The following is a 71,394-nucleotide window of genomic DNA, read 5'->3' as shown; positions in this document are numbered from 1 at the left end:
GGATCTATTTGGGTTTCCAAGAGAGTAAAGTTCTTGAGTTTGGAAGTCTCCTGGGTCCATAGCCCCTTTATACCCTCCTGAAGGCCCGTTGCCACCACGTCATTATTTCCTTGTTATTATTTACCTACTGAAAAAATTAATCATGTAATTACATCATTGTGTGTTTCTAGTTAAATACTCCAAAACAGAGAAAATAACTCATTTCCTTTTCCTGCTGTGCTCCTGTGTTTCCATTGGAAATGCTTGTCATATTTCTTCCTTGGTGGGGGTCACCTTTGTCCCTGGTCTCTGCAGTGTCTTTTACAAAGCACTGGTCACAGGACTCTTTGACATTTTGTTTTTAAATGTGACTCTCCCTCCTACCTGTAGATTGCTGTCTGCAAATCATGGGGGACGATTTTTATAATGTGAATGTATCTTTTGTTGTCAAAGAATGTCCTGGTCAGATGAAATGTTGGGAAGGAATTAGAAGGAAGGATCCATTTGGGGAAGGATGTCCCATCTGTAGTGAGGATGACTCTGATCCCGTGTGTGCATCTCGGGTGGTCGGGCAGATGAGCAAATCCCAACAAGTTCTAAACTCTTTGTCAGATCTTATTCCACAGCCTCCAGCAAAAGTACTTACCCATGACTCACTGCCTTTAAAGGGTAAAAACACATTTTGCTGTATGTCTTACAGTATAGGCATTAAGAGTAGGAAGTTTTGATTTATCTTTTTTTTTTTTTTTTTTTCTGACCGAGTCTCCCTCTGTCACCAGGCTGGAGTACAGTGGAATGATTCCGGCTCACTGCAACTTCCACCTCCTGGGTTCAAGCAGTTCCTCTTCCTCAGCCTTCCGAGTAGCTGGGACTACAGGTGTGCACCACCACACCCAGCTTACTTTTGTATTTTTAGTAGAGACAGGGTTTCACCATGTTGGCCAAGATGGTCTCGATCTCTTGACCTCATGATCCACCCGCCTTTGCTTCCCAAAGTGTTGGGATTGCAGGCGTGAGCCACCGACACCCAGCCTGATTAATCTTTGATCATCAAAATTGCGTGATGCAGTTTTCATTTACAAAAGCATTTGTTATATACGAAGAATATTTAGAATTATTAAGCCTTCAATAACAGGCATCCAAGATGTTCTATTGGGTACTCTGGGTGTAGAACAGACAAACCCGCATCTTTTTCTTGCAGGTACTTGCATAAGACACATGGATAGCAAACAGTTTGGCAGAAATGAAAAGAATTACAATTATTTTCATTAAACAACTAAAATAAAAAATGTATAGTATGTGGATAAGTTCCATACACCCTCAGGGTATGTATATTACTTGTGAAGTATTGACTATGTAGCAGGCATTGTACCAAATATCTTACATTTGTTTCACGCTTTAATACAACCTTAGGAACTAGTTTATATTCTTATTAGTCTTTTAGGGGAATACTCAAAAGAAGTGTTAAAAAGTTAAAACAAACAAACAACCTGTCCAAGGTTAAAGAGAAAGTAAGCCTAATATGTCTTAGTGTAGCCAAGAAAGCCATAAAGAATACAATTTGCTAAGCTTGCTGAAACTGCTTCATCTTCTTGGAATGTTTCATCTTTTTTTGTGCACTCTGCAAACCCCTACTCATGTGTCAAGACCCAGTTAAAATATTTCCTCCTCAATAATATCTTTCCTGATAAGCTACCCCATTCATGTATCATGATTTCCTGCCTTGTGCTCCTAATTTGTTACATTCTCCTGTATCATAGTCATTTACTTCTCTCATTCCACCATGTGCAATGCTAATACCCTGAGGGCATGGGCTATGGCATTTATTCTTGTTACCATGATACTCAGCACAGAGAACACTGGTGGTAAATGTTTGTTGAGTGAAGGAAGGCTTTTTGATGACATACAGGCATGTAAGGTCCTTTAAAAATGTATATATCTTTTGACTTCTGGATAAAAGAGAGGAAAACGTTCCAAACAAAGAGATCATAATTTCATTTCAGGAAGACTAAACTAATTTACGTGGTAGGTAACATGTCATCTGATAAATAACATATGTGGAAAGTTGTGGAAGTTAAGGTTCAATTTATAGAATGAGACTTGTTTATAGATAACCAGGAATACAGTGTTGAACATGCATGCCTATATTCACACAGTAAAAAGACAGGAAGGAAGTAAACGCCAAATGGTAGCACTGGTTCTCCTTCACCTCTTGACTTCCTCATTTTACTCTTGTCGATTGAAATAACTATTATTTCCAGTTTGATATCAGTCAGCCAAAAATGTTTGTTGATCATCTGTTGTCTTAACTTAAATTCTACCCAATGCAAACCTTGAGAAAAAGACCTGGGTGCACATAATTTATTTGGGGGATGATCCCAGGAAGCACAAGTGAGGAAATGGCGAAAGTAAGACAGGAAAGGTAGAAAATCCCAAGAGTGTTTGTGTTAATGGTAGGACCTCCACTGTGGGCATCTGGGGATGAACCCCGGGGACAGGCCTGAGGTTGGAGACACTTGGCCACCATGATTGCACACCTACAAAATCCTGGAGTGTCGGCTGGGTATTAGTATGAATCATGAGATCAGATAAAATATGAACTTATACTAATCTATAGACTTTTTATAAACTAGCAATAATTCTCTCTAATATTTAAGGGAGAAAAATCACACTGGGGCCTGTCGTGGGGTGGGGGGAGGAGGGAGGGATAGCATTAGGAGAAATACCTAATGTAAATGACGAGTTAATGGGTGCAGCACACCAACATGGCACATGTATACATATGTAACAAACCTGCACGTTGTGCACATGTACCCTAGGACTTTAAGAATAATTTAAAAAAAGAACAATGTGCTCACAATTCTCAACAGTAAATAGAAAAATATGTAAATAAATCTGCCAAGCCTATGTGAAGGAAAGTGTTAATATTTCCTGAAGGACATAAAATAACGTTTGAATAAATGTCAGAACAAGAGATGTGCAACCAAAGCCAAGTTTTCAGATAAATACATACATGTGTTATGTATCCATTTAATAAGGATGTATCTCAATTCGTAACATTAGGTATTGAATGGGATTGGCAAAGACCGTGATGGGAAACTTACTTTTGGTTGCATTCTTTTGTATTGTCTAAATGTTTAAAGAGCACATATTTGTGTATAAATGATCTAAACATCCTTAGAAAATAATAAATGTGATTTATATAAAATTCATAATCTTTTCTACAGATTCTGTTAAATATGTTTTCTGCTATTATGTTTACATTCTTATTTCTTTCAGGAACTAAAATATTAAAAGTACATTTCAGTCAGTCATTTGAGCTCTCAAATTAGCTATCATGAATTTCAAATTGTTTTGGGGGCAGGCTGGGTTCCCCAGGAAGCAGACACTGAGATGGAGAGCAATATGCAGGAGGTTTATTGAAGCATGCTCTTGGGATTAACACTGGGGAAATGAGGGGAGGGGAGGGGAGGGGAGGGGAAGGGGAAGGGAGAGAAGGGGAAGGGGAAGGGGAGGGGATTAATACTGGGGAGAGGAGGGGAGGGGAAGGGCAGGGAGGGGAGGGGAGGGCAAGGGAAAGGAAGAAAGGGAGGGGAAGGGGTGGGGAAGGGAAGGGAAGGGAAGGGGAGGGGAAGGGGAGGGGAGGGGAGGCACAGCACAAGGGGCGGGGGCAAGTGGAGATGACGCAGGTTGGGTGATAGCAAGTGATGTGGCAGGAGACTCGACCACAGACTGGACGCAGGCAGCAGCAGGGGCAGCAGCAGCTCGATTCACAGCAAGAGGGGCAGCAGCTGCTGGAGATGCAGCAGCTGGGGCGGCAGCAGGTGGGCTGGCAGCACACGGAATGGCAGCACTGGGGTCTGCAGCAGCTGGACACACAGAAGCTGGGGCGGCAGCAGGTCATCCTGCAGCAGGTGGTCTGACAGCAGCTGGGGTGACAGCAGGTGGGCTGGCAGCACACAGATTGGCAGCACTGGGGTCTGCAGCAGCTGGACACAGAGCAGCTGTGGGGGCAGGAGGTGGTTCTGCAGCAGGTGGTCTGACAACAGCTGGGGTGACAGCAGTTGGGTGGGCTGGCAGCACACAGACTGGAAGCACTGGGGCTGCATGGCATCTTTGAACTGCACATAGTAAAATGCAAGAGGAAAGAAATGACTTAAAGGTGGAATTCATAATTAAAAGGGAAACAGAACATAAAGATGTGGAAAATGTGGAGACTGACCATATAAAGAATGAAAAAGCATGCAAGATTGTGGCCAAGTAATGCTTTGTTACAAGGATTGATATGAATAGAAGGAAGCTAGGTGCTGTTCATCAAATTAATGGGAGAATGGCTCTGAAGGCATTTCAAAGATCTTTGAAGCTGTCCCTCCCATCACAGGCTCCAAATAAGAGAATCTTGAGGTCAGAAAGGGCTTGGTACTCTCCACATTCTAGCACAGTGCCCCTTTGCTGCTCCAGTTGTGGCTCAAGTGGGCTTAGATGAGACTTGTGCTGCTGCTGCAGAGGCCACAAACTGTGAGCCTTGGTGGTGTTCATGTAGTACTGACTGTAGATACACAGACTGCAGGAGTTGTGGGGCCATGGTGGTCCACCTAGGTTTGAAAGGATGTTTCTGACAGCCTGCCATAAGGGTGTAGCCACAGCAGAGAGGTCCTCTTAGAGCCGTGCTTAGGAAAACGGCGGGTCAGAGCAGCCACTGAGACCCCAGAACTATAGAACTATCAGCCTGCAATACTAGCCTGAGAGAGCTGCAGCAGAGACTCCAATCAGATAGCTGCTGTATGGGCTGAGCCCAGCAAAGCCATGGGGCAGGGCTATCTGAGGGCATTTGGGGCCTAACACCAAGGCCCCAGGCAGCCCTGCCCCGTGTCGGGCACATCCAGGAGACAGCACATGGAGTCGAAGTTTATTCTCCAGTCTTAAGATTTAATGCTGTCTTCCCTGTTGGACTCACCTGGGGCCAGTTACCCTTTTTTCTTTCCTGTTGCTCCCTTTTGGAATGGGCCTGTCTATCCTATGCCTCTCCCACCACTGGATTTTGGAACTAGATAACTTCTTTAATAGGTTCACATATGGGGAGAATTTGCCTCAGGATAAGTCCTGTGTTGAGTCTTATTCATATCAGAGTCACATGACACTCTTAGATTTACATTTTGACTTTTAAGTTGGTGCTGGAACAAGTTAATACTTTGGGACTATTGGAATAAAATGAATATATTTTGTGTATGAGAAGGACATGGATTTGGGGGCCAAGGGTGGAATGCAATGGTTTGAATGTGTCCCTCAAAGTTCATGTGTTGGAAACTTGATCCTCAATGCAGCAGTGTTGGGAGGTGGGGCCTAACAGGAGATGTTTGGGTCATGGTGACACCACCCTCATGAGTGGATTAATATTGTTATCACAAGAGAGGGTTCCTTATAAAAGGATGAGTTTGACTCCCTCTTTCTCTGTCTCACCCTCTCTTTTTCCTTCCACAGTGGGAAGACACGGTATTCCTGGTTATCTGTAAACAAGTCTCATTCTATAAACAGAATCCTAACTTCCACAACTTTCCACATATGTTATTTATCAGGGGACATGTTACTTACCATAGAAATAAGTGTAGTTTTCCTGAAATGAAACTCTGATCCCCTTGTTTGGAGTGTTTTCCTCTCTTTTATCCAGAAGTCAAAAGATATATACATTTTTGAAGGACCTTACATGCTTCTATGTCATCAAAAAGCCTTCATTCACTCAAGAAACATTTATCACCGGTGTTCTCTGTGCTGAGTATCATGGTAACAAAAAGAAACGTCATAGCCCATGCGTTCAGGGTATTTGCATTGTATATGGAGGAATGAAAGAAGTAAATGTCTATGATACAGTAGAATGTATCAAATTATGAGCACAAGACAGGAAATAATAATAAATGAATGGGGTAGCTTATTAGGAAAGATATTATTGAAAAGGAAATATTTTAACTGGGTTTTGACACATGAGTAGGAGTTTGCAGAGTGGACAAAAAAAGATGAAACATTCCAAGAAGATGAAGCAGTTTCAGCAAGCTTAGTAAATTGTATTCTTTATGGCTTTCTTGGCTACACTAAGACATATTAGGCTTACTTTCTCTTTAATCTTGGACAAGTATTTTGTTTGTTTGTTTTAGCTTTTTAATGCTTCTTTTGAGTATTCTGCTAAAAGAGTAATAAGAATGTACACTACTTTATAAGGTTGTAATAAAGAGTGAAAATGAAAAAGATATTTAGCACAATGTCTGGTACATAGTCAATACTTCACAAGTAATATACATACCCTGAGGATGTATGGAACTTATCCACATACTATACATTTTTATTTTAGTTGTTTAATGAACATAATTGTAATTCTTTTCATTTTTGCCAAATTCTGTTTCTTATGCATGTGTCTTATACAAGTACCTGAAGGAAAAAGAGGAGGGTTTATCTGTTCTATACCCAGAGTACCCAGTAGAATTTCTTGGGTGCATATTATTGAAGGCTTAATAATTCTAAATATTGTTTACATATAACAAATGCTTTTGTCAATGAAAATCCATCATGCAGTTTTGATGATCAAAAGTAAATCAAAACTTCCTACTCCAAATGCCTATACTGTAAGACATACAGAAAAATGTGTTTTTACTCCTTAAAGGCAATGAGTCATGGCTAAGTACTTTCACTTGGAGTGGTGGAATGAGATCTGACACAGAGTTTATAACTTCCTTGAGATCTGACCATCTCCCCAACCACTCAAGAAGCACACATAGAATCAGAGTCGCCTTCATTATAGATGGGACATCGTTCTCCCGAATGAGTCCTTCCTTCTAATTTCTTTCCAACATTTCATCTGACCAGGACATTATTTGACAACAAAAGACACATTCACATTATAAAAATTGTCCCCCATGATTTGCAGAGAGCAATCTACAGGTAGGAGGGAGAATCACATTTAGAAATAAAGTGTCAGAGTCATGTGACCAGTGCTTTGTAAAAGACACTGCAGAGACCAGGGACAAAGGTGACCCCCACTAAGGAAGAAATATGACAAGTGTTTCCAATAGAAACACAGGAGCACAGCAGGAAAAGGAAATGGGTTATTTTCTCTCTTTTGGAGTATTTAAGTAGAAACACACAATTATGTAATTACATGATTAAGTTTTCCACGAGGTAAATAATAAGGAAATAATGACGTGGTGGCAATGGGCCTTCAGCAGGGTATAAAGGAGGCTATGGACCCAGAAGACTTCCAAACCCAAGAACTTCACTCTCTTGGAAGCCCACCCAGATCCTCCCCGTCTGACACCATGGTCAGCTCCTGTTGTGGCTCCGTGTGCTCTGACCAGGGCTGCGGCCAAGACCTCTGTCAGGAGACCTGCTGCCGCCCCAGCTGCTGTGAGACCACCTGCTGCAGGACTACCTGCTGCCGCCCCAGCTGCTGTGTGTCCAGCTGCTGCAGGCCCCAGTGCTGCCAGTCTGTGTGCTGCCAACCCACTTGCTCCCGCCCCAGCTGCTGTCAGACCACCTGTTGCAGGACCACCTGCTACCGCCCCAGCTGTTGTGTGTCCAGCTGCTGCAGGCCCCAGTGCTGCCAGTCTGTGTGCTGCCAACCCACCTGCTGTCGCCCCAGCTGCTGTGAGACGACCTGCTGCCACCCTAGGTGCTGCATCTCTAGCTGCTGCCGCCCCAGCTGCTGTGTGTCCAGCTGCTGCAAGCCCCAGTGCTGCCAGTCTGTGTGCTGCCAGCCCACCTGCTGCCGCCCCAGCTGCTGCCGCCCCTGCTGCTGCCTGCGTCCAGTCTGTGGCCGAGTCTCCTGCCACACCACTTGCTATCGCCCAACCTGTGTCATCTCCACCTGTCCCCGCCCCTTATGCTGTGCCTCCTCTTGCTGCTGAGCCCACTGCCCTGGCTCACGTCCCCCTTCACCACTGGCCCACAGATGTAGACCCTTCTACTGTGCTGACCATTAGGATACATGAAGTGGGGTTGATGTCATTCAACAGGATGGACCTTATGCTTCCAAAGAGCCCACCACCATTTCACTGACTCTGTGAGAACATTCTGGTTCATTTTAAACTCCCTCCCTTGCTTTCTTTTTCCTCCGGTGGTGGCACCAAATGTGAATTAATTTGTAATCCACTAGCTAAGAAATTATTCCAATTTTCTGATTTCCTTATTTTGTTTATCACTTTAAGGTACAGATTCTCCTTCTCAGTGAGGTAGATATTATCTGCAGGACCAGTTTTGTCACTGAGGTTGCACCCTCAGATCCAGCCACCCAATTATATTCTGTGTTTCTCCTAGCGTGAATTTCTTATGCTTTGTTGCATCTCTGCTTTCTAATAAACATTTCTGCACTTAAGAATTCATTGGTATCATTCTCTATTGCTTTCATAATTATTTTACTGATTCCCTGGCAATTATATTTTACACAAAGACACAGGAGGAGCAACCCGTGTTGAAATCATTTTGAAGATACATTCTATATCAAATATAGATAATTGAAGGTATTGGAATAAAAGTGCTGTGTGTATATGTGTGTGTATGTGCACATGTGTCTTAATATCCTAAATTAAGACAGATTTAATTCATGCCTTAGCTCTTGAAATACATTTTATCATGAACACATTATATCTCACAATACTATTGTCCCTATTTTGACAAAAAACATAAAACCAAATTTCAGAAAAGTAGACACCAATGAAATAAGGGAAATCTTCTATAAAGAATTTAATGTACTCGAGTCATTTCACTCAATAAACAACATTTTGGAATTTATAACCAAAAAGTGGGCTTTATTTCCCAGTGAGTTCTGCTGAGAAAAAAAAGCATGTTGAGCTGTATTTTATCCGGATAGCATAGTATATTTCTGACAGTGGTCTCTATGGGTTTACGTTATAATTTAAACATCTCCACACTTAACATTTTAATATATATAAACCCAGGAAGGCTGAAAATTTCGAGGCTCACTTTTCTTTTTAAGAATTATTTTCTTGTAGATTTGTTTGAGTTCATTGTAGATTCTGGATATTAGCCCTTTGCCAGATGAGTAGATTGCAAAAATTTTCTCCCATTCTGTAGGTTGCCTGTTCACCCTGATGGTAGTTTCTTTTGCTGTGCAGAAGCTCTTTAGTTTAATTAGATCCCATTTGTCAATTTTGGCTTTTGTTGCCATTGCTTTTGGTGTTTTAGACATGAAGTCCATGCCCACACCTATGTCCTGAATGGTATTGCCTAGGTTTTCTTCTAGTGTTTTTATGGTTTTAGGTCTAATATGTAAGTCTTTAATCCATCTTGAATTAATTTTTGTATAAAGTGTAAGGAAGGGATCCAGTTTCAGCTTTCTACATATGACTAGCCAGTTTTCACAGCACCATTTATTAAACAGGGGATCCTTTCCCCATTTCTTGTTTTTGTCAGGTTTGTCAAAGACCAAAAAACAAACAGCCCCATCAAAAAGTGGGCAAAGGATATGAACAGACACTTCTCAAAAGAAGACATTTATGCAGCCAAAAGACACATGAAAAAATGCTCATCATCACTGGCCATCAGAGAAATGCAAATCAAAACCACAGTGAGATACCATCTCACACCAGTTAGAATGGCGATCATTAAAAAGTCAGGAAACAACACGTGCTGGAGAGGATGTGGAGAAATAGGAACACTTTTACACTGTTGGTGGGACTGTAAACTAGTTCAACCATTGTGGAAGACAGTGTGGCGATTCTTCAGGGATCTTGAACTAGAAATACCATTTGACCCAACAATCCATTACTGGGTATATACCCAAAGGATTATAAACCATGCTGCTGTAAAGACACATGAACATGTATGTTTATCGTGGCACTATTCACAATAGCAAAGACTTGGAACCAACCCAAATGTACAACAATCATAGACTGGATTAAGAAAATGTGGCACATATACACCATGGAATACTATGCAGCCATATAAAATGATGAGTTCATGTCCTTTGTAGGGACATGGATGAAGCTGGCAACCATCATTCTCAGCAAACTATCGCAAGGACAAAAAACAAAACACCGCATGTTCTCACTCATAGGTGGGAATTGAACAATGAGAACACATAGACACAGGAAGGGAAACATCACACACCGGGGCCTGTTGTGGGAGTGGGGGGAGGGGGGAAGGATAGCATTAGGAGATATACCTAATGTTAAATGACAAGTTGATGGGTGCAGCACACCAACATGGCACATGTATATATGTAACTAACCTGCTTGTTGTGCACATGTACCCCAAAACTTAAAGTATAATAAAAATAAATAAATAAATAAATAAATTGAGAAAAAAAAGAATTTTTTTTTGAAATTAGTTCATAGCCTTGAGTAGGTCGCAGCTGGGGTGCATATCCTAATTAGAATCTCCAAGAGTAGTGCCTTCATTTGAATCTGAAATAATATGGTAAGTGATTATAACTTGGCATTCTAGTAGGAGCACCTGCTCTTGATGTTTTTACTTTTACTTGACAATTATCAGCTCTGAAGTGCCCTAAGCTATTGAGCCAATCAAGTTTAAGATGATTTGTTCAGATATCATTGATAAGCTTCACATTTCTTCAGATGCCTTAAGAAAATTGTTGCCCAGATCTTAATCATAGAGTTATGATGCCTTCTTAAACATGAGGCAGGATAAATAAGGTTAGAAGGCTATGAAAGTAAAATAAACATTGGGGCCCCCAAATCACTAAGCTAAAGGGGAAAGGCAAACTCAGAACTGCTTAGGGAAAATCTGCCTCTCATTCTATTCAAAGTCACCCCTCTGCTCACTGAGATAAATGCATATCTGATTGCCTCCTTGGGAAAGACTAATCAGAAACTCAAAAGAATGCAACCATTTGTCTCTTATATACCTATGATCTGGAAGCCCCCTCCCAGCTTTGACTTGTCCCGCCTTTGCTTCGACTTGTCCTGCCTTTTCTGAACCAAATCTGTGTTTATCTTACATATGTTGATTGATGTCTCATATCTCCCTAAAATGTATAAAACAAAAGTGTTATCTGACCACCTTACACACATGTTGTCAGGACTTCCTGAAGCTGTGTCACTGGAGCAGCCTGAAGCTGTGTCACTGAAGCACCCTCAACCTTGGCAAAACAAACTTTCTAAATTAACTAAAGCCTGTCTCAGATATTCAGGGTTCACATTTTGGTAATTCTGAAGGGATTCTGAGTGGAGATGCACCTGACCTTTGACAAATATCCAGTTGGTACCTGGTAATAGCATGAGCTAACCTTATGGCTCAAACCAAGAGGACAATTTACTGAGTTGTGGAAGCACCCTCCCCAAAGAATCCATGATCTCCCAAAATTTGGTGAAGATCTAAAGTGTATTTTGCTGTACAACTGCCCCATCTATTTTTTTTTTTTTTTTGGAGTTTTACTGGCTTACTTGCCTTCCTTTACAAGGAAGGCAAGATTTATTTTACTTCCTTTACAAGGAAGGCAAGATTTCCTGCTTCCATGGTGATGAAAGGCATGTAGAGTTTGAGCTCACTCCCAGCAGGGAAGACCAGTTTGAGTTTTTTTCCTGCTTCTAGGATGGTAGAAAGCAGCCTTCAGCCTGAGACCCATCCGTAGGTAAGTAGCTGAACTGGGGCTTTGTCTTGGCTAAAGTTTAACAACCAGCTGGTCTTAATTTCTCCTTATCATTAGAATGCTTGGTAATCATATTGTTGGACACTTTGTTGTTTGTTTTGGTCTTTCTCCCATCAGACTTGACCAACTCTACCTGACTTGGTCAAATCCAAGTGAGAATTCAAAATTATGGGTAACAAAGCCTCTTTAATTTGGCTAAAATTCCTTGCAGCTGCAAAAGAAGAAAACAAACAAAAAGAACCAAAAACCCATGCACTTGGTTTCTATGTTTCCTTCCTGCCTTAGAAAACAAATTTTCTTTCATTTACTTTTCTTCCACCATATACCTCTTTCCCCCTTTGCCGTCTGCAGTACCAAAAAATCTAGAGAAGGCTTCTAATGACTTGAACCACCTTAAAGAATCAGAACAAAGGTTGCCACTCACCCCTTTTGGGGTGTTTTGTTTTCTTTGTGGAGTTTCAAGAGTCATGGGTAGATTCTTCTTAACTCTAAACCTCTATTTTCCTGTATTGCAAGACCTGACCTCTTTGGCTTTGACCTTGCTGGGTATAATGGTAGATGACAGCTACAGAGTTAAGGGGTGTCTGAGCACAGTTTACAAAAAGTGGTCTTGGCTGTTGTTTTGTTTTCCTTCTAGGAAGTTGTTGTTTAAAGATCCTAATTCTAGTTCAGAGATGCATTCTAAAGGGTCCTCTCTGTTGCTTTTTCTCCACAAATGAAGCTCGATTCGGCTTGTCTGTGTGCATTTGCATGAGGAACTGAACTGTTGTTTTCAGTGGTGACCCACTGTGGAGTCCTGCCCACAAGTGGCACATATTGATCCACCACAGAAAACCTCTAGGCCTCAGCTCAGTTCCTCTTTTTAAGAAGCAAACTGGGAAACAAATAATCTAAGAATGAGGAGAAAGCAAAGAGAATGATTCCCTTTCGAGCACTCCATAGGTTTTATGGCACCTGTACTTGCCAGAGTTTAAGTAAAATGGAAGTAATATGGTCTTTGTGCATATTTACATTAAGAAAGAAAGGGCCCATGTATATTAGTTCAACCATTGTGGAAGACAGTATGGTGATTCCTCAAGGATCTAGAATCAGAAATACCATTTGATCCAGCAATCCCATTACTTGTTATATACCCAAAGGAATACAAATCATTCTACTATAAAGACACAGGCACATGTATGTTTATTGCAGCATTATTTACAAGAGCAAAGACATGGAACTAACCCAAACGCCCATCAATTATAGACTTGATAAAGAAAATGTGGTACATATACACCATGGAATACGATGCAGCCATAAAACGGAGTGAGATCATGTCCTTTGTAGGGACATGGATGAAGCTGGAAACCATCATCCTCAGCAAACTAACACAGAAACAGAATACCAAATACAACATGTTCTCACTCACATGTGGGAGTTGAACTTTGAGAACACATGGACACAGAGAGGAGAGCAACACATATCAGGGGCTGTTAGGGGGTGGGGAATGAGAGGAGGGAACTTAGAGGTTGGGTCAATAGGTGCAGCAAACCACCAAGGCACACATACACCTATGTAACAAACCTGCACGTTCTCCTGCATATGTATTTCATTTTTTTTTAGAAGAGAAAGAAAAGAAGGAAAGCAAGCAAGCAAGAAAGAAAGAAAGAAAGAAAGAAAGAAAGAAAGAAAGAAAGAAAGAAAGAAAAGAAAGAAAGAAAGGAAAGAAAGAAGGAAAGAAAAGAAGAGCCTTAAGGTCCACCTACAAGCTACAGAGTTCCTAAGTTCTCTTTTTTCTCTATTTTCTTTTCTGCCTGCTTTAAATCTGCTGTTATTTTTCTATTAAGATCAAAACCACTGTTTGGATACAACAGTTTTTTTGCTTGCAAGCTGGTGAATTTGTATTTATCTCATGGCTAAAGTTCTGAAGTAAAAGCTATAGGATGTGTGTGTGTGTGTGTGTGTGTGTGTGTGTATTTAAAAGGTCTTTAAAATTTTTATAATTTTATGTTTATTTGGCAATGAAATCCATTTTAATTTCCCTCTAGCACCACCAGACTTTTTCTCTCCGTACCTTAAGATATAAATTTTGCTCTTTGATTTTTGCCTGAGTTGTTTCCTTTAATATGCAAACTTAAAGCCATTTAGCTGACAACTTCCTAGGGGATTAAAAGAGGTTATTGAGAATTTGAAAGTCTAAGATAGTGGAAAAATCTTCTTATGAATCTATAAGATGTACCTCTATCTACATGCCTACTAGGTCTATGTATTTATGTGTTGTGTACACACTGTCTCACTACTGAAAATATATGAAAGAGCTCTAATTAATTGGCTTAAGAAAAAAAGCACTTAAATCAAATACTTATTAGGAAAAAAGAAAAGACTAGTTGAATGCTTTCTCAAGTTTATGTAACTTAAGTAAAATCTTTAATAAATAAGCTACTTTTAAAATGGTTGGTAAAGTAATATTAGACATGTCTTAAGAATTGCCAGCATGCATTTTGTTTGCATTTATTAATCAAGCAATTTCATGTTTATCCCTGTCAAATACTATAAGGTGTCAAAATTTGGCATGGGGTTACAAAACTGTGATAGAATGATCTTTGCTTGTGTAATCTTTAATAAATAAGACATTGATACTGGTTTAATAAAAATAGCCACATCTTGAATTTAGTCAGATTACCGTAACTTCTAATCTTGTGGCTTTTAGTGGTCTAGTCCACAGGCAGTAATATTTCCTTTGGGAATGAAATATTATAATCTTTGTTTCAAAGGTAAACTATAAACTATTTTCCTCTCAAAGTCTGTTCAGCCTGTGCTGGTAAGAAAGCTTAAAGAGAAATAATTTCATATGAGAAAGAATCTTGTATGGTAAATTTAGACCTAAAATAAAATGACTGATTGTTTAAGAAAGATGGATGTTCAAAACAAACTAGATAGTCCAAGCATATCATGAACAGTCTCTATAAGTCATAATAAGAGGATTTATTTTAAAAAAATACCAAAATCTTTTATATGATTGAGTTGTCTATAATTAAAGGGAAATTATAATGGTCTTCCTGAAGATTGGGCTTCATGCTAAAAAAAACACTTACAGACTAAATAATTAGTTAGAGCGATGAAATTTTCTTAAGGGATTGATTTACTCTTAATAAATTATAAGAGATTTTAATTTTTTAACCCAAAGTTCAACTATTTACTTGCTGTTTTCTCTCCCCTTCAACTTGTTTTCAGCTCATATAAGTTATTTTCCTTAAGTTCTGTTTGTTGTGGCCTGATGCTAACAATGTTTTCTAAAAGTCTAAAGGAAATGTTTTCTTTCAAAGTAATACTCTGTGCAGTGTAGAAGGTCTTTTCTTTTGCCTTTTGGTAATTGACCTAACAGATTTTATGGCTTATTGAAACAATTCCTATGCCATTATTATTAATTTTTGGTTTGCTTAGGAAAAAGAAACTGAGATAATTTTTTAAAAAAATTAACGTTATTACATCCATGTATATTTCTGTGTGCACTTTGAAAGTACCTGTGACATTGAGTTACAGGCCTTTAACTCCTGGATCTAAAAAGGAGACCAAGATCTGCTAAATCTTAAACACTGACAGCAATTAAAACCTCATCTTCAGGCCTGGTAGAAGATGCCAATCAAAATAAGCTGCATTTCTGAGACATAAGGCCATAAATCAAAGCTATTCAACTCTTCAAGTCTCAGGAACTACCACAGAAGAGGTAGGCATGTGAGATTATAAGGGCTGATTTTGAGAGATAAAATAAGTTCAGTTTCTCTACAAGTTAATAATTGATGTCAAAGGCACACTGATGCAATACCAGCATATGGGCCCCTGTGTCAGATTAACAAGGTTTTCTTGAAGTGTTAACTGACCCTTAATAAAGGTTATAAAGGTTATAAAAGGCTTATGGAAGTTGTATCTTATGGTCAAGATTAAAATGTTATAGATAGTTTAAAAAATTTTGAAAAACAAATTTAATTGGCTTTATGCTGTTTTATTTCGGCTTATTGTTTGAAAAATTGACTTATTTTATGATGACCTGTCATATCAAGTGTTTTAAAGCTTTGATATTTGACAAACTTTCCAAAATCAAATTACAAGTTGTGTATTTTTCTGACCTAATTAATCCTTTAAGATATTAGTTTCCCTCAAGTCCAAAAATGAAATAATTTGACTTATTTGGTATAAAAATTATACAGGAAGCATTGTCAAATATAAAATGGTGTTTGGTTTTCTTTGGGCTGTATTTGTATAAAAATGTTATTGGTATGTGCACCAAAATTATGGGAAACTCCTATAATTCTGACATGACCTGGTGTACATTATCAGTAATAATTATGATTGTTATATTAAATTATTGTGTGCCATGGTGGTAACAAATTTTCTTGTCAATTGTGTCTTCGACTATGGCTGACCGAAAACTTTTTGTCACCCATGGACAATTTTTGTCTTGTTTTAGTCCTCTTTAGAAGATGGTTTTATAATCAGCTATAAAACTCTAACAGGTATTCTTAAATGCAGGTTTCTAATAACTCTGGAGTTTGTGACATCACAATGAAGGAAAAGCTTTCAGGACTCATGGAGACCTGAAATGTTCATGAATATCAAGCAGAACAGGAATTAACTGCATGAACTGAACTAACAGAAGACTGAAGTAATCTTTTTGACTTTTTGCTTAAAACATTGCTGACCCTTTGTTTTGTTATTTCAGTCAAGGAAACTTTTCTTTTGAGCTATTGTCAGCTTTTAACAAGTTAGTACACTCCTGTGAAAAATATTTGGAGCATATTTGTTTCTCTCTACCTGATTTTCCCCAGAATTGGAAACTATCTGTGAGTATTCTTAACTTATGGCAACACAGTTATTTGTGTAAGTGCAATAAGAATCTGTTTTCATGTGTAACAGGACACAATAAATTGGTCATTTTACCAAGGCTTTTACTCAAATGGTGTGCTCTTCTTAGAGGAATCAAACTTGACTTACGGAGCCAATAAAAGCCCCTTGGGAGAACTGGCCTCACACCTTGTCTACACAGTCCCCGTACGGGGTTCCTGACCTGTGGTAAGTAAAGCATGTCACTTTCTAACAGTTCCAGGAGCCCCAAGTTTATCTTGGAACCTCAAGAGGAGAGGAATTCACCCAACTCATAGGTATTTGATGGTACAAATCCATGGCTAGGCTAAGCTTTCCAAAAGTCTTATCCAAAATTCCTTCTATGGAACAAAGTTCTGACAGGGACAGGGGACAGGGAAATTCTAGGCAGAAAAGGATAGGTCTCTGACAAAACCCCACCTTCAAGCTGAAAAGCCTTAAACCACGGCCGAAAGTGACAACTTATATCCCTGTTTTCCTACTTGAAAGTTGCCTTTTTCTAAACCACTCATGGCCCCATCCTGTCCCATCCTGTGCCTGTGAAGATCTCAGACTGAGCTGGCAGAGGCAAGAAGCAGCTGGATGTTGGGGGCTACAGCTGGACATCAGAGAGAAGCAGCTTGACTGCAGAGGGAGAGCTTGATGGTGTAACCTTGGAGAAGAATCTGGCTGGATACAGCCTAACTTTGAGGAAGATTACCTACCCACCCCATCCTTTTTCAGCTCCCCTTCCTGCTAAGAGCCGCTTTCATCAGCAACAAAATCCCCCACATTTACCATCGTTTGATTGGTTCATGTGACCTCACTTTTCCTGGACACAAGACAAGAGCTTGGGAGCCAGGAGAGCAGATACAAAAGGCTGTCACACTGGCCCTCTGCTCTTGCTGGTGGAGGGCAGCTGCCTCATGCAAAAAGGCAGAGGGCTCACTGAGCTGTTGACACTTAAGCCATCCATGGAAGGCAGAGTTAAAAGAGCACTGTAACGTGACTTCTGGGGCTATGGGAGTCGCAGGCACCTCCACCTAGATGCTGCTGTGGGGCCCACACAGAGTTTGCTCCTGCCAGCACCCAAAAGCACTCACTCTGGCTCCTGCACCCATTCACCTGCAAACTTTCTCCCATGAGCAGGGGACTGCAGCAGGTCCGAGTGAGTGAAGTTTGATCCTGCAGCACTGAAGTGCTGATTCCAGCACTCATGCACTCCAGTTCCTGCCTCATTTGCTTGCATGCTCCCTCCTGCAAGGAGTTGAGAGTGGCAGGCTGAATAAATGAGGCCCTGTCACAAGTCCCACAGAGGGATCAGGGAAACATCCTGCTTCACTTCCATCAGAGCGAATTTAAAAGCTTATGCAAAAAAATTATTACTGTTACTATGACTGTGCTGTATACAATAATCAGGTCAAGTATAATAAATGTACCCTAAAACTTAAAGTATAATAAAAAAAAAAAAGAAAAAAAAGAAAATCAGCTCTGCCATGATTTGTCTTTAGTAAAAATGGGAAATGGGAGAGAGAAGAATTGTTTCAAAAAATGATAGTACACCTGTTGTTAGATTCTAGTCTTGCCTAATGTTTTTCCATTTTTATTAATTTTTACAGTTTGGACTGAATTCTAATTTTTCTTGGCTACAGGTCTTCAAAAGATTGTCTTCAGTTTTTTTCTTCTTCTTCTTTCCCCCATTTTTCCTAATTTGGAGTCACCAAAAACTCATCTGTGCTTTTGTAAATTGCTGTGAACTGAAGCTATAAGATTTAAACTTCAGAAGAAAATATTAGCAACCTATTCACATACATGAGCCTCTTTCATACCTGCCTACTGATATATGGACTTCCGAGTAATGTGGCCCATAATGATTTTCCAGGATTGTTCTTTTGTTTATTTTTGTTTTTCTCCCTTCCTCTCCCTATTTTCTCTTCATAGGACATGAAACTTCACAACCTGCTAAAAATGAACTTTCCTAATAACTCAGGAATTATCTATCTAGGAATAAACAATCCTATCCATGAGATATCAGATGAAACTTGAGACCAAAGACTGACTTTCTTCTAAAATGCTTTCTCAAAAAGATTTTTAAGAAGAAATGGGCGGAAATGTGAAAGGAAAATAAACCTTGGGGCCCTGAAATCACTAAGGTAAAGGGGAAAGTCAAGCTGGGAACTGCTTAGGGCAAACCTGCCTCCCATTCTATTCAGTCACCCCTCTGCTCACAGAGATAAATGCATATCTGATTGCCTCCTTTGGAAAGGCTAATCAGAAACTCTGAAGAAAACAACCATTTGTCTCTTATCTACCTATGACCTGGAAGCCCCTCCCCGCTTAGAGTTGTCCCGCCTTTTCCGGACGGAACCACTGTTCATCTTACATATGTTGATTGATGTCTCATGTCTCCCTAAAATGTATAAAACCAAGCTGTGCTCTGACCACTTTGGGCACATGTCTTCAGAACCTCCTGAGGCTGTGTCACAGGTGTACATCCCCAACCTTGGCAAAATAAACTTTCTAAATTAACTGAGAACTGTCTCTGATTTTGGGGATTCAGAAGGCTATACTGAATTGTCCCCTGTGTGAAGCCCAGCAGGAGCATTTCACAGCAGGTTCTTTCACTTGAACCTTTGTGCATCAGCACCTAACTCTTTCGCAAGATAAGGGGTCCTACGGAATACCAGCAGACCCACCAGAGGGTTACAAGTTCCTGATACCTCGTACAACCTGGGAAAGAGAGCAAAAACCCTTTATTCCTGATGTAGCTTTCCCAATCTCTAGCCAATTTACACCAGAAGCCCAAGAAACTCTTAACTACAAATTCCTTCCTGGGGTGGGGTGTGTGGGAGGGTGGGCAGGGACTTCTCTGGGGTCCTGCATGCACAGCCAGGCTCAAGGATCAGCTTATAGTAACCTTTTCCTCATTTTAATAGTAAAAACAGCCACACAAGAAAAACACTCCTAGGCGGAGATTTCATATGCTAATGATACATGCAATGGGTGTTACACCATGTGGATCCTGAGCACATGTGCCAACCGCATGTCTGCGTTTGCATACTTGACCTCACCGGTACTTTTTGATTATGTACATATAGCTCTCATGAGAGGAATTCCTCTTAACAGCACTAGCTGCTGTCTCTCCCATTGAGCAGCCCACTCTGCCTCTCAAAGGGTACTTTTGCTTTGCAACAAACTTCTTCGCTTACTCTTACTTTGGATTTGCTCTCAAATTCTTTCGCGCAGCAAATTCAAGAACCTGAACTGGTCCACCAACAATAAAATAACAAAATTCCCTTATATAACATTTGGAGTCTGCCTTAACCGATTATAATCAAGATGGAATGCAGTAGGATGAGATGTACTTTTTAAATTTCACACAGAAGAGTGAGGAGTATTACCATGATATCATAAGTTCTAAAATCATGGATGAACTTACAAACAACAATACTGGGGGCTTTACCTATCCCAAAGCATTCTGTATATCAAATTGAAACAATGAAAAGCTTCTATTTTATTTCAGTTTATCTGTAACATTACTAGGGGCTTTACATATCCCAAACCATTCCATATATCAAATTGAAACAATCAAAAGCTTCTATTTTATTTTAGTTTTTGCGTGACATTGGAGCAGTTTGGCACTATGAGTTCATCCCTGAAGTCTTACTTTGGAATCATGCTTTGAGAATCCCCTTCTACTGCATTCCCACCTCACCCCCATGAATCAGTAAACTCAGTGAAAATTATCACAAAAAATGCAAAAAACAATAAAAGATTTCTAAATGAAAAGTTTAATGCAATACATTTTGTGAACACAATAAAGATAAAGAACTAATAAAATAGAAAAATTCTGGCAAACTTGAACAGAGAGAGAAAGAGAGAGCAGGGAGAAAGCGGGAGAGCACGGGAGGGGCAGCCTCCTACCTTTCCAAGAGAAAAGAATGACTGAAAGGCTGACAGACAAATAGTATGTTTGAAAGGGAGATAATGTGTACCTCACTGGGAAGGATATTCTGTAGGCTCAAAATGATTTAAAAAATGAGGAATTTAGAGGATTGGAATAATTTCTTAGCTAGTGGATTACAAATTAATTCGTATTTGGTGCCATGACTGGAAGAAAAAGAAAGCAAGGGAGGGAGTTTAAAATGAACCAGAATGTTCTCACAGAGTCAGCGGGATGGTGATGGGCTCATTGGAAACATGAGGTCCACCCTGCTGAATGACATCAATCCCACTCCATATGTCCTAATATTCAGCACAGAAGAATGGTCTACATTTGTGGACCAGCGGTGAAGGGAGAGATGAGCCAGGGCAGTGGGCTCAGCAGCAAGGGGAGGCGCAGCACATGGGGCGGGGGCAGGTGGAGATGATACAGGTTGGGCGATAGCAAGTGGTGTGGCAGGAGACTCGGCCACAGACTGGACGCAGGCAGCAGCAGGGGCGGCAGCAGCTGGATTCACAGCAAGAGGGGCGGCAGCAGCTGGAGATGCTGCAGCTGGGGCGGCAGCAGGTGGGCTGGCAGCAAACAGACTGGCAGCACTGAGGCCTGCAGCAGCTGGACACACAGCAGCTGGGGCGACAGCAGCTGGAGATGCAGCAGCTAGGGCAGCAGCAGGTGGGCTGGCAGCACACAGACTGGCAGCACTGGGGTCTGCAGCAGCTGGACACACAGCAGCTGGGGCGACAGCAGCTGGAGATGCAGCATCTGGGGCGGCAGCAGGTGGGCTGGCAGCACACAGACTGGCAGCACTGGGGTCTGCAGCAGCTGGATACACAGCAGCTGGGGCGGCAGCAGGTGGTCCTGCAGCAGGTGGTCTGACAGCAGCTGGGGCAGCAGCAGGTCTCCTGGCAGAGGTCTTGGCCACAGCCTTGGTCAGAGCACACAGAGCCACAACAGGAGTTTACCATGGTGTCAGAGGGTGAAGGATCTATTTGGGTTTCCAAGAGAGTAAAGTTCTTGAGTTTGGAAGTCTCCTGGGTCCATAGCCCCTTTATACCCTCCTGAAGGCCCGTTGCCACCATGTCATTATTTCCTTGTTATTATTTACCTACTGAAAAAATTAATCATGTAATTACATCATTGTGTGTTTCTAGTTAAATACTCCAAAACAGAGAAAATAACTCATTTCCTTTTCCTGCTGTGCTCCTGTGTTTCCATTGGAAATGCTTGTCATATTTCTTCCTTGGTGGGGGTCACCTTTGTCCCTGGCCTATGCAGTGTCTTTTACAAAGCACTGGTCACAGGACTCTTTGACATTTTGTTTTTAAATGTGACTCTCCCTCCTACCTGTAGATTGCTGTCTGCAAATCATGGGGGACGATTTTTATAATGTGAATGTATCTTTTGTTGTCAAAGAATGTCCTGGTCAGATGAAATGTTGGGAAGGAATTAGAAGGAAGGACCCATTTGGGGAAGGATGTCCCATCTGTAATGAGGATGACTCTGATCCAGTGTGTGCATCTCAGGTGGTCGGGCAGATGATCAAATCCCAACAAGTTCTAAACTCTTTGTCAGATCTTATTCCACAGCCTCCAGCAAAAGTACTTACCCATGACTCACTGCCTTTAAAGGGTAAAAACACATTTTGCTGTATGTCTTACAGTATAGGCATTAAGAGTAGGAAGTTTTGATTTATCTTTTTTTTTTTTTTTTTTTTTTCTGACAGAGTCTCCCTCTGTCACCAGGCTGGAGTACAGTGGAATGATCTCGGCTCACTGCAACTTCCACCTCCTGGGTTCAAGCAGTTCCTCTTCCTCAGCCTTCCGAGTAGCTGGGACTACAGGTGTGCACCACCACACCCAGCTTACTTTTGTATTTTTAGTAGAGACAGGGTTTCACCATGTTGGCCAAGATGGTCTCGATCTCTTGACCTCATGATCCACCCGCCTTTGCTTCCCAAAGTGTTGGGATTGCAGGCGTGAGCCACCGACACCCAGCCTGATTAATCTTTGATCATCAAAATTGCATGATGCAGTTTTCATTTACAAAAGCATTTGTTATATATGAGGAATATTTAGAATTACTAAGCCTTCAATAACAGGCATCCAAGATGTTCTATTGGGTACTCTGGGTGTAGAACAGACAAACCCTCATCTTTTTCTTGCAGGTACTGGCATAAGACATACGGATAGCAAACAGTTTGGCAGAAATGAAAAGAATTACAATTATTTTCATTAAACAACTAAAATAAAAAATGTATAGTATGTGGATAAGTTCCATACACCCTCAGGGTATGTATATTACTTGTGAAGTATTGACTATGTAGCAGGCATTGTACCAAATATCTTACATTTGTTTCACGCTTTAATACAACCTTAGGAACTAGTTTATATTCTTATTAGTCTTTTAGGGGAACACTCAAAAGAAGCGTTAAAAAGTTAAAACAAACAAACAACCTGTCCAAGGTTAAAGAGAAAGTAAGCCTAATATGTCTTAGTGTAGCCAAGAAAGCCATAAAGAATACAATTTGCTAAGCTTGCTGAAACTGCTTCATCTTCTTGGAATGTTTCATCTTTTTTTGTGCACTCTGCAAACCCCTACTCATGTGTCAAGACCCAGTTAAAATATTTCCTCCTCAATAATATCTTTCCTGATAAGCTACCCCATTCATGTATCATGATTTCCTGCCTTGTGCTCCTAATTTGTTACATTCTCCTGTATCATAGTCATTTACTTCTGTCATTCCACCACGTGCAATGCAAATACCCTGAGGGCATGGGCTATGGCATTTATTCTTGTTACCATGATACTCAGCACAGAGAACACTGGTGGTAAATGTTTGTTGAGTGAAGGAAGGCTTTTTGATGACATAGAGGCATGTAAGGTCCTTTAAAAATGTATATATCTTTTGACTTCTGGATAAAAGAGAGGAAAACGTTCCAAACAAAGAGATCATAATTTCATTTCAGGAAGACTAAACTAATTTACGTGGTAGGTAACATGTCATCTGATAAATAACATATGTGGAAAGTTGTGGAAGTTAAGGTTCAATTTATAGAATGAGACTTGTTTATAGATAACCAGGAATACAGTGTTGAACATGCATGCCTATATTCACACAGTAAAAAGACAGGAAGGAAGTAAACGCCAAATGGTAGCACTGGTTCTCCTTCACCTCCTGACTTCCTCGTTTTACTCTTGTCGATTGAAATAACTATTATTTCCAGTTTGATATCAGTCACCCAAAAATGTTTGTTGATCATCTGTTGTCTTAACTTAAATTCTACCCAATGCAAACCTTGAGAAAAAGACCTGGGTGCACATAATTTATTTGGGGGATGATCCCAGGAAGCACAAGTGAGGAAATGGCGAAAGTAAGACAGGAAAGGTAGAAAATCCCAAGAGTGTTTGTGTTAATGGTAGGACCTCCACTGTGGGCATCTGGGGATGAACCCCGGGGACAGGCCTGAGGTTGGAGACACTTGGCCACCATGATTGCACACCTACAAAATCCTGGAGTGTCGGCTGGGTATTAGTATGAATCATGAGATCAGATAAAATATGAACTTATACTAATCTATAGACTTTTTATACACTAGCAATAATTCTCTCTAAAATTTAAGGGAGAAAAATCACACTGGGGCCTGTCGTGGGGTGGGGGGAGGAGGGAGGGATAGCATTAGGAGAAACACCTAATGTAAATGACGAGTTAATGGGTGCAGCACACCAACATGGCACATGTATACATATGTAACAAACCTGCACGTTGTGCACATGTACCCTAGGACTTTAAGAATAATTTAAAAAAAGAACAATGTGCTCACAATTCTCAACAGTAAATAGAAAAATATGTAAATAAATCTGCCAAGCCTATGTGAAGGAAAGTGTTAATATTTCCTGAAGGACATAAAATAACGTTTGAATAAATGTCAGAACAAGAGATGTGCAACCAAAGCCAAGTTTTCAGATAAATACATACATGTGTTATGCATGCATTTAATGAGGATGTATCTCAATTTGTAACATTAGGTATTGAATGGGATTGGCAAAGACCGTGATGGGAAACTTACTTTTGGTTGCATTCTTTTGTATTGTCTAAATGTTTAAAGAGCATATATTTGTGTATAAATGATCTAAACATCCTTAGAAAATAATAAATGTGATTTATATAAAATTCATAATCTTTTCTACAGATTCTGTTAAATATGTTTTCTGCTATTATGTTTACATTCTTATTTCTTTCAGGAACTAAAATATTAAAAGTACATTTCAGTCAGTCATTTGAGCTCTCAAATTAGCTATCATGAATTTCAAATTGTTTTGGGGGACAGGCTGGGTTCCCCAGGAAGCAGACACTGAGATGGAGAGCAATATGCAGGAGGTTTATTGAAGCATGCTCTTGGGATTAACACTGGGGAAATGAGGGGAGGGGAGGGGAGGGGAGGGGAAGGGAAAGGAAGAAAGGGAGGGGAAGGGGTGGGGAAGGGAAGGGAAGGGAAGGGAAGAGGAGGGGAAGGGGAGGGGAGGCACAGCACAAGGGGCGGGGGCAAGTGGAGATGACACAGGTTGGGTGATAGCAAGTGATGTGGCAGGAGACTCGACCACAGACTGGACGCAGGCAGCAGCAGGGGCAGCAGCAGCTCGATTCACAGCAAGAGGGGCAGCAGCTGCTGGAGATGCAGCAGCTGGGGCGGCAGCAGGTGGGCTGGCAGCACACGGAATGGCAGCACCGGGGTCTGCAGCAGCTGGACACACAGCAGCTGGGGCGGCAGCAGGTCGTCCTGCAGCAGGTGGTCTGACAGCAGCTGGGGTGACAGCAGGTGGGCTGGCAGCACACAGACTGGCAGCACGGGGGTCTGCAGCAGCTGGACACAGAGCAGCTGTGGGGGCAGGAGGTGGTTCTGCAGCAGGTGGTCTGACAACAGCTGGGGTGACAGCAGTTGGGTGGGCTGGCAGCACACAGACTGGAAGCACTGGGGCTGCATGGCATCTTTGAACTGCACATAGTAAAATGCAAGAGGAAAGAAATGATTTAAAGGTGTAATTCATAATTAAAAGGGAAACAGAACATAAAGATGTGGAAAATGTGGAGACTGACCATATAAAGAATGAAAAAGCATGCAAGATTGTGACCAAGTAATGCTTTGTTACAAGGATTAATATGAATAGAAGGAAGCTAGGTGCTGTTCATCAAATTAATGGGAGAATGGCTCTGAAGGCATTTCAAAGATCTTTGAAGCTGTCCCTCCCATCACAGGCTCCAAATAAGAGAATCTTGAGGTCAGAAAGGGCTTGGTACTCTCCACATTCTAGCACAGTGCCCCTTTGCTGCTCCAGTTGTGGCTCAAGTGGGCTTAGATGAGACTTGTGCTGCTGCTGCAGAGGCCACAAACTGTGAGCCTTGGTGGTGTTCATGTAGTACTGACTGTAGATACACAGACTGCAGGAGTTGTGGGGCCATGGTGGTCCACCTAGGTTTGAAAGGATGTTTCTGACAGCCTGCCATAGGGGTGTAGCCACAGCAGAGAGGTCCTCCTAGGGCCATGCTCAGGAAAACGGGAGGTCAGAGCAGCCACTGAGACCCTAGAACTATAGAACTATCAGCCTGCAATACTAGCCTGAGAGAGCTGCAGCACAGACTCCAATCAGATAGCTGCTGTATGGGCTGAGCCCAGCAAAGCCATGGGGCAGGGCTATCTGAGGGCATTTGGGGCCTAACACCAAGGCCCCCAGGCAGCCCTGCCCCGTGTCGGGCACATCCAGGAGACAGCACATGGAGTCGAAGTTTATTCTCCAGTCTTAAGATTTAATGCTGTCTTCCCTGTTGGACTCACCTGGGGCCAGTTACCCTTTTTTCTTTCCTGTTGCTCCCTTTTGGAATGGGCCTGTCTATCCTATGCCTCTCCCACCATTGGATTTTGGAACTAGATAACTTCTTTAATAGGTTCACATATGGAGGAGAATTTGCCTCAGGATAAGTCCTGTGTTGAGTCTTATTCATATCAGAGTCACATGACACTCTTAGATTTACATTTTGACTTTTAAGTTGGTGCTGGAACAAGTTAATACTTTGGGACTATTGGAATAAAATGAATATAATTTGTGTACGAGAAGGACATGGATTTGGGGACCAAGGGTGGAATGCAATGGTTTGAATGTGTCCCTCAAAGTTCATGTGTTGGAAACTTGATCCTCAATGCAGCCGTGTTGGGAGGTGGGGCCTAACAGGAGATGTTTGGGTCATGGTGACACCACCCTCATGAGTGGATTAATATTGTTATCACAAGAGAGGGTTCCTTATAAAAGGATGAGTTTGACTCCCTCTTTCTCTGTCTCACCCTCTCTTTTTCTTTCCACAGTGGGAAGACACGGTATTCCTGGTTATCTGTAAACAAGTCTCATTCTATAAACAGAATCCTAACTTCCACAACTTTCCACATATGTTATTTATCAGGGGACATGTTACTTACCATAGAAATAAGTGTAGTTTTCCTGAAATGAAACTCTGATCCCCTTGTTTGGAGTGTTTTCCTCTCTTTTATCCAGAAGTCAAAAGATATATACATTTTTGAAGGACCTTACATGCTTCTATGTCATCAAAAAGCCTTCATTCACTCAAGAAACATTTATCACCGGTGTTCTCTGTGCTGAGTATCATGGTAACAAAAAGAAACGTCATAGCCCATGGGTTCAGGGTATTTGCATTGTATATGGAGGAATGAAAGAAGTAAATGTCTATGATACAATAGAATGTATCAAATTATGAGCACAAGACAGGAAATAATAATAAATGAATGGGGTAGCTTATTAGGAAAGATATTATTGAAAAGGAAATATTTTAACTGGGTTTTGACACATGAGTAGGAGTTTGCAGAGTGGACAAAAAAAGATGAAACATTCCAAGAAGATGAAGCAGTTTCAGCAAGCTTAGTAAATTGTATTCTTTATGGCTTTCTTGGCTACACTAAGACATATTAGGCTTACTTTCTCTTTAATCTTGGACAAGCATTTTGTTTGTTTGTTTTAGCTTTTTAATGCTTCTTTTGAGTATTCCGCTAAAAGAGTAATAAGAATGTACACTACTTTTTAAGATTGTATTAAAGAGTGAAAATGAAATAAATATAAGATATTTAGCACAATGTCTGGTACATAGTCAATACTTCACAAGTAATATATATATACACTGAGGGTGTGTGGAACTTATCCACATACTATACATTTTTATTTTAGTTGTTTAATGAACATAATTGTAATTCTTTTCATTTTTGCCAAATTCTGTTTCTTATGCATGTGTCTTATACAAGTACCTGAAGGAAAAAGAGGAGGGTTTATCTGTTCTATACCCAGAGTACCCAATAGAATGTCTTGGATGCATATTATTGAAGGCTTAATAATTCTAAATATTGTTTACATATAACAAATGCTTTTGTCAATGAAAATCCATCATGCAGTTTTGATGATCAAAGGTAAATCAAAACTTCCTACTCCAAATGCCTATACTGTAAGACATACAGAAAAATGTGTTTTTACTCCTTAAAGGCAATGAATCATGGCTAAGTACTTTCACTTGGAGTGGTGGAATGAGATCTGACACAGAGTTTATAACTTCCTTGAGATCTGACCATCTCCCCAACCACTCAAGAAGCACACATAGAATCAGAGTCATCTTCATTATAGATCGGACATCCTTCTCCCGAATGAGTCCTTCCTTCTAATTTCTTTCCAACATTTCATCTGACCAGGACATTATTTGACAACAAAAGACACATTCACATTATAAAAATTGTCCCCCATGATTTGCAGAGAGCAATCTACAGGTAGGAGGGAGAATCACATTTAGAAATAAAGTGCAGAGTCATGTGACCAGTGCTTTATAAAAGACACTGCAGAGACCAGGGACAAAGGTGACCCCGCTAAGGAAGAAATATGACAAGTGTTTCCAATAGAAACACAGGAGCACAGCAGGAAAAGGAAATGGGTTATTTTCTCTCTTTTGGAGTATTTAAGTAGAAACACACAATTATGTAATTACATGATTAAGTTTTCCACGAGGTAAATAATAAGGAAATAATGACGTGGTGGCAATGGGCCTTCAGCAGGGTATAAAGGAGGCTATGGACCCAGAAGACTTCCAAACCCAAGAACTTCACTCTCTTGGAAACCCACCCAGATCCTCCCCGTTCTGACACCATGGTCAGCTCCTGTTGTGACTCCGTGTGCTCTGACCAGGGCTGCGGCCAAGACCTCTGTCAGGAGACCTGCTGCCGCCCCAGCTGCTGTGAGACCACCTGCTGCAGGACTACCTGCTGCCGCCCCAGCTGCTGTGTGTCCAGCTGCTGCAGGCCGCAGTGCTGCCAGTCTGTGTGCTGCCAACCCACCTGCTGTCGCCCCAGCTGCTGTGAGACGACCTGCTGCCACCCTAGGTGCTGCATCTCTAGCTGCTGCCGCCCCAGCTGCTGTGTGTCCAGCTGCTGCAGGCCGCAGTGCTGCCAGTCTGTGTGCTGCCAACCCACCTGCTGTCGCCCCAGCTGCTGTGAGACGACCTGCTGCCACCCTAGGTGCTGCATCTCTAGCTGCTGCCGCCCCAGCTGCTGTGTGTCCAGCTGCTGCAAGCCCCAGTGCTGCCAATCTGTGTGCTGCCAGCCCACCTGCTGCCGCCCCAGCTGCAGCATCTCCAGCTGCTGCCGCCCCTCTTGCTGTGAATCCAGCTGCTGCCGCCCCTGCTGCTGCCTGCGTCCAGTCTGTGGCCGAGTCTCCTGCCACACCACTTGCTATCGCCCAACCTGTGTTATCTCCAGCTGTCCCCGCCCCTTGTGCTGTGCCTCCTCTTGCTGCTGAGCCCACTGCCCTGGCTTGTCTTCCCCTTCACCACTGGCCCACAGATGTAGACCCTTCTACTGTGCTGACCATTAGGATACATGAAGTGGGGTTGATGTCATTCAATAGGATGGACCTCATGTTTCCAATGAGCCCATCACCATTTCACTGACTCTTTGAGAACATTCTGATTCATTTTAAACTCCCTCCCTTGCTTTCTTTTTCTTCCGGTGGTGGCACCAAATGTGCATTAATTTGTAATCCACTAGCTAGAAATTATTCCAATCCTCTAATTTCCTCATTTTGTTTATCACTTTGAGGTACAGATCTTCTTCTCAGTGAGGTAGACATTATCTGCAGGACCAGTTTTGTCACTGAGGTTGCACCCTCAGATCCAGCCGCCCAGTTATATTCTGTGTTTCTCCTAGTGTGAATTTCTTATGCTTTGTTGCATCTCTGCTTTTTAATAAACTTTTCTGTACATAAGAATTCATTGGTATCATTCTCTATTGCTTTCATAATTATTTTACTGATTCCCTGACAATTATATTTTACACAAAGACACAGGAAAAGCAACCCGTGTTGAAATCACTTTGAAGATACATGCTATATCGAATATAGATAATTTACGGTATTGGAATAGAAGTGCTGTGTGTATATGTGTGTGTGTGTGTGTGTGTGTGCACATGTGTCTTAATATCCTAAATTAAGACAGATTTAATTCATACCTTAGCTCTTGAAACACATTTTATCTTTAACACATTATATCTCATAATACTATCGTCCCTATTTTGACAAAAAAGATAAAACCAAATTTCTGAAAATTAGACACCAATGAAAGAAGGGAAATCTTCTATAAAGAATTTCATGTACTGAATTCATTTCACCCAATAACAACATTTTGGAATTTATAATCAAAAAGTGGGCTTTATTTCCCAGTGAGTTCGGCTGAGACAAAAAAGCATATTGAGCTGTATTTCATCTGGATAGCATAGTATATTGCTGACTGTGGTCTCTACGGGTTTACATTATAATTTAAACAACTCCACACTTAACATTTTAATATATATAAATCCAGAAAGGATGAAAATTTCAAGGCTTGCTTTTCTTTTTAAGAATTATTTTATTGGAATTAGTTCAGTCTTGAGTAGGTCGCAGCTGGGTTGCATATCCTAATTAGAATTTCCAAGAGAGGTGCCTTCATTTGAATCTGAAAGAATATGGTAAGTGACTATAACTTGGCATTCTAGTAGGAGCACCTGCTCTTGATATTTTTACTTTTATTTGACTATTATCAGCTCTGAAATGGCCTTAAGCTATTGAGCCAATCAAGTTTAAGATGATTTCTTCAGATACGTTCAAATATGAAAAATAAGCTTCATATTTTTTCAGATGCCTTAAGAAAAATGTTGCCCAGATCTCAGTCATAGAGTTATGATGCCTTCTTAAACATGAGGCAGGATAAATAAGGTTAGGAGGCTGTGAAAGTAAAATAAATATTGGGGCCCCCAAACCACTAAGCTAAAGGGAAAGGGCAAACTCGGAACTGCTTAGGACAAACTTGCCTCTCATTCTATTCAAAGTCACCCCTCTGCTCACTGAGATAAATGCATATCTGATTGCCTCGTTGGGAAAGGCTAATCAGAAACTCAAAAGAAAGCAACCATTTGTCTCTTATATACCTATGATCTGGAAGCCCCCTCCCAGCTTCAAGTTGTCCCGCCTTTGCTTCGAGTTGTCTTGCCTTTTCTGGACCAAATCTGTGTTCATCTTACATATGCTGATTGATATCTCATGTCTCCCTAAAATGTATAAAACAAAAGTGTTATCTGACCACCTTACACACATGTCATCAGGACTTCCTGAGGCTGTGTCACCGGAGCATCCTCAACCTTGGCAAAATAAACTTTCTCAATTAACTGAGACCTGTCTCAGATTTTCTGGGTTAACATTTTGGTAACTGTGAAAGGATTCTGAGTGGAGATGCCCTTGACCTTTGACGAATATCCTTTTGGTGCCTGGTAATAGCATGAGCTAACTTTATGGCTCAAACCAATAGGACAATTTGCTGAGGTCTGGGAGCACCCTCCCCAAAGAATCCATGATCTCCCAAAATTTGGTGAAGAACTAAAGTTCATTTTGCTGTACAACTGCCCCATCTATTTTTGTTTTTGGAGTTTTACTTGCTTACTTGCCTTCCTTATAAGGAAGGCAAGATTTACTTTTACTTCCTTTACAAGGAAGGCAAGATTTCCTGCTTCCATGGTGATGAAAGGCATGTAGAGTTTGAGCTCACTCCCAGCAGGGAAGACCAGTTTGAGTTTTTTTCCTGCTTCTAGGGTGGTAGAAAGCAGCCTTCAGCCTGAGACCCATCCCTAGGTAAGTAGCTGAACTGGGGCTTTGTCTGGGCTAAAGTTTAACAACCAGCTGGTCTTAATTTCTCCTTATCATTAGAGTGCTTGGTAATCCTATGGTTGGAGATTTTGTTGTTTGTTTTGGTCTTTCTCCCATCAGACTTGACCAACTCTACCTGACTTGGTCAAATCCAAGTGAGAATTCAAAATTATGGGTAACAAAACCTCTCTAATTTGGCTAAAATTCCTTGCAGCTGCAAAAGAAGAAAACGAACGAAAAGAACCAAAAACCCATGCACTTGGTTTCTGTGTTTGCTTCCTGTCTTAAAAAACGAATGTTCTTTCGTTTACTTTTCTTGCACCATATACCTCCTCCCCCTTTGCCATTTGCAGTACCAAAAAGTCTAGAGAAGGCTTCTAATGACTTGAACCCCCTTAAAGAATTCAGAACAAAGGTTGCCACTCACCCCTTTTGGGGTGTTTTGTTTTCTTTGTGGAGTTTCAAGAGTCATGGGTAGATTCTTCTTAACTCTAAACCTCTATTTTCCTGTATTGCATGACATGACCTCTTTGGCTTTGACCTTGTTGTGTATAGTGGTAGATGAGAGCTACAAAGTTAAGGGGTGGCTGAGCACGGTTTACAAAAAGTGGTCTTGGCTGTTGTTTTGTTTTCCTTCTAGGAAGTTGTTTAAGGGTCCTAATTCTAGTTCACAAATGCATTCTAAAGGGTCCTCTCTGTTGCTTTTTCTCCCCAAATTAAGCTCGATTCAGCTTGTCTGTGTGCATTTGCAGGATGAACTGAACTGTTGTTTTCAGTGGTGACCCACTGTGGAGCTCGCCCACAAGCAGCACATATTGATCCACCACAGAAAACCTCTAGGCCTCAGCTCAGTTCCTCTTTTTAAGAAGCAAACTGGGAAACAAATAATCTAAGAATGAGGAGAAAGCAAAGAGAATGATCCCCTTTTGAGCACTCCATAGGTTTTATGGCACCTGTACTTGCCAGAGTTTAAGTAAAATGGAAGTAATATGGTCTTTGTGCATATTTACATTAAGAAAGAAAGGGCCCATGTAAATTAGTTCAACCATTGTGGAAGACAGTATGGTGATTCCTCAAGGATCTAGAATCAGAAATACCATTTGATCCAGCAATCCCATCACTTGTTATATATCCAAAGGAATACAAATCATTCTACTATAAAGACACAGGCACATGTATGTTTATTGCAGCACTATTTACAAGAGCAAAGACATAGAACTAACCCAAACGCCCATCAATTATAGACTTGATAAAGAAAATGTGGTACATATACACCATGGAATACGATGCAGCCATAAAACGGAGTGAGATCATGTCCTTTGTAGGGACATGGATGAAGCTGGAAACCATCATCCTCAGCAAACTAACACAGAAACAGAATACCAAATACAACATGTTCTCACTCATACATGGGAGTTGAACTTTGAGAACACATGGACACAGAGAGGACAGCAACACATATCAGGGGCTGTTGGGGGGTGGGGAATGAGAGGAGGGAATTTAGAGGATGGGTCAATAGGTGCAGCAAACCACCAAGGCACACATACACCTATGTAACAAACCTGCACGTTCTCCTGCATGTGTATTTCATTTTTTTTTAGAAGAGAAAGAAAAGAAGGAAAGCAAGCAAGCAAGCAAGCAAGAAAGCAAGCAAGCAAGCGGCAAGAAAGAAAGAAGGAAGGAAGGAAGGAAGGAAAGAAAGAAAGAAAGAAAGAAAGAAAGAAAGAAAGAAAGAAAGAAAGAAAGAAAGAGAAAGAAAGAAAGAAAGAAAGAAAAGAAGAGCCTTAAGGTCAACCTACAAGCTACAGAGTTCCTAAGTTCTCTTTTTTCTCTATTTTGTTTTCTGCCTGCTTTAAATCTGCTGTTATTTTTCTATTAAGATCAAAACCACCGTTTGGATACAACAGGCTTTTTGTTTGCAAGCTGGTGAATTTGTATTTATCTCATGGCTAAAGTTCTGAAGTAAAAGCTATAGGATTTCTGTGTGTGTGTGTGTATGTATTTAAAAGGCCTTTATAATTTTTATAATTTTATGTTTAATTGGCAATTAAATCCATTTTGATTTCCCTCTAGCACCACCAGACTTTTTCTCTCTGTACCTTATGATATAATTTTGCTCTTGATTTTTGCCTGAGTTGTTTCCTTTAACATGCAAGCTTAAGGCTATTTAGCTGACAACTCCCTAGGGAAGTAAAACAGGTTAAGAATTTGAAAGCCTAAGATAGGAGAAAAAAGCTCCTTAAGTATCTATACGATGTACTTCTATCAGCATGCCTACTATGTCTATATATTTATGTGATGTGTACACAACGTCTCGCTACTGAAAATATATAAAAGAGTTCTAATTAATTGGCTTAAGATAAAAAGCACTTGAATCTAATACTTTATCAGGAAAAAAGAAAAGACTAGTTGAATGCTTTCTGAAGTTTATGTAACTTAAGTAAAATCTTTAATAAATAAGCTAGCTTTAAAATTATTGGTAAAGTAATATTAGACATGTCTTAAAAATTGCCAGCATGCGTTTTTGTTTGCATTTATTAATCAAGCAATTTCGTGCTTATCCCTGTCAAATACCATAAGGTGTCAAAATTTGCCATGGAGTTCAAAACTGTAATAGAATGATCTTTGCTTGTATAATCTTTAATAAACAAGACATTGATATTGGTTTAATAAAAATAGTCACATCTTGAATTTACTAAGATTACTGTAACTTCTAATTTTGTGGTTTTGGTGGTCTAGTCCACAGGCAGTAAGATTTAGTTTGAGAATGAACTGTTATAATCTTTGTTTCAAAGGTAAACTATAAACTATGTTCCTCTCAATGTCTGTTCAGCCTGTGCCCAGGATTGAACAAGAACAGTTTGGAGGTTAGAAACAAGATGGAGTCAATTAGGTCAGATCTTTTTCACTGTCTCAGTTATAATTTTGCAATGGCAGTTCCATAACTTTAAATGATGACTATTGCAGTTTTCATAAATAATCTAGGTAACACTTCCTTTTTAAAAAGGTGAACAATTGTCATCTACTTCAATGCTTATTTAAAGATTATGTATAAAACAAGTTAAAAGGAACCAGGAAATCAGAGAGATGTAAAGAAAGGTATAAAAATAAAGAGGATAAAGAGGGTTCTTTTTGGTAAGGAAGCTTAAAGAGAAATAATTTCATATGAGAAAGGATCTTGTATGGTAAATTTAGACCTAAAATAAAATGATTGTTTAAGAAAGATGGATGTTCAAAACAAACCAGAAAGTCCAAGCATATCATGAACAGTCTGTAAAAGTCATAATAAGAGGATTAAAAAAAAACACCAACAAACTTTTATATGATCAAGTTGTCTGTAATTAAAGGGAAATTATAATAGTCTTCCTGAAGATTGGGCTTCATGTAAAAAAAAAGCACTGATAAACAATACAGTTAGAGCGATGAAATTTTCTTAAGGCATTGATTTACTCTTAATAAATTATAAGAGATTTTAATTTTTTTAACCCAAAGTTCAACTATTTACTCGCTGTTTTCTCTCCCGTTCAACTTGTTTGCAGCTCATATAAGTTATTTTCCTTAAATTCTATTTGTTATGGTCTGATGCTAACAATGTTTTCTAAAAGTCTAAAGAAAATGTTTTCTTCCAAAGTAATATTCTGTGCAGTGTAGAAGGTCTTTTCTTTTGCCTTTGGGTAATTGACCTAACAGATTTTATGGCTTATTGAAACAATGCTATGCTGTTATTATTAATTTTTGATTTGCTCAGGAAAAAGTATCTGAGATAATTTTTTAAAATTAAGGTTATTACATCCATGTATATTTCTGTAGGTGCTTTGAAAGTACCTGTGACATTGAGTTACAGGCCTTTGACTCCTGGGTCTAAAAAGGACACCAAGGTCTGCTAAATCTTAAGCACTGACAGCAATTAAAACCTCATCTTCAGGCCTGGTAGAAGATGCCAATCAAAATAAACTGCATTCCTGAGACATAAGCCCAGGAGTAAAAGCTATTAAACTCCTCAAGGCTCAGGAACTACCACAGAAGAGGTAGGCATGTGAGATTGTAACGGCTGATTTTGAGAGACAAAATAAGTTCGGTTTCTCTACAAGTTAATAATTGATGTCAAAGGCACACTGATGCAATACCAGCATACGGGCCCCTCTGTCAGATTAAAAAGGTTTTCTTGAAGTGTTAACCGACCCCTTAATAAAGATTATAAAGGTTAAAAAAGGCTTATGGAAGCTGTATCTTATGGTCAAGATTAAAATTTTAAAGATTGTTTATAACATTTCAAAAAACAAATTTAATTGGCTTTATGCTGTTTTATTTGGGCTTAATGTTTGAAAATTGACTTATTTTATGATGACCTGTCATATCAAGGATTTTAAACTTTTGATATTTGGCAAAGTTTCCAGAATCAAATTACAAGTTGTGTATTTTTCTGACCTAGTTAATCCTTTAAGATATTAGTTTCCCTCAAGTCCAAAAATGAAATAAATGACTTATTTGGTATAAAAATTATACAGGAAGCATTGTCAAATATAAAATGGTGTTTGGTTTTCTTTGGGCTGTATTTGTATAAAAATGTTATTGGTATGTGCACCAAAATTATGGGAAACTCCTATAATTCTGATATGACATGGTGTACAATATCAGTAATAATTATAATTGTTATATAAAATTATCGTGTGCCACAGTGGTAACAAATTTTCTTGTCAATTGTGTCTTCGACTATGGCTGACCTAAAACTTTTTGTCACCCATAGACAATTGTTTTGTTTTAGTCCTTTTTAGAAGATGGTTTTATAATCAGCTATAAAACTCTAACACGCGTTCTTGAAGGCAAGTTTCTAATAACTTTGGAGATTGTGACATCAGAACGGAGGAAAAGCTTTCAGAACTCATGGAGAACTGAAATGTTCATGAATATCAAGCAGAACAGGAATTAACTGCATGAACTGAACTAACAGAAGAGCAACGTAATCTTTTTGACTTTTTGCTTAAAATGTTGCTGCTCCTTGTTTTCTTTTTTTCAGTCAAGGAAACTTTTATTTGAGCTGTTGTCAGCTTTTAACAAGTTAGTATACTCCTGTGAAAAATATTTGGAGCATATTTGTTTCTCTCTACCTGATTTTCCCCAGAATTGGAAACTATCTGTGAGTATTCTTAACTTATGGCAACACAGTTATTTGTGTAAGTGCAATAAGAATCTGTTTTCATGTGTAACAGGACACAATAAATTGGTCATTTTACCAAGGCTTTTACTCAAATGGTGTGCTCTTCTTAGAGGAATCAAACTTGACTTACGGAGCCAATAAAAGCCCCTTGGGAGAACTGGCCTCACACCTTGTCTACACAGTCCCTGTACGGGGTTCCTGACCTGTGGTAAGTAAAGCATGTCACTTTCTAACAGTTCCAGGAGCCCCAAGTTTATCTTGGAACCTCAAGAGGAGAGGAATTCACGCAACTCATAGGTATTTGATGGTACAAATCCATGGCTAGGCTAAGCTTTCCAAAAGTCTTATCCGAAATTCCTTCTATGGAACAAAGTTCTGATAGGGACAGGGGGCTGAGAAATTCTAGGCAGAAAAGCGTAGGTCTCTGACAAAACCCCACCTTCAAGCTGAAAAGCTTAAACCACGGCCCAAAGTGACAACTTATATCCCTGTTTTCCTGCTTGAAAGTTGCCTTTTTCTAAACCACTCATGGCTCCATCCTGTCCCATCCTATGCCTGTGAAGATGCCAGACTCAGCTGGCAGAGGCAAGAAGCAGCTGGACATTGGGAACTACAGCTGGACGTCAGAGAGAAGCAGCTTGATTCAGAGGGACAGCTTGATGGTGTAACCTTGGAGAAGAATCCGGCTGGATACAGCCTAACTTTGAGGAAGATTACCTACCCACCCCATCCTTTTTCAGCTCCCCTTTCTGCTAAGAGCCACTTTCATCAGCAACAAAATCCCCCACATTTACCATCCTTTGATTGGTTCATGTGACCTCACTTTTCCTGGACACAAGACAAGAGCTTGGGAGCCAGGAGAGCAGATACGAAAGACTGTCACACTGGCCCTCTGCCCTTGCTGGTGGAGGGCAGCTGCCTCACACAAAAAGGCAGAGGGCTCACTGAGCTGTTAACACTTAAGCCATCCATGGAAGGCAGAGTTAAAAGAACACTGTAACATGCCCTCTGGGGCTGTGGGGGTCGCAGGCACCCCCACCTAGATGCTGCTGTGGGGCCCACACAGAGTTTGCTCCTGCCGGTGGCCAAAAGCACTCACTTTGGCTCCTGCACTGATTCACCTGCATGCTTCCTCCCACAAGCAGGGGACTGCAGCAGGTCCCAGTGAGTGAAGTTTGATCCCACCGTGCTGCAGTGCCGATTCCAGCACACGTGCACTCCAGTTCCTGCCTCATTTGCTTGCATGCTCGCTCCTGCAAGGAGTTGAGAGTGGCAGGCTGAATAAATGAGGCACCCCGTCACAAGTCCCACAAAGGGGTCAGGGAAACATCCTGCTTCAGTTCCATCAAAGGCAATTTAAAAGCTTATGCAAAAAAAAGTATTACTATGGCTGTGCTGTATACAAATAATCAGGTCAAGTATAATAAAGAAAATCAGCTCTGCCATGATTTGTCTTTAGTAAAAATGGGAAATGGGAGAGAGAAGAATTATGTTTCAAAAAATGATAATACACCTTGTTGTTAGATTCTAGTCTTGCCTAATGTTTTTCCATTTTTATTATTTTCTACAGTTTCGACTGAATTCTAATTTTTCTTGGCTACACGTCTTCAAAAGATTGTTTTCAGTTTTTTTTCTTCTTCTTTCCCCCATTTTTCCTAATTTGGAGTCACTGAAAACTCATCTGTGCTTTTGTAAAGCCCTGCGAACTGGAGCTAGAGAATTTAAACTTCAGAAGAAAATACCAGCAACCTGTTTACATACATAAGCCACTTTCATACCTGCCTACTGATGTATGGGCTTCAGAGTAATGTGGCCCATATTGATTTTCCAGGATTGTTCTTTTGTTTATTTTTGTTTTTCTCCCTTCCTCCCCCTATTTTCTCTTCATAGGACACGAAACTTCACAACCTGCTAAAAATGAACTTTCCTAATAACTCAGGAATTATCTGTCTAGGAATAAACAACCCTAGCCATGAGATATCAGATGAAACTTGAGACCAAAGACTGACTTTCTTCAAAAAGGCTTTCTCAAAAAGATTTTTAAGAAAAGGGGGGAAATTTGAAAGGAAAATAAACCTTGGGGCCCTGAAATCACTAAGGTAAAGGGGAAAGTCAAGCTGGGAACTGCTTAGGGCAAACCTGCCTCCCATTCTATTCACAGTCACCCCTCTGCTCACTGAGTTAAATGCATATCTGATTGCCTCCTTTGGAAAGGCTAATCAGAAACTCTAAAGAAAGCAACCATTTGTCTCTTATCTACCTATGACCTGGAAGCCCCTCCCCGCTTAGAGTTGTCCCGCCTTTTCCGGACGGAACCACTGTTCATCTTACATATGTTGATTGATGTCTCATGTCTCCCTAAAATGTATAAAACCAAGCTGTGCTCTGACCACTTTGGGCACATGTCTTCAGAACCTCCTGAGGCTGTGTCACAGGTGTACATCCCCAACCTTGGCAAAAAAACTTTCTAAATTAACTGAGAACTGTCTCTGATTTTGGGGATTCAGAAGGCTATACTGAATTGTCCCCTGTGTGAAGCCCAGCAGGAGCATTTCACAGCAGGTTCTTTTCACTTGAACCTTTGTGCATCAGCACCTAACTCTTTCGCAAGATAAGGGGTCCTACGGAATACCAGCAGACCCACCAGAGGGTTACAAGTTCCTGATACCTAGTACAACCTGGGAAAGAGAGCAAAAGCCCTTTATTCCTGGTGTAGCTTCCCCAATCTCTAGCCAATTTACACCAAAAGCCCAAGAAACTCCTAACTACAAATTCCTTCCTGGGGTGGGGTGTTTGGGAGGGTGGGCAGGGACTTCTCTGGGGTCCTGCATGCACAGCTAGGCTCAAGGTTCAGCTTCTAGTAACCTTTTCCTCATTTTAATAGTAAAAACAACCACAACAAGAAAAACACCCCAAGGCAGAGATTTCATATGCTAATGATACATGCGATGGGTGTTAGACCACGTGGATCCTGAGCACATGTGCCAACCGCATGTCTGCCTTTGCATACTTGACCTCACCAGTATTTTATGATTATGTATGTATAGCTCCCATAAAAGGAATTCCTCTTACAGCACTAGCTGCTGTCTCTCCCATTGAGCAGCCCACTCTGCCTCTCAAAGAGTACTTTTGCTTTGCAACAAATTTCTTCGCTTACTCTTACTTTGGATTTGCTCTCAAATTCTTTCGCACAGCAAATTCAAGAACCTGAACTGGTCCACCGACAACAAAATAACAAAATTCCCTTATATAACATTTGGAGTCTGCCTTAACTGACTTGAATCAAGATGGAATGCAGTAGGATGAGATGTGCCTTTTAAATTTGACACAGAAGAGTGAGGAGTATTACCATGATATCGTAAGTTCTAAAATCATGGATGAACTTACAAACAACAATACTGGGGCTTTACCTATCCCAAAGCATTCCATATATCAAATTGAAACAATCAAAAGCTTCTATTTTATTTTAGTTTATGCGTGACATTGGAGCAGTTTGGCACTATGAGTTCATCACTGAAGTCTTACTTTGGAATCATGCTTTGAGAATCCCCTTCTACTGCATTCCCACCTCACCCCCATGAATCAGTAAACTCAGTGAAAATTATCACAAAAAAATGCAAAAAACAATAAAAGATTTCTAAATGAAAAGTTTAATACAATATACTTTGTGAACACAATAAAGATAAAGAACTAATAAAATAGAAAAATTCTGGCAAACTTGAACAAACAGAGACAAAGAGAGAACAGGGAGAAAGCAGGAGAGCATGGGAGAGGCAGCCTCCTATCTTTCCAAGAGAAAAGAATGACTGAAAGGCTGACAGAGAAATAATATGTTTGAAAGGGAGATAGTGTCTACCTCACTGGGAAGGATATTCTGTAGGCTCAAAATGATTTAAAAAATGAGGAATTTAGAGGATTGGAATAATTTCTTAGCTAGTGGATTATAAATTATTTCATATTTGGTGCCATGACTGGAAGAGAAAGAAAGCAAGGGAGGGAGTTTAAAATGAACCAGAATGTTCTCACAGAGTCAGCGGGATGGTGATGGGCTCATTGGAAACATGAAGTCCACCCTGCTGAATGACATCAATCCCACTCCATGTGTCCTAATAGTCAGCACAGAAGAATGGTCCACAACTGTGGGCCTGCAGTGAAGGGAGAGATGAGCCAGGGCAGTGGGCTCAGCAGCAAGAGGAGGCGCAGCAGATGGGGCGGGGACAGGTGGAGATGACACAGGTTGGGCGATAGCAAGTGGTGTAGCAGGACACTCGGCCACAGACTGGACGCAGGCAGCAGCAGGGACGGCAGCAGCTGGATTCACAGCAAGAGGGGCGGCAGCAGCTGGAGATGCTGCAGCTGGGGTGGCAGCAGGTGGGCTGGCAGCACACAGACTGGCAGCACTGAGGCCTGCAGCAGCTGGACACACAGCAGCTGGGGCGACAGCAGCTGGAGATGCAGCAGCTGGGGCGACAGCAGCTGGAGATGCAGCATCTGGGGCGGCAGCAGGTGGGCTGGCAGCACACAGACTGGCAGCACTGGGGCTTGCAGCAGCTGGGCACACAGCAGCTGGGGCGGTAGCAGGTGGTCCTGCAGCAGGTGGTCTGACAGCAGCTGGGGCGGCAGCAGGTGGGCTGGCAGCACACAGACTGGCAGCACTGGGGCCTGCAGCAGCTGGACACACAGCAGCTGGGGTGACAGCAGGTGGTCCTGCAGCAGGTGGTCTCACAGCAGCTGGGGCGGCAGCAGGTCTCCTGGCAGAGGTCTTGGCCACAGCCTTGGTGAGAGCACACGGAGCCACAACAGGAGTTTACCATGGTGTCAGAGGGTGAAGGATCTAGTTGGGTTTCTAGGAGAGTGAAGTTCTTGTGTTTGGAAGTCTCCTGGACCTGTAGTCCCTTTATACCCTCCTAAAGGCCCATTGCCACCATGTCATTATTTCCTTGTTATTATTTACCTACTGGAAAAATTAATCATGTAATTACATAATTGTGTTTCCAGTTAAATACTCCAAAACAGAGAAAATAACCCATTTCCTTTTCCTGCAGTGCTCCTGTGTTTCCACTGGAAATGCTTGTCATATTTCTTCATTAGTGGGGGGTCACCTTTGTCCCTGGTCTATGCAGTGTCTTTTACTAAGCACTGGTCACAGGACTCTCTGACATTTTGTTTTTAAATGTGACTCTCCCTCCTACCTGCAGATTGCTGTCTGCAAATCATGGGGGATGAATTTTATAATGTGAATGTATCTTTTGTTGTCAAAGAATGTCCTGGTCAGGTGAAATGTTGTGAAGGAATTAGAAGGAAGCACTCATTTGGGGAAGGATGTCCCATCTGTAATGAGGATGACTCTGATCCCGTGTTTGCATCTCGGATGGTCGGGCAGATGGTCAGATCCCAACAAGTTCTAAACTCTGTCAGATCTTATTCCACAGCCTCCAGCAAAAGTACTTACCCATGACTCACTGCCTTTAAAGGGTAAAAACACATTTTGCTGTATGTCTTACAGTATATGCATTATGAGTAGGAAGTTTTGATTTATCTTTTTTTTTTTTTTTGACAGAGTCTCCCTCTGTCACCAAGCTGGAGTACAGTGGCATGATCTCTGCTCACTGCAACCTCCACCTCCTGGGTTCAAGCGATTCTTCTGCCTCAGCCTCCCGAGTAGGGAGGTTTGCGCCACCACACCCAGCTTACTTTTGTATTTTGAGTAGAGACAGGGTTTCACCATGTTAGCCGAGATGGTCTCGATCTCTTGACCCCGTGATCCACCTGCCTTGGCTTCCCAAAGTGTTGGGATTGCAGGCATGAGCCACTGCACCCAGCCTGATTAATCTTTGATCATCAAAATTGCATGATAGATTTTTCATTTACAAAAGCATTTGTTATATATAAAGAATATTTAGAATTATTAAGCCTTCAATAACATGCATCCAAGATGTTCTATTGGGTACTCTGGGTGTAGAAGAGACAAACCCTCATCTTTTTCTTGCGTATACTGTCATAAGACACATGGATAGCAAACAGAGTTTGGCAAAAATGAAAAGAATTACAATTATTTTCATTAAACAACTAAAATAAAAAATGTATAGTATGTGGATAAGTTCCATACACCCTCAGGGTATGTATACTTGTGAAGTATTGACTATGTAGCAGGCATTGTACCAAATATCTTACATTTGTTTCATTTTCATGCTTTAATACAACCTTATGAACTAGTTTATATTCTTATTAGTCTTTTAGGGGAATACTCAAAAGAAGCGTTAAAAAGTTAAAACAAACAAACAACCTGTCCAAGGTTAAAGAGAAAGTAAGCCTAATATGTCTTAGTGTAGCCAAGAAAGCCATAAAGAATACAATTTGCTAAGCTTGCTGAAACTGCTTCATCTTCTTGGAATGTTTCATCTTTTTTTGTCCACTCTGCAAACTCCTACTCATGTGTCAAGACCCAGTTAAAATATTTCCTCCTCAATAATATCTTTCCTGATAAGCTACCCCATTCATGTATCATGATTTCCTGCCTTGTGCTCCTAATTTGTTACATTCTCCTGTATCATAGTCATTTACTTCTGTCATTCCACCACGTGCAATGCAAATACCCTGAGGGCATGGGCTATGGCATTTATTCTTGTTACCATGATACTCAGCACAGAGAACACTGGTGGTAAATGTTTGTTGAGTGAAGGAAGGCTTTTTGATGACATAGAGGCATGTAAGGTCCTTTAAAAATGTATATATCTTTTGACTTCTGGATAAAAGAGAGGAAAATGTTCCAAACAAAGAGATCATAATTTCATTTCAGGAAGACTAAACTAATTTACGTGGTAGGTAACATGTCATCTGATAAATAACATATGTGGAAAGTTGTGAAAGTTAAGATTCAATTTATAGAATGAGACTTGTTTATAGATAACCAGGAATACAGTGTTGAACATGCATGCCTATATTCACACAATAAAAAGACAGGAAGGAAGTAAACGCCAAATGGTAGCACTGGTTCTCCTTCACCTCCTGACTTCCTCGTTTTACTGTTGTCGATTGAAATAACTATTATTTCCAGTTTGATATCAGTCAGCCAAAAATGTTTGTTGATCATCTGTTGTCTTAACTTAAATTCTACCCAATGCAAACCTTGAGAAAAAGACCTGGGTGCACATAATTTATTTGGGGGATGATCCCAGGAAGCACAAGTGAGGAAATGGCGAAAGTAAGACAGGAAAGGTAGAAAATCCCAAGAGTGTTTGTGTTAATGGTAGGACCTCCACTGTGGGCATCTGGGGATGAACCCCGGGGACAGGCCTGAGGCTGAAGACACTTGGCCACCATGATTGCACACCTATAAAATCCTGGAGAGTCAGCTGGGTATTAGTGTGAATCGCGAGATCAGATAAAATATGAACTTATACTAATCTATAGACTTTTTATACACTAGCAGTAATTCTCTCTAAAATTTAATGGAGAAAAATCACACACTGGGGCCTGTCGTGGGGTGGGGGGAGGGAGGAGGGATAGCACTAGGAGAAATACCTAATGTAAATGACGAGTTAATGGGTGCAGCACACCAACATGGCACATGTATACATATGTAACAAACCTGCACGTTGTGCACATGTACCCTGGAACTTAAAGTATAATAAAAAAAAAAGAAGCATGTACTCACAGTTCTCAAGAGTAAATAGAAAAATATGTAAATAAATCTGCCAAGCCTATGTGAAGGAAAATGTTAACATTTCCTGAAGGACATAAAATAATGTTTGAATGAATGTCAGAACAAGAGATGTGCAACGAAAGCCAAGTTTTCAAATAAATACATACATGTGTTATGCATGCATTTAATGAGGATGTATCTCAATTTGCAACATTAGGTATTGAATGGGATTGGCAAAGACCATGATTGGAAACTTACTTTTGTTCACATTGTCACATTCTTTTGTATTCTCTAAATGTTTAAAGAGCATATATTTGTGTATAAATGATCTAAACATCCTTAGAAAATAATAAATGTGATTTATATAAAATTCATAATTTTTTCTACAGATTCTGTTAAATATATTTTCTGCTATTATGTTTACATTCTTATTTCTTTCAGGAACTAAAATATTAAAAGTACATTTCAGTCAGTCATTCGAGCTCTCAAATTAGCTATCATGAATTTCAAATTGTTTTGGGGGACAGGCTGGGTTCCCCAGGAAGCAGACACTGAGATGGAGAGCAATATGCAGGAGGTTTATTGAAGCATGCTCTTGGGATTAACACTGGGGAAATGAGGGGAGGGGAAGGGGAGGGGAGGGAAAGGGAAAGGGAAGGGCAAGGGAAGGGAAGGGAAGGGAAGGGAAGGGAAGGGAAGGGAAGGGAAGGGAAGGGATGGGAAGGGAAGGGAAAGGGAAGGGAAGTGAGAGAAAGATCAAGTTTGACACTGGGATAAATCAAACTGCAGGGCAATCTCCGTGGAATTCTCAGATGAACCTATAGGGAGTTCTGGAGATGAGATGACCCATTAGAGGCGTCCCTAGTTGGGGAGAAATGTGGGTCTTTACAGTTTCATCCTAAAAAGAGGGCATGACTTTGGACGAAAAGAAAAAAAATCAGTCTCCAGCATACCTGTGAGTTTTCACTAGGCCTGCTTCCTTCATTTCCATCACCTGCCTGGCCATGAAGGTGGCCCTCTCTACATGGCAGCATGAACTCCCCATTGAAACTCTGCCAGTCAGAATGAAGCAGATCCACTGTGTTTGTGTTAAGGATTCATTACACATGACTCAGTAGAAAATACATGGACTTTGCTAAACCACCTATTACCTGCTTTTACTGGAAAAAAAAAGAAATTGAAATACAGTGTTTTAAAAGAGCACAGCTCTGTGCACAATAGTAAAGACATGGAATCAGTCTAGGTGCCCATCAACAGTGCATTGGATAAAGAACATGTGACATTTTCACACCGTGGAATACTACACAGCCATAAAAAAGAATGAAATTTTGTCCTTTGCAGCAACATGGATATGGCTGGAGGACATTATCTTAAGCAAATTATTCCAGGAACAGAAAACCAAATATTGCATGTTGTCACTTACAAATGGGAGCTAAACATTGGATACACATGGACACAAAGATGAGAACAATTGGGGACTCCAAAAAGGGGGAGAGAGGGAGAGAGGAAGGGCTAAAAATGACCCACTGCTCAGTACCTGGTGACAGAATCATTTGTAGCCCAAACCTCAGCATCACACAACATGTAACAAATATGAACATGTACTCTTTGATTCTAAAATAAAAGTTGAAATTATTTTTTAAAAGATAATGAGTTGTGATCAATCTTTCAAAACGTTTCCCCTGTTGTTATATTCATGGATATTTCATGACTTCAGCTTCACTCTTTTTGTCTAAAGACTACAAAATGACTAATTGATTTGCCTAAGCCTGAAAACACTTTTCTAGAAAAAAACTAGGCAGTGATCGATGTCAGTTGACCTCTGTTAGAAGGTTGACTAATCTGTGCTGTGAGCCCTACAGGTGTAGTTAAATGTAATCACCCAGGACCCAAATATAAAACCCTTTTTAAAAAGAGAATAAGAATCATATTCAATTTTCAGTGCCAATAGAATAGAGGTTTATTTTGGTACATGGAAATAACAAAAATGTTTGCAAAAGACTTTAAGAGAGAGACTTCACTGGACTTCAAGGTTGGAGGCATTAAGATCCGTGGCCCTACAAATGAGGGAGGCAATCTTCAAATTCCTTAGGCATGATGAATAAATGTCCTGAAGTCAAAGAGGTGGGGGGATGTTGGAGGACAATTTGTCAATTTATTAGGAGATTGTCAATGAATTCCTTTGGAAGGAAGGGAGTTTGGACAAAAGGTAGAATGCAAATACAGAATTTCTAAGGATGAGATTTGCTTATGGGACCCAGATCAATTCTCTTGAACAGTCCGCATGTTTGCAATGAGAGCCTTCATCTGTAGGAAAGGACGTAATAAGGAAGTGGTGTGTTCACAGCAGAGATTTAGCAGCAAGAGGAGGCACAGCACAAGGGGCGGGGGCAGGTGGAGATGACACAGGTTGGGCGATAGCAAGTGGTGTGGCAGGAGACTCGGCCACAGACTGGACGCAGGCAGCAGCAGGGGCGGCAGCAGCTGGATTCACAGCAAGAGGGGCGGCAGCTGCTGGAGATGCAGCAGCTGGGGCAGCAGCAGGTGGGCTGGCAGCACACAGACTGGCAGCACCGGGGTCTGCAGCAGCTGGACACACAACAGCTGGGGCGGCAGCAGGTGGTCCTGCAGCAGGTGGTCTGACAGCAGCTGGGGCGGCAGCAGGTGGGCTGGCAGCACACAGACTGGCAGCACCGGGGTCTGCAGCAGCTGGACACACAACAGCTGGGGCGGCAGCAGGTGGTCCTGCAGCAGGTGGTCTGACAGCAGCTGGGGCGGCAGCAGGTGGGCTGGCAGCACACAGACTGGCAGCACCGGGGTCTGCAGCAGCTGGACACACAGCAGCTGGGGCGGCAGCAGGTGGTCCTACAGCAGGTGGTCTGACAGCAGCTGGGGCGGCAGCAGGTGGGCTGACAGCACACAGACTGGCAGCACCGGGGTCTGCAGCAGCTGGACACACAGCAGCTGGGGCGGCAGCAGGTGGTCCTGCAGCAGGGGGTCTGGCAGCAGCTGGGGCGGCAGCAGTTCTCCAGGCCACAGCCCTGGTCAGAGCACACAGAGCCACAACAGGAGTTGACCATGGTGTCAGAGGGTGGAGGTTCTCGGTGGGTTTCCAGGAGAGTGAGTGTTCTGAGTTTGATCTCTCCTTGTTCTCTCTTTTGCTTTTTATACCCTGCTGAGAACCACTATGACCATGTGAATAATCTTGTGGTTTGCACATTACTAATAGAGAATCAGTTGTTTTTTAGTAAATTAGATAGTTGTGCTTATCTGGTAAATATTTCTATAAATAGAAAAGGCAACATTTCCTTTTCCTGTTGTATTCTGAGCTATCCAATTTGGTTAAGCCAAGTGAATCAGCTCTCATTCTCCTTCCTTCATCTGATGTGTCTTCTGATGTGCAGACCCATTACATGACATTGTTTGATTGGATTTCATAAGTTAATTCTTTATTTATTTGACTCCTGGATAATAAGTTGAAAATAGATTTTATGATGACTAAATCTCCTCTGCTCTCAAAGAGGTTAAAAATAAATTACATAGAATGCTGGTAGGAAAATGTGATGAAAGATTCATCTTTGGGGGTTGATAGGAGGTAACTTGTGTATAATAAGGAACACTGTGATTCCTTTGAATTTTGTGGCTGGTCAGTGAGATATAAAAGATCCCACTGAAATTCCTGTTTCATGTTATTGACTCTATTCAGCTTGAAACAGATATAATGCAATGATTCATTGCTTTAAAAGTAAAAATACATTGGCATGATAGGTCCCTTTATAAATTATTGTTGGCATGTTCTTCAGAGATGTGGATCATAAGGAACACTTTTGTTCTATTTTGTTGGTAAGTCAAGATACCCACTGAATGTGTTTAACTGAAGTGTTATTGAAAGTAGATTTTCTCATACTCGAAAGCTGTTTTTTCTCACAATGTATGTTGGAGATATTTTGCTTGATACATGGAGAAAAGAAACAAAGGATCAAGTTTAATTTCTGTCCTACAGAAGCTTAAACAAGACAAATAAGAAACGTGTATAGGAAAGAGTTTAGCAACTATTTAGAGAATGGTGTGATTAGTGAACAAAATAACAATTATGTATTTAATCTGTACACTTCCAATGAAAGATGAAACAATACTAATAGTTATAATTTTTTGAGTGCTTACTATGTGTCAGGAATTTTCTGAGTCCTCTATAATTGTTATCTTGTTTATACTTCATAAGTATTCTACTATGTAGACACAATTTTTCTAAATTCTTTACATCCAAGGTACTTGAGGCCCAGATAGATTGAAGTCACACAGTCTGTAATAGGGAAAGGGCATCTCTCCTAGAGTGTTCAAGGAACATTTTGCGCAGGAACATTTTGCAATTAAATCCCTCCTGATATTTAAAAACAATTATTCATAATTAAAAAGATGCAAGGTATGTTCTCACTCCTAAGTGGGAGTTGAGCAATGAGATCACATGGACACAGGGAGGGGAACATCACACACTGGAGCCTGTCGCGGGTGAGGGACAAGGGGAGGGAGAGCATTAGGACAAATACCTGATGCATGTCGGGCTTAAAACCCAGATGACGGATTGATAGGTGCAGCAAACCATCATGGCATATGTATAACTATGTAACAGACCTGCATGTTCTGCACATGTATCCCAAAACTTAAAGTAAAATAAAAAAAAAAAGATGCATGGTAAGAAACCATCATAAACAAAGTAAAAACACAAATGACTAAATAATAAAAAAAGGACTAGCAATTAATATCACGGACAAAGGGTTAATAGTATATAAAAGACTTCTGAGACTGGACACGGTGGCTCACACCTGTAATCCCAGCACTTTGGGATGCCAAGGCAGGCGGATTGTTTGAGGTTAGGAATTTGAGGCCAACTTGGTTAACTTGGCAAAACCCCATCTCTACCAAAAAAACACAAAAAAGCAAAAAAAAAAAAAAAAATGGCGAGGTGGCATGCATCTGTGGTCTGTGGTCCCAGCTACTCAGGAAGCTAAGTTGGGAGGATTGCTTGAGCCCAGGAGGCGGAGGTTGCAGTGAGCCAAGATTGCACCACTGCACTCCAGCCTGGGTGACAGAAGAAGAAGAAAAAAAGACTTCTGGAAATAGATAGAAAACAGACCAACAGCCTAATGGGAAAATGAAATGCAAATATTTTACCACCATATAAATATACTCAATCTCATGCGTAGTAAGAGAAATGAAATAATATGGTACGATACTTCTCACCTGTTAGATTATCAAAAATTCAAAATCTGACAGCATTCTCTGGAAGTGAGATGATGTGAAAATAGGCATGCTCGTATTTGTCTTGTGAAGGTTTGGCAATAACTAGCAGCATTATTCTTTGACTCAGCTATCCCAATTCCATAAAATATCTCAAAGATACTCAGGTAAATATATGAAAGATATTGCACAAGACGATTCATAACAATTCTATTTGGGAAAAAAACTAAAAACTACAACAACACTGGATACAACCCAGGTGTCCTTCAATAGGGTACTGGTGAATAAACTGTGGTGCCTTCCCATGATGGAGTACTATGCAGCTGTCAAAAGGAATAAGGAGTGTCTCTATAGGCTGCTATAAATTAATCTCCAGTAGATATTGTTAGGAGATGATAAAGCAGTGGAGAAAAATGTGTACAATTCTTCTACAACAATGTTTTAAAAATCCAGGATATAAATATTGAAAGTATATTTGCTTACACTTTAAAAAATGACAGAAGAATAGAGAGAGAGGAGATGAGAAAACAGGAAAGAGGGACTTCTGTCAAAACATCAAATTGTGCATTTTAAGTACATGCAGTTTATTTATTATATGTCAATTGTAATTTAATGTAGCTGAAAAACAAAGAAAAAAATAATGGAAGAATCAACTACATTTGGTTTCGTTGTTGTTGTTGTTGTTGTTGTTGTTGTTGTTGTTTGAGACGGAGTCTCACTTTGTCACCCAGGCTGGAGTGCAGTGGAGCGATCTTGGCTCACTGCAACCTCCACCTCCTGTGTTCAAGCAATTCTCTGCCTCAGCCTCCTGAGTAACTGGGATTACAGGCACCCACCACCACGCCCGGTTAATTTTTGTATTTTTAATAGACATGGGGTTTCACCATCTTGGCCAGGCTGGTCTTGAACACCTGACCTCATGATTCACCTGCCTTAGCCTCGCAAAAGTGCTGAGATTACAGGCATGAGCCACCGCACCCAGCCCATGTTTGTTTTTTAAAAATTGACCTATAGAGGATGGAGGGAATAGAATAGAGAAGATAGAAACAGACACTAGATTATTTTTGAATGTATCTTTTTCTGTAGCTTGGACTTTGCATCCATGTAGATATTTTACATACTTATAAAAATATTAAATTTTAAAAATCTCTCAAAATCACGAAAACCACCACCACAACAATGGAATCTAACTGTATATCCAGGAATAACTTCAGAGAAAGTAACTATCCCAAGGCCAAAATGTTTTTTTCAAAAACCTGTTAAGTTTGTTTGCAATAACTACACTGTTGTTATTAGTATTGGCAATATTATTCCAAGATTGTTGTGCAAGCATTATGTAATAAAGAAAATGAGTAATTACATCAAGGAACTGTTATTTTTGGCAAGGAATAAAAGAGATTTAGGAAAAAGATATGAGGTTAAGTAAAAATCCTGTAATTATCAGTAGAAACGCTGATGTACTTTATCTTTTAAGCAAATATTTTCTAGTTGTGGACACTGAAAAAGTGGAGAGAAAATAATCAATTTAGTAATACTCATCATTTTTACATTTCAATCTTTCGTCCCAAATGCCATATTCACTACAAGGAACAGGGGTTCCTTGGAGAAATGGCTGAATATAAGTGTGGGTAAGGAAATATACAAATGAACCTGGAATATCTTATTATATATATAAAAAAAAATCTACTAGATTCACGTCAAAAGTAGCCAGAGACCAACTTGAAGTTTGTTATTTGAGCACCAATGGGGATATGAACTGGAACCCACAGGTTCATATTGACAGGAGTTAAAAAAAATACTTTGGTCAGCTTTGAATGATGTTCCATTAGCAAGATTAACCAAGAAAAGAGGAGAAAAAATCTAAATAACCTCACTAAGAAATGAAATGCGAGCTATTACAACTGACACCCCACAAATACAAAAGATCATTCAAGGCTACTATGAACACCTTTATGCACATAAACTAGAAAACCTAGAAGAGATGGATAAATTCAGGGAAAAATACAACCCTCTTAACTTAAATCGAGAAGAATTAGATACCCTGAACAGACCAATAACAACCAGTGAGATTGAATGGTAATTAAAAAATTACCAACAAAAAAAAGTCCAGGACTAGGCAGATTCACAGCAGAATTCTACTAGACATTCAAAGGAGAATTGGTAACAATCCTCTTGACACTATTCCACAAGATAGACAATTAAGGAATCCTCCCTAATTCATTCTATGAAGCCAGCATCACCCTAATACCAAAACCAGAAAATGACATAACCAAAAAAGAAAACTACAGACCAATATCCTTGATGAATATAGATGCTAAAATCCTTAACAAAATACTAGCTAACTGAATCCAACAACATATCAAAAAGATAATCCACCATAATCAAGTGGGTTTCATACCAGGGATGCAGGGATGGTTTAACATATGCAAGTCAATAACTGTGATACACCACATAAACAAAATTAAAAACAACAATCACATAACCATCTCAATAGATGCAGAAAAAACATTTGACAAAATCCAGCATCCTTTTATTATTAAAACCCTCAGCAAAATCAGCATACAGGGGACATACCTTAATGTAATAAAAGCCATCTATGACAAACCCACAGCCAACATAATACTGAATGGGGAAATGTTGAAAGCATTACCTCTGAGAACAGGAACAAGACAAGGGTGCCCACTCTCACCACTCTTCTTCAACATAGTACTGGAAGCCCTAGCCAGAGCAGTCAGACAAGAGAAAGAAATAAAGGGCATCCAAATCAGTAAAGAGGAAGTCAAACTGTCCCTGTTTGCTGACAGTATGGTTGTTTACGTTGAAAACTCTAAGGATTCCTCCAGAAAGCTCCTAGAACTGATGAAAGAATTCAGCAAAATTTCCAGATATAAGATTGATGTACACAAATCACCAGCTCTTCTATACACCAACAGTGACCAAATGGAGAATCAAATCAAGAAGTCAACCCCTTTAACAATAGCTGGAAAAAAAAATACTTAGGAATATACTTAACAAAGGAGTCAAAAGACCTTTACAAGGAAAGCTACAAAACACTGTTGAAAGAAATCATAGACGATAGAAACAAATGGAAACACATCCAATGCTCATGGATGAGTAGAATCAATATTGTGAAAATGATCATACTGCCAAAAGCAGCCTACAAATTCAATGCCATCCCCATCAAAATACCACCATCATTCTTCACAGAGTTGGAAAAAACAATTCTAAAATTCATATGGGACCAAAAAAGAGCCCACATAACCAAAGCAAGACTAAGCAAAAAGAACAAATCTGGAGGGATCACACTATCTGATTTCAAACTACATTCCAAGGCCATAGTCACCAAAACAGTGTGGTACTGGTATAAAAATAGGCACATGGATCAATGGAACAGAATAGAGAACCCAGAAATAAACTCAAATACTTACAGCCAACTGATCTTCGACAAAGCAAACAAAAACATAAAATAATATTCTTATTAATTTTTCTCCACAGTTTCTCTCATTAATTCCATAGTGGATTAGAGTATTTGATTATTGGCTTGTCTTATTTTTATTCTTATATTAACTGTAGCTTCTGTATGTGAAGTTTTATCTCTATATTTATGTGTTGATTGTAGCCTTTAGCATAATACTTTTTCCTACTTTGTCTTCTGTAATGCTTTTTGTGTAAGTCTAACTTGTGGGATAGAAGAATTGTGGCCCCTGCTTTCTTCCATTTGCATTTTCATATATGTATCTCTGTCTTTACCTTTTCACTTTTAACCTTCTGATGCTTGTTGATTCACTTGTGTCTCTTTATAGACAGCATAATGCTGAGCTTTCCTTTTCATAAGCCAATCTGAAAATCTTTTTTTAAAGTCAGTTGAGCCTATTATATGTATGGATATAATCAATATGCTTAACTTTAATTATGTCATTTTTATTATACTTATATATAATAATGATATATAATAAGTTATCTTCTATATTTGTTAAATATTTCTCTCACCTGTCTCTTTATCTTTCTATCTCTCTGTCTTTCACTTTTAAAATTCTAATCTTTCACCTTTTAAATTCTCTCTCTTTCTCAGTATGCCTTTTGGTATTTAGGAATGTTTGTATTTTGTACTAATGGTTACCTTTATATACCTCATGAGCTCTATTTTTTAGCTACTGTCAGTTGATTCTCTGCTTACAGAAATATTGAAATTATCTAGTTACCTCTTTATTCCTCACTCCCTGAGCATGAGATTTGAATTCCTGGTTAATATCTATAAGGCAATCAGCAAACTTCTACTTTATATATTTGCTCTCCTTTTCCTTCCTGTTTTGGTAGTTGTGCTGTATCGACATTGTCAGTACATAGCTGTTATGTATCACACTTCCTCTCTTAGGCTTATCGTTCATTCTGTTCTTAGTTCCAAAGGATATATATCGATCCAGACCTCATGTAGATGTCCTTCCAGTATCTTTAGTCATCTGATTTTATGAAGTTCACTTGTTAATAAATTCTTCAGGATACACCCATGGTGGAGAACATTCACTGGGTTTTTTCATGTTTATAATAGTTTGTTTGTGGCCTTTATACCTGAAGTTCAGTTTGGCTGAATTTAAAATCTTTGCCTCACATTTTCTTTCCTTGAGCGTTACTCTATTATCTTCCGACATTTTCATCAAAATGTGTGAAAACAAGCTTGTTTTATTTCCTTCTAGTTGACATGGACATTTTGCCTGGATGTTCAAATGATTATTTTTCTTTAAATAATTATTATGTTTTTCTTTAAAATTCAAGGTTTTTATAACATTATGTCTCAATTTTGACCATTATGAGCTTATTTTTCCAGAAGGGGTAGCTATACTTATAACAGATAAAACAAACTTAAAATCAACAACAGTAAAAACAGAGAAAGGAGGTCATTATATAATAATAAAGGGATCAATTCGGCAAGAACATATAACAATTCTAAATATACATATTAGTAAGAGAGTGAGCTTAGCAAATTTGAAAGTCCCTTTGCTACCTGTCCTTTTTTGTGCTCTGCTGAAGCAGCTGTGACCATGTCCGGGATCATTTCCTACTTTATTTTCTTATGGAGATGTTGGGGCTCAGAAAACAAAACCCCAAAATATGATTCTTTGGTACCTTGATTGGGGAATTGTGGGGAACAGCAGCTATAAGCAGAGGTTTTCTCTGAGGTTCCCGTATCTGCCTGAAGACATCCAGGAAAGATATATAACAGGAAAAGAGGCTAAATGTTGACATCACCCCAGAGAGGCTTTGCCTGAAAGACTTTACCTACATAGCAAGACAGCCTTTGTTCACCATACATTTCTTTCCCTCACCTTCCCATAGCTTGTGGACACCTCCCCTGAGAATCCCCAAGACCCTATTCTGATGCTATACAAACTTCAATCATTGGCCCTTCTTCAAGTCTTATAGTTTGTGAGGATCTGCACATGCATGTAATAAATTTGTATGCCTTTTCTCCTGTTGATCAGTCTGCTGTCACTTTTTTCCAGAGACTCAAATTCTCAGATCTAGAGAGTAGAGGGAAGTTTAAAACACACCTATACACTATACACGAAATTAGATCATTACGTTTTTCTGGTTAAATATTTTAAGATGAAGGAAAATATTATTTCCCTTTCCTAATGTGTTAAGATTTTTCAATCTGGACTTTCTCACAGAATTATCTTGCCTATTTCTTTGTCTACTGTGTCTTCTCAAGATGGCCCATCACATGGATTCAGTCACTGGTATGTACCTGTGATCTGTGCATCACGCCATGATCCTGTTTGGGCAAATTGTTCTCATGATGCCAAGATCTCTTTTGATGTCAAAGAGAAGCAGAATTAGAGTAGGGAAATAAAAAGAAACAAGCTCATCTTTCTGAGTTAGTTACCGGTGAGCAATGAGGAAGACATATCCTATTTGTGAGTCATAAATTCTCATTAGATAGTGGACTCTCTAGACTTCTTCAAAGTATGCACCAGGTATCATTTCCTTTATTCAATTTGAAACTGTTAACAACGACTCGTTGTTTTAAAATATGAAAAGGCATTTGGAGCTACTCTGAATAAACTCTCACTGGCCTAATATGGGACTTGGGCACCAAAATGAATATTGGCAGTAATAGATTACAACCCATCAAATAAAATTAAGGATTGATGAGTCCATATTGATATGAATTAAATGGAGAAGTTAAAAAAAGGAAGATGAGAAAGTTATCCATGACAGTAGAATGTCAATGAGTAGATGTAGAAGGAATAAAGGAGCTTCAAATCACCATTTACAGCCATTATAATAAAACTTGATCAAGTGAATATCATCAATGAATGCTATAACTATTGGGTGGAAGTTTGATGGGGAGCAGGATATTTGCACACTTCAAAATATTTTCCCAATAACTGTTTATTAATTTCAAAGGGAAAATGTTAACTTTACTGTGAAGAAACTTGAGAACATACCCTTCATCACAGGATCAAAGTTAGCAGCATTAATAATGGTCAAACTAGCATGTGTCTCCTGAAGTCACACACTGAAAGGACACATTACTTATGCAATATTTCTGTTAAAATGCAAAACCTGAATATAAGCATGAGGAAACATCAGATAACCTCAGACTAAGAAATACTCCACATAATGACTGGCCTGCTATCTTCAAAAATATTAGCACCATCTAATATAAAGACAGTCTGAGCAAGTATTTCAGGTCCAAATAAAGTAAGGAGATATGATAGCTAAATGCAATGTATGAACATGGATAAAAATTGCTCTATAGGATATATTGGAAAATGGCAACATTTGGATATAGCATGTATATTAGGTAATAATATTGCATCAACATTCAGTTTAATTGATATCTTTACTGTGGTTATACATGAAAATGTCCTTAGTCTTAGGACATAAGTCTATCTCTATCCATGTCATCTCTCTAGAGAGAGAGAGAAATCAAATGTGGCCAAATGTTAAATCTAGGTGAAGACTATATGGCATAAAGAATTCTTTACTCTTATAACTATTCTGTAAGTTTGAAATGTTTTCAAAAATGAAAAAAGTTTAAAAATAAAATGAATTAGGATTGAAAAAGTATTTTTTCTTTGGCGTCTTAAAAGAAAAATTTAGGCAAATTAAATTTAACAGATTTTAATTCATCAAAGAATAATTCATGAATTGGGAAGCTCCCAGACCAGCACAAGTTCGGAGCAACTCCTTGGCTTCCATTTGGTTAAATAACATTTATGGATAGAAAAAGGAAAGTGATTTGAGTAGTTGCAACTGAGACCATATGATGTTCTACTAAATATCTGAAGATTAAGATGAAGAATTGAGTTATGATCACATACCTCAATTATTAAAAGTAGCCCTAATCTAAAAAAAAGAAAAAAAGAAAAAAAAAAAGGAAAAGGAAAGTGATGTACAGAAAACCAAAGTGAGGGACAGAAATAGCTGGGCTGGTTAGAGCTCAACGTTTGCTTTAGTTGAACATGGTTTAAACATATGACCTCTGTGATTGACCAGAACTGGGCTGCTGTGGACTTGGATACTTGTTGGAAAGGTAGGTTACAGTTTGTTTACATATCCAGTTAGGTTACAGTTTACTATGCATGGAGAAACGTTTATGCCAAATCTAAAATATGTAAAGAGGCAGCTTTAGGCTAAACTTAATTTAACAATTGTTAGTATAATAAGAGTGAGGAGTTTGGGTCTTTTGGAGGAAATGCTGAAGTATACAATAAAATTTACTTCATAGGAGCATCTACTATAAAAACCCTTTAAAAATATTTCTAACACAGTAAATCTTTCATCTCCTTGGGTCTCTGAAAATAAAGAACTTCTGGCAATGTAGCTGACTGAGTTGATACTGACAGACCCACTTCCTGGTATGAGTAAGTATAAATTCTTCAAAGACTTTTTAAAAAATTCAATCGTAGTTGAACTTGAGAAAAGTAAAGAAAAATTCTCATTTGTCAGAAACTAAGAGGGAACTCAAATGGCAAACACTAGCTGATGTCCTACGGCCTGTGGGAAGGTTTGGCATCCAGTTAGATGCCCTCAGAACTGGAGGCTGGTGGTTAAAACTCAGGCAGGTACAAGAAATGGGACCTGAAACTATCACCAGGCAGGATCTAGGAAGTAAGACCCTTATATAAAGTTTACATTCTTAAGAACGCTGTTTGGGCAGATTGTTCTCATGATGCCAAGATCCCTTTGATGTCAAAAGAGAAGAATGTAAACTTAAGGTTTACATTCTGAAAGCATTCTTGTGCATAAGATGGAGACAAGAAAACCTTAGTCTGCCTACAGGAATTTTATGTGGTAATAAAGTCATGAACAACTAAACCATGCAATATCACCAAGCTTCTTAATTCACACTGTATGCATAGCGGAGGAACCTCAAGGTGAGAAACTGCTGATACTAAACAGTGCATGTCCTTGAAATAATCAGAAACAAAAGCAAAAGGAATAGCACACAGAAAGAACACCCCAAAAAGAAAAAAATATAAAAATAAAAAAGCATTAAGCACAAGGAAAAATAAACCTCTAAGAAACCATACACAGATTGCATGGGATCCCCCACAGGGGTCAATTTCTGCATAAGATAAATGCATAGGCAAATATTACAAAATATGTAAGAAAATAATTTATCATGAGTAGTATAGTAGACACAGGAAAAGGGAATATAACCCCTGGGAATTGAGATAACTGAAAATTCTGAAGGAGACTATATATAAATGGGTTTAAAAGGTAAACAAAAAATGGAAATCGGGGGGTTGGAGGCAAGGGGAGGGAGAGCATTAGGACAAATACCTAATGCATGTGGGGGTTAAAACCTAGATGATGGGCAGGGTGCAGTGGCTCATGCCTGTAATCCCAGCACTTTGGGAGGCTGAGATGGGCGGATCACGAGGTCAGGAGATCGAGACCATCCTGGCAAACATGGTGAAACCCCATCTGTACTAAAAATACAAAAATTATCTGGGCATGGCTGTGTGCACCTATAGTCCCAGCCACTTGGAAGGCTGAAGTGGGAGAACTGCTTGAACCCAGGAAGTGGAGGTTGTGGTGAGCTGAGATCGGGCCACTGCACTCCAGCCTGGTGATAGAGCAAGACTCTGTCTCAAAAAAACAAAACAAAAACAAAAAAAACACCTAGGCGATGGGTTGATGAGTGCAGCAAACCACCATGGCACGTGTATACCTATGTAACAAACCTGCACGTTCTGCACATGTATCTCAGAACTTAAAGTATATTAAATAAAAATTTAAAAATGAAAATCATAATGAAGAAATAGAATATAGAAAATGACTGATTTGGAAAAGAACAATGTAGAATTACCCTTTGTTGGGACCATCCTTCCTATCACTTTCCTTTTACTTGAAGCCTTTCTTTTGTTTTTTGTTTTTGTTTTTATTTTTATTTTTTGAAACAGAGTCTCGCTCTGTCGCCCAGCCTGGAGTGCAGTAGTGCAATCTCAGCTCACTGCAACCTCTGCCTCCTGGGTTCAAGCGATCCTCCCACCTCAGTCTCCTGAGTAGCTGGGATTACAGGCGCCCACCACCATGCCCAGCTAATTTTTGTATTTTTACTAGAGATGGGGTTTCACCATGTTGGTCAGGCTGGTCTCGAACTCCTGGTCTCAAAGTGACCCACCCACCTCGGCCTCCCAAAGTGCTGGGATTACAGACGTTAGCCACAGCTCCTGGCCTAGTCTTTTTCTTTTAGCAAAGTTTTCTGTTAACCTATTCTCTCATTTCTGTTTTCCTGAAAATAACTTAATTTCATTATCTTTTTTGTTTCTCTGGGCATATAATTCTCTATCGGCAGTGTTTCCCTTCACAAGTTGTCTCTTCATCGTCTTCTCACTTCCATTATTTCAGTTGGGTTTTAGGCTTCCTGTTCTTTTTGGAAAAGTGTATGTTGTTTTTTCCCCTGTTGCTTTTACTTATTTTATTATTTTATTATAAAATTATATATATATATAATTTAAGGTGTACAATACAATGTTTTGATATACATTGTAAAATGATTACTAAAGGCAAGATAATCAACATATTCATTGCCTCACATAGTTAGTTGCCTTTGTGTGTGTGTGTGTGCGTGTGTGTGTGTGAAAACACTTAACATCTACTCTCTTAGCAAGTTTCAAGCATACAGTACAGTATTATTAACTGTAGTCACCATGCTGTACATTAAATTTTTAGAATTTATTCATTCTACGTAACTGGAACCTTGTACCCTTTGACAGATATCTTCTAATTTCCCTCACCTTCCTGCCCCTAATAACCACCATTCTACTCTCTGCTTTTGCGAGTTTCACTTTTTTTAAGGTTCCACATATAAGTGACATCATGCAGTACTTTTCCTTCCATGTTTGCCTTATTTCACTTAGCATAATATCCTCCAGGCTTATCCATCTTGTCACAAATGGCAGAATTTCCTTTTTTCAAGCTGAATAATATTTCTTTATATGTATGCTTTAACATATATTAATATTATTATATATGATGTGTGTGTATGTATATGTATACATATATATATATATATATATATCTCCATTCATCCTTTAATGGACACATACTGAATCCATATCCTAGCTATTGAGAATAATGTTGCAGTAAACATGAGAGTGCAGATAACTCCAGGATACTGATTTTTTACCTTCAGATATATACCTAGAAGTGGAATTGCTAGATTTTATATGGTAGATCTATTGTAATTTTCAAAGAAACTTCCATACTGTTTTCTATAATGGCTGTATCCATTTCTTGTTACATTTATGATTTTCTTTTTATCTTTGGTTTTCAACAACTTTCCTTAATGTGCCTACATGTTGTTTTTCTTTTTATTCACTCTGCTTGGGTTCAGAGATGTTCTAGAATCTGTGACTTGAGGTCTGTCATCAATTGTTTCCAATTGCCCTCCAGTATTTCTTTGTTTATAACTTCTCCATTCTCTCTTCTCTCTTTCTGGGACTCCAATTTACATGTATGTTAGACTTTTCACTATGCTCCAAGTGTGTCTTATGCTATTTTCTCCATTTTAAAACTTTTCTTCTCTCTGCATTCCAATGTCAATATTTTCTACTTCCATTTTGCTGTTCCTCTCTCCTGTCTAATCTTCTGTTAAACTTATTTATTGAATTCTTAATTTCAGTTTTTGAGTTTTTTGGTTCTAGAATTTTTACTGAACTTTTTAAAAATAGATTCTACTTCTTTAATAAAATTTACATTTTTAATCTATTATTTCAAACATATTAATTGTAAGTATTCTAAAGTCAGTGTTAGTACCTGTATATAGATCATCCTTGGCTCTGTTTCTATTTTCTTTTTTTCTTCTTGATTTTGCTCATTTAGTCATTTTTTTCTGGCATCCTTGGTAATTTTTTAATTGAATGCCAGAAATTCAGGAATTATATATGAAAAACTAGAGGCTGGAGGTGATCTTGTCTTTCAGCTGAAGGAATTTAATTTTTTTCTGAGACCATGGTCCCTCAAATACTGCCTGCATAAGTCAACTCCCAATGCTCATAAACAACTGTTTTCTTAGTTTTGTCTAATTGTCAGAGTCATTCCTACTGAGAGGTTGAATCTTCTATCAGTTACTTTGTCACAACTGGAAGTGGAATTCTGTGTTTTAATTTTTTTAAATTATACTTTATGTTCTAGGGTACATGTGCACAATGTGCAAGCTTGTTACATAGGTATACATGTGCCATGTTGGTTTGCTGCACCCATCAACTCATCATTTACATTAGGTATTTCTCCTAATACTATCTCTCCCCTAGCCCCCCACCCCCCAAAAGGCCCTGGTGTGTGATGCTCCCCACCCTGTGTGTGATGTTCCCCGCCCTGTGTCCAAGTGTTCTCATTGTTCAATTCCCACCTATGAGTGTCCTTTACTTTTTCAAGTGACCACTCTTTCCTTCATCAGGATTTTGGACCTTGCACTCTGCTAGTTGTTGTCTTACTTCTCTGGTGATTCCTTTCCAGTCTCCTGTGGTTTCTGTTGCTTTGTTTTCAACTTACAAGTGATGGAGTGTCCCACAGCTCAGGGCATAGATGTCTTATTCTCAGACACTTATTGCCTATGACCAGGAAGCCACATTCAGACCCATGGCATTCAAAGTCCCATTTCATATGCTGAGACCAACTGAAGGTTCATTTAATTTTCACCTACTTTCTCTGACCCATTAGGAGTTGTGTGCTGTAAGTGGTGTGAAGGAATAATGCCCCTACACAGTCTAAATTATTGTTTGTTCGTGTAGTAGAACCTATAGGAGTTAAAGATTCATGATTCAATACCACTACATTATTTACTGGACCTTTAACTCCTAGAATATGTATTTAGTACAGAACTTTCTAAATGTTTCTCCTGCTTTTACTAGCTTGAATTGACGTAAAATTTATTTTCACCATTTTCCCCCTAGGATGGAGTTTATAGGCCATATTCTGGGTTTAACTAAGAACCAAACTATTCCGTTAGTTGGTTTCTTCTAAGTCCCCATATTTCTCTATGAAAATTCATTTTTGTAGAATTTATTGACCAAGACCATGTGCCCCAAGACCATGCTGTTAAATACACACCACAGAAAAGTCATTAAGGTAGGAAAAATACTAAAATTTGAGTATTTTACATTTTCTGCAATTCCCCAACTTCTCAGAAGATTGATTTTCCCTAAAGGTAATTATTTTGTTGTTAATGGATGGAGATGAAATTAAAGCAGCTGAGAGTGTGATAAATTGAATTACATGAGAGATGGATAAATCTTAAAGACTAGCCTCTGGTTTTACAAGAATGGGATAAAACAGATAAGGGCAGAACAAGATGACAGGATCGGGGGCCATGGGTGAAGGAGGGAAATGGAAAAATAAAGCAAATAAGAGAGGAGTGAAATTGTAGGGAAAGATACACTCTCAAAAATATTTAAGAAAATTTAGCTGTGGGATATAACCCTTCTCCATATTCATAAAAAAACTTAATTTAAAATCTTTATTTTTTTCAATACTTTTGGAAACATCCATGTATTGCCTTTTTTTTTAAGTCATTACATGTTGCAATTTTCTTGAAGGTGAGAGCAAGAATAGGATTCGTTCAGCTGTGTTTGGGTGGAATTTCTCAGGAACTAAGGACAATCATTACAAAGCAACACAAAAAGAGCATTGTATTTCTATGCGATGAAAGTGGAGTTTTATTCAGAAGCAGCAAAAATAAGATACAGAAACATTGCTGTAAAAGGAAATACAGGGTGAAACAATCAGACTTTCAAATCTGAGAGTGAGACATCCTTGCCCCGAGTTACCCTGCAAGAATTTCCATGTTTGGGACAGAAGAACTTGGTATCCATAAATACAAATATAAGGTATAAAATTTGGTAAATTCTATTAATTTCTTTCTGTAAATAATATCTAATTTCACACTTGGGTCAACATGGGGAACATATATTCTAGATGTATAGCCAGGACATATATCCTAGATATATGTCCAGGATATGGACACACAGTTGGTGGGAATGGCCTCTTCTGAGTTGTCTATGAGATGCACAAGGTCTGCTTCTGTGATGAGTGAGCTGAAGGGGAGGAGATAGGTTCAGGAAAGGAGCTCAGCAGCAAGAGGAGACACAGCACAAGGGACGGGGGCAGGTGGAAATGACACAGGTTGGGCGATAGCAAGTGGTGTGGCAGGAGACTCGGCCACAGACTGGACGCAGGCAGCAGCAGGGGCGGCAGCAGCACGGGCGGCAGCAGCAGGGGCGGCAGCAGCAGGGGCGGCAGCAGCAGGGGCGGCAGCAGCAGCACGGGCGGCAGCAGCAGGGGCGGCAGCAGCAGGGGCGGCAGCAGCAGGGGCGGCAGCAGCAGGGGCGGCAGCAGCTGGATTCACAGCAAGAGGGATGGCAGCAGCTGGAGATGCAGCAGCTGGGACGGCAGCAGGTTGGCTGGCAGCACACAGACTGGCAGCACTGGGGCCTGCAGCAGCTGGACACACAGCAGCTGGGACGACAGCAGCTGGAGATGCAGCAGCTGGGACGGCAGCAAGTGGGCTGGCAGCACACAGACTGGCAGCACTGGGGTCTGCAGCAGCTGGATACACAGCAGCTAGGGCGGCAGCAGGTGGTCCTACAGCAGGTGGTCTGACAGCAGCTGGGACAGCAGCAGGTGGGCTGGCAGCACGCAGACTGGCAGCACTGGGGTCTGCAGCAGCTGGACACACAGCAGCTGGGGCGGCAGCAGGTGGTCCTGCAGCAGGTGGTCTGACAGCAGCTGGGGCGACAGCAGGTCTCCAGGCCACAGCCCTGGTCAGAGCAGACGGAACCACAACAGGAGCTGACCATGGTGTCAGAGGGTAAATGTTCTGGGTGGGTTTTCAGGAGAGTGAGTTTCGTGAGTTTGGGAGTCTCCTTGCTGCATGTCCCCTTTTATACCCAGCTGAGGAGACTTTGTGATTATGAGAAGATTGTTTCCTTGTTTTTGTTTATATGACACAAATGCAATTACTAAATTATATTGTGTTTTTCTAGTAAAAAATCCCAATATATAGAAAATCATTATTTCCCTTTTCTCACCCTGGTGTTCCCACATGAGTCACCTCTTGTTTTCCTTTCCTTGGTTTCAGTGTCACATGACTTCAGTCTCTGGGTATCATGTGACATGGGAGGGCCACTGTCACTTGTCTGTTTCTCATCTTGATATCGTTTTGGGAGAGCTTCTGATTGGGCTAAGATCTCTAGTTGAGAAATGCATGTGTCAATCAGCTGGAATGCTGACAGGAAAAAAGAAAGTATGCTCCTGTTTTTGAGTGTGAGAAATGAGGAAGCTTATGATTCATTGTATGTATTCTGGGTGGCCATTGAGCTAACTAAATTCCTAGGTCATTGCAAGCTGTGCTAATTCTCATCACTCTGGTGCACCTTGAAACAGTTAGTAGTGACTCACTGTTTCTAAGGAACAAAGCATCATCTGGGCTTGAGCTGCGTCTGTCTTCAAAAGTGTCCTACAGGCTGAGGTAGAGTAATGTGGATCATAGTTTTTGATCTGCCTTTTGAAATATCAAATGTGTAATGGTTACGCTTTATTGACATTTTGTTAAAATCTTTTTCATACATTTTGAGCTAAAACATCTAGCAGGGTTTTTTTTAGTATCACTTATTTCTAAGATTTTTTAAGAAGCATTGAGAGGAATATAAAAGATATATTCTTTAACTTACAGGTACTTATGTAACTGTGGACCTCAATTTTAAAAATCACCCACTTTCTCTTCCTTTCCTCCCCTCTCACCTCTTCATTCCTTCCCTCTGCACACTCCCTTCTGGCAATACTATCTAATATCTTATCTGATTATATTCTTGCTTAAGAAATTCCAGAGGCTAATCTTGAAACAAACCAGGCACAGAGCCCTGAGGAATCCTCTCACTTAGGGGGAATCTTGAACAATTAATCCACCACCATTGGGCTGAAGTCAAAATAATGCCTCACAAACCTCTGGACACCCAATATAGCCATTGGAACAATACATGCAGACTCAGCACCCTGCACCACCCCTGCATGTCTCCCATGCCAAGTTTCCCTTTCAAAACCCTATGGCAAATTTTAAAATTTAAGATGGCACTTTAGAATGCTAGTTCACTAGCTAAAGGATGTCAATGAGAGATATCTTGGGGTGAAATGTTTTTATTTCCTTCACCTAGCATTCTTCTAGTTATTCGTTACCAGTTAGTTCAAATGCCATTTTTCTCCAATATCTTTCTTGGCCTCACACAAAGCAAGGTTATCCTCTGGTTTACTGGCTCTCCAACTAGAACTAACTTTCCTTTCACCAGCCCTTGCCTCTTATGTGTTTGCTTTCCAGCAGCAAGCAGCTGAACCTGGGTCCAGTTACATTTACACAGAAATTGCATTCATAACAAGTTTTTATTTTATTTATTTACGTATTTATTTTTTGAGATGGAGTTTCACTCTTATTGCCCAGGCTGGAGTGCAAATGGCACCATCTCAGCTCACTGCAACCTCCGCTTTCCAGGTTCAAGTAATTCTTCTGCCTCAGCCTCCCAAGTAGCTGGGTTACAGCCATGCATCACCACGCCCGGCTAATTTTGTATTTTTAGTAGAGATGGGGTTTCACCATGTTGTCCAGGCTGATTTCAAACTCCTGACCTCAGGTGATCCACCCACCTTGGCCTCCCAAAGTGCTGGGATTACAGGAGAGAGCCACCGTGCCTGGCCCATAAAGAGTTTTTAAATAAAATCCTCACATGATTATGGTTCTAAATAAAGGGTCTTCTTTAGTGCCATGGACATTCAGGGAAAAGTAATTATTCAAGGAAAAAACAAATTACCTTCATGATATTTTCTCTTCCTGGGAATGAAGGGATGTCTCTTGTGAGCTTATGTGGGGCCTGAGGAACCTGGAGATCTCTGCCCTAGTGGAGTTTGTATTCTAGAAGGAGCCGATAGACACATGAATTTCCGATGGAGAATGAGATGATAGAGCCCATGTGTAAATAAGGCACCACAGAAGTGCAATGGAGGAAGGATTTTCCTCACTGAAAAATCACTGACTTGAGGCGGATTGATTAGTAGGAGAAAAGGCACACACATTTATCTAACAAGTATACCCAAGAGCCTTCAGAATGAAAACTCAATCCCTCAATAAGGTACAGAAGCTTATACAACATCTTGAGGTCGCAGAAAGAATGAGGGCTCAGAGCATGGCCAAAAACAGGAAACAGGTTTTAGTGGCAAGGCAGGTGTATTGGTCCATTCTCATGCTACTATGAAGAAATACCCAAGACTGGGTAATTTACAAAGGAAAGAGATTTAATTGACTCACAGTTCACCATGGCTGGGGAAGCCTCAGGAAACTTACAATCATGGCAGAAGGGGAGGCAAATACGTCCTTCTTCACATCGTGGGAGCAAGGAGAAGTGCAGAGGAGAAGGAAGATAAGCCCCTTATAAAACCATTAAATCTCATGAGAACTCACTATCACATGAAGGTAACCGACCCCATGATTAAATTGCCTTCCCCTGTGTCCTTCCCATGACACGTGGGGATTATGAGAACTACAATTCAAGATGAGATTTGAGTGGGGACACAAAGCCTAACCATATCAACAGGTTATGGGAGGGAGAAAGAAAGAGGCTTGGCTAGCAAAGGGGGTCTTGTTATGTGGATGAAATCTCACAGGTAGCAACTCTCAGAGAAAAGAGATGGTAAATGATTTTTTTCAGAACTCTAAGGGTGTCAGACAGTCAGTTATTCTCTTCTAGATCCAGGAAAGGCCTATAATGAGAAGGCCTGACTGCATTAATGGAGATTCTCTACAGATGCAAATTTCCTTCACAAAAGACAGATTTGCAGGGCCACTTTAGTCTGCTGGCCATGTGGCAGCCATCTTAAAATATGTCAAAAAATATATTTTGGGGCAAAATATTTTTTATTTTCTTAATTTAGCATTCTTCTAGTTGTTTTTTACTGTCCAAATGCCATTTTTCTCCAATATCTTTCTTGTTCTCACACAAAGCAAGGTCCTTCCTCCACTGCACATCTGTTGTGCCTTATATATGCACAGCCTCTACTATCTGATTCTCTCTCAGAAATTCATTTGTCTATTGGCACCTTCTAAAATACAAACTCCATTAGGGCATAGACTATGATCTATTCATCTTTATATAACAGAACCTGAAACATATGTTTAATGGATGAAGATTTTGTCAAGGCTTTCAAGGGTCACACTGACCTTTGAGAATACAAACCATTCAAATAGGTGGAGAGAAAGGGGATATAAAAGGAGCACATAATTGAGATTGGGCATGCCCCTAGCTTGTGATGGTGAAAGTGATATGCTGAAAGGTCTGTTTTGAGAAGTAATGAGAGAAGTTGGGATTGATAGCATGAGGGAGAAATTGTGGGTACCCTCAAATCCTGGAAGAAATGGTAGGGAGCTATGAAAAGCCTTCAGGAAGGAATGTTAGGTGATATTGTAACCGCCCAGTGGGTTCATTTTTCTTGCTGCCCAGATGGAGCAAACTTACCAAGACAGGGGAATTGCAATAGAGAAAGAGTTTAATGTGCATAGAGCCAGCTAAAAAGGATACCAGAGCTTTGTTACTATTCATATCAGCCTCCTTGAAAATTAGGAGGTTAGAGTTTTTCAAGGATACTTTTGTGAGCAAAGGAATGGGTGCTGCTGATTGGTTGTGGATGCAATCATAGGGCTGTGGACCATGGTCCTTGTGAGCTGAGTTTGCTTCAGGCAGCAGGGGTCGGTGGGGGCAGGACCAGCTGAGTCAAGAGTCACAGGTCCAGGTGGGTCTCCTGATCATCAGAAATGCAAAAACATGAAAAGACGTCTCAAAAATCTAATTTTAGGTTCTACAGTAGTGATGTTATCTGCAGGAGTAATTGGGGAAGTTGCAAATCTTGCGACCCTGCAGATAACATCACTACTGTAGAACCTAAAATTAGATTTTTGAGACGTCTTTTCATGTTTTTGCATTTCTGACAATCAGTAGGCCCACCTGGACCTGTGACTCTTGACTCAGCTGGTCCTGCCCCCACCGACCCCCGCTGCCTGAAGCAAACTCAGCTCACAAGGACCATGGTCCACAGCCCTATGATTGCATCCACAACCGATCAGCAGCACCCGTTCCTTTGCTCACAAAACTATCCTTGAAAAACTCTAGCCTCCTAAGTGGCTGGTAATTGCTTATGTCTACACCTTAGCAGAACTCAGCCTCCTCTCATCCTCTTAACCTGGTGAACTTTCATTAGTTTTACAAAGGTGGTTTAGTTTTGTGGAATGGATATTATCATTTAAACTATAAACTAAATTCCTCCCCCAGGTTAGCTTGGCCCAAGCCCAGGGCAATTTGGAGGTTAAAGGCAAGATAGGAGTTGGTTCAATCAGATCTCTTCCACTGTGATAATTTTCTTGCTGTTATAATTTTGGCAAAAGTGCTTTCAAAATATATGCTATGCGCAATTTATTTTAATTTTTGATCTGCCTTTAGAAATGACAAAACACTCCTGGATTTCTGGGAAGAGATGCCATTAAAAAATTGAAGTGAGGCTGGACGTGGTGGCTCACACCTGTAATCCCAGCACTTTGAGAGGCCGAGGCAGGTGGATCACAAGGTCAGGAGATCAAGACCATCCTGGGTAACATGGTGAAACGCTGTCTCTATTAAAAATACAAAAAAATTAGCTGGGCATGGTAGCGAGCGCCTGTAGTCCCAGCTACTCGGGAGGTTGAAGCAGGAAAATGGCATGAACCCGGGAGGCGGAGCTTGTGGTGAGCAGAGATCATGCCACTGCACCCCAGCCTGGGCAACAGAGCGAGACTCCATCTCAAAAACAAGAGAAAAGAAAAAAGTTGAAGTAAGACAGTAAAATTTGAACTCTCAGCATCAGGTGATGGCCATGAGCATAACAAAGATAAATTATTCTCTTTATTATGAAATAATAAATTTATTTATGAAATAACTAAATTCTTTCTTTGAAAGAATCAGTAGAGACTTGGAACAAATTGAAAATAGAGGTATAAGAAGGGTTCTTCCTAAAAGTTATAAAAGATATTTCAATTGAACTAATTGTTTACATATTCTATAATTTTCTATATATGTAATTTATACCTCCACCTACTTAAAGCCAATAATTAAAGTTTTTAAAGGATAAATAAATCAGAAAGGATAAGATGTGCCTAAAAAAGAAGAACTTAAAAAGAATAAGCCATTTAGAGATAAGGAAGAAATATTTACATTAAAAGACTAGAATGGAATCGTTGGCACAATTATGCACTAACTACACTTGTTCTTTTCAGAAACTTAAGCAAAATAAAAACCCAATGTGTTACGGAATTCCTGTCCCTCCCTCCCTCCCTTCCTTCCTTCCTTCCTTCCTTCATTCCTTCCTTTTCTTTCCTTTCTTTCTTTCCTTCCTTCCTTCCTTCTTTCTTTTTTCTTTCTTTCTTTCTTTGTTTCTTTCTTTTTCTTTCTTCTCTAAATATTGTATACTGAGAATTTTGCTGGATGCTGGAATAACAAAATAACAAATGACATGTTTTGCAATTGTTCTACTGTTTTACATATATTCGCTCAATTACTAGTCCCAACAATCCAGTATGGTAAATTCTATTATAATCCTCGCTTTACAGATGAGAAACTTAAGGCACAGGTGGGATTCAAGCCAGTAAGCAGGGGAAATGTAATTTTATTTCAGCCAGCCCAGCACTGGGTCCATGTTTTTAATCACTATACACACAACCTCTCTGCAAAATCAGATATGAAAGGAATTTTCTCTATCCTCATGTTGCTTTTGATGAAGTAAAATTTATGAATTTTTTTCTTTGACAGCTCTTGGGTATGTGTCATATTTTAAAAGGCCTTTCCAGTTATAAATTTACATAAGCATTATCCCATAATTTCTGTTAACTTCAAGGTTTCATGTTTTATATTTTAAGATATTTTACCTACTAGGAATTTATACAGATACAAAATATGAGGTTTAAATGTTTTATAATCAGATGTGACCAAGGCTCAACATCATTTATTAAATAATACATCTTCCCATTACTGAGTTAAAGTGCCACCTTTTCATATAATAAATTCTTTTGTGTATGTTAGTCTATTTCTGGACTTGATTTTCAATTCACTAATGATTTTTCATGTGCTAGTATCACAGTCATCAATGTATGGTATTAACATGCTTCTAATGGTTATCAAGTTCAAGTCCGCCTTGATAGGTTATGGCAATATGCCAGTGAACTCATATATCTGTGTTGCAAAATGGTATATGTATACTGGGTTCCTTGCCATGAAAATGTGGATTGCACCTGTCTGGCCTCTGAAACTGGCATCGAAAAGAATACACTAGCTGAGTCTGCAGTGGCGTATGAGTCTTACTAGGTTTGCTGAGTTTCCTGTAAAATTCTGACTTAGGTGGTGCAGCTGAAACAATTGGTGGAACCAACTTGTTTAATCACCAAGCTTGTTGATTAACCTCTTCCTTACTCAATGGCCAGATGGGACTGTTATAAGGGAGTTCATGGGAATTAAAACTCTTATTTCAGTTACTTCTTTAATCAAAACAGGCATCTATTGTTGCCTTTCTGGAGTTCTATCTTGCTTAGTTTTACTAGCTAGGAAAGGCTTGAGCAATTCCAAAGCTATATATTTATCATGGGCAAATAATACTGAGAGACTTTGAAGTGAATGAAACATCAACTAAGTCAATGTTTCATTCACTTAAAATCCATCTCTACTGTGCATTTAGATAAAGCTGATGTGACCACAGCATAATAACTGCAGTCACACTTTCCCATTCATAAATTTATGTCTACCTTGGGTTTCACCACAATGTCTTCCATATCATCTTTGGACCCTTCAGAGCACCATAACTCTCTCCAAAGCCAATGACTGTACTTGAGTGTCTGTGCATACTTATTCTAAGAAGTTTTGCATGCCACCCTTGGGACATTTCACCCAAATTATTGCATAGGCCTTCAGACCCGGGGTACCTTCTCCTTGTTATTGTGAGCCCTGGTTACTGAGCTTTCCCTTGTTGCTTTCCCTGAACTCTAGCTACACCTTTGCAAATAGTCTCTTTATTACGCAGATACACTGTGTCATCTCATTCCTGCTGTGGCCCAGTTCTTGTGGACACAGGAAATTACAAGCCTCATATACTTTAATACTGAAAAGACCATATAAAACCTATAGTCTTTGATTTCACTCTAGCTAATAAAGCATAATGTTAAAACCAAAGCCTGCATCCTGTAATGAGCAGTTGTC

General features: G+C 39.9%; 8 protein-coding genes and 1 pseudogene across 8 annotated transcripts in view; 2 read left to right on the top strand and 7 right to left on the bottom strand.

Moving 5' to 3' along the window:
• LOC115934664 (keratin-associated protein 4-11) overlaps positions 1-28 on the bottom strand; it is a 1,179-nt gene extending 1,151 nt beyond the window's left edge. Inside the window, exon 1 of the mRNA XM_031011499.2 lies at positions 1-28. This exon is cut by the window's left edge and continues 1,151 nt beyond it. The gene's annotated coding sequence lies outside the window, so the exon portion shown is untranslated.
• A 3,367-nt stretch (positions 29-3,395) lies between these two features.
• Positions 3,396-4,108, bottom strand: LOC129533768 (putative keratin-associated protein 4-16). The gene is given in 2 exon segments (XM_055388164.1): positions 3,396-3,466; positions 3,469-4,108. Coding segments are annotated over 2 exon segments (711 nt in total).
• A 3,055-nt stretch (positions 4,109-7,163) lies between these two features.
• Positions 7,164-8,345, top strand: LOC129533767 (keratin-associated protein 4-9-like). Its single transcript, XM_055388163.1, has one exon. The coding sequence runs from the start codon at positions 7,179-7,181 to the stop codon at positions 7,869-7,871; it is 693 nt and encodes a 230-aa protein (XP_055244138.1). The 5' UTR covers positions 7,164-7,178; the 3' UTR covers positions 7,872-8,345.
• An 11,860-nt stretch (positions 8,346-20,205) lies between these two features.
• Positions 20,206-21,384, bottom strand: LOC129533766 (keratin-associated protein 4-11). The gene has a single exon (XM_055388162.1). The coding sequence runs from the start codon at positions 21,338-21,340 to the stop codon at positions 20,753-20,755; it is 588 nt and encodes a 195-aa protein (XP_055244137.1). The 5' UTR covers positions 21,341-21,384; the 3' UTR covers positions 20,206-20,752.
• A 1,071-nt stretch (positions 21,385-22,455) lies between these two features.
• Positions 22,456-25,357, bottom strand: LOC129533534 (keratin-associated protein 4-12-like; annotated as a pseudogene).
• A 3,134-nt stretch (positions 25,358-28,491) lies between these two features.
• On the top strand, positions 28,492-29,667 carry LOC101131333 (keratin-associated protein 4-9). The gene has a single exon (XM_031011495.3). It carries the CDS (start codon positions 28,563-28,565, stop codon positions 29,208-29,210), a length of 648 nt encoding a protein of 215 aa, XP_030867355.2. The 5' UTR covers positions 28,492-28,562; the 3' UTR covers positions 29,211-29,667.
• Positions 29,668-40,373: 10,706 nt separating this feature from the next.
• LOC101132032 (keratin-associated protein 4-9-like) lies at positions 40,374-41,601 on the bottom strand. The gene has a single exon (XM_055388161.2). The coding sequence runs from the start codon at positions 41,553-41,555 to the stop codon at positions 40,923-40,925; it is 633 nt and encodes a 210-aa protein (XP_055244136.1). The 5' UTR covers positions 41,556-41,601; the 3' UTR covers positions 40,374-40,922.
• Positions 41,602-46,321: 4,720 nt separating this feature from the next.
• LOC101137823 (keratin-associated protein 4-2) lies at positions 46,322-47,512 on the bottom strand. Its single transcript, XM_019026649.4, has one exon. It carries the CDS (start codon positions 47,464-47,466, stop codon positions 46,741-46,743), a length of 726 nt encoding a protein of 241 aa, XP_018882194.3. The 5' UTR covers positions 47,467-47,512; the 3' UTR covers positions 46,322-46,740.
• A 15,273-nt stretch (positions 47,513-62,785) lies between these two features.
• On the bottom strand, positions 62,786-63,991 carry LOC109026844 (keratin-associated protein 4-6). The gene has a single exon (XM_019026644.3). It carries the CDS (start codon positions 63,937-63,939, stop codon positions 63,211-63,213), a length of 729 nt encoding a protein of 242 aa, XP_018882189.3. The 5' UTR covers positions 63,940-63,991; the 3' UTR covers positions 62,786-63,210.
• Positions 63,992-71,394: the final 7,403 nt, after the last annotated feature.

Source organism: Gorilla gorilla, chromosome 4 (genome assembly GCF_029281585.2).
Source record: "Gorilla gorilla gorilla isolate KB3781 chromosome 4, NHGRI_mGorGor1-v2.1_pri, whole genome shotgun sequence".
Lineage (NCBI taxonomy): Eukaryota > Metazoa > Chordata > Mammalia > Primates > Hominidae > Gorilla > Gorilla gorilla.
This window is presented reverse-complemented; position numbering and strand designations above follow the sequence as displayed.

Coding starts and splice junctions, on each gene's coding strand:
- LOC129533767 (XM_055388163.1), top strand. CDS start 7,179: ATGGGCCTTCAGCAGGGTATAAAGGAGGCTATGGACCCAGAAGACTTC.
- LOC129533766 (XM_055388162.1), bottom strand. CDS start 21,340: ATGGTAAACTCCTGTTGTGGCTCTGTGTGCTCTGACCAAGGCTGTGGC.
- LOC101131333 (XM_031011495.3), top strand. CDS start 28,563: ATGGTCAGCTCCTGTTGTGACTCCGTGTGCTCTGACCAGGGCTGCGGC.
- LOC101132032 (XM_055388161.2), bottom strand. CDS start 41,555: ATGGTAAACTCCTGTTGTGGCTCCGTGTGCTCTCACCAAGGCTGTGGC.
- LOC101137823 (XM_019026649.4), bottom strand. CDS start 47,466: ATGGTCAACTCCTGTTGTGGCTCTGTGTGCTCTGACCAGGGCTGTGGC.
- LOC109026844 (XM_019026644.3), bottom strand. CDS start 63,939: ATGGTCAGCTCCTGTTGTGGTTCCGTCTGCTCTGACCAGGGCTGTGGC.